Below are 62,703 nucleotides of genomic sequence, written 5' to 3'. Positions count from 1 at the left end.
TGGGCAAGCTTGGAAGTTCACAAGCTTTGCTGGCTGGGGAATTCTGTGAGTTGAAGTCCATGCATCTTAAAAAAGTTCTTGTGGTTGGACCGACCTTGTCTAGACTTGGCTTGTAGACACAAAAGTCAAGCTTTTGTCGGGTGTGCATTGCTTGATAATGAGTGTGATGCCCCCCCCTCCCTAGTGAACAGACACGTGTGCCCGAGAAGTTCGCTCCTCTTTAGCACAGCTGATTTAAAAACAAGCCAAAATCGTTCCCTGGGATTTCCCTCTTTCAATCGCCATGTACACAAGAGGCCATTCTGGACGATTTCTTTAGCTTCTTTATTTTTCATTTATATATATATACATATATATATATATATATAAAACCCTGCAACTCAGACACTCTTAAATTTACACACACGTCAACGAAAAATATATGTATATCTCCAACAAAAGCTTTCCATTCCGACATCTCCCGACGTGCATGTAAAGCACACAAGCCCCTCTCAGTTTTGGGGGGTTAGGGGTAACCCTTTTAACCAGATGGAGTGTTTTCAAGCAAGGTAGTTACTATATGGTAGGGTTGCCCACCTTGGCAGCTTCCAAGGCCCCTGGGACTTCAATTCCCAGAATGCTGGCCGAGGAATACTGGGAGTTGTAGTCCGCAAGTCTTTAGCTGGACACCCTGCTATATAGGCTCTTCCCTGCCAGCCTCAAATTCCTGAAAGGGGAAAATGGGAAACGACAGCTAGGAGATCCCAGGAGAAGAAGAAGGAAGAAGGGAAAAAGGAGAGAAATAGAGAAGGAAGGAAGAGTTGCAATCTTTTCAGACTGTTGCCTCCTGGCCGAAGAAACAGAACAATTAAAACTTGGACCACACGTCTTCCAAATAGTTTTTATCCCAGAACTATAATTGCACCCAACAATGAACTGAAAGGGCCACCATCGGTGAACTGTTGGACAGCACGAATTGGTCTGTTGTGTGGACGCTTGGGTAGTTTAGGGTGGGGAATTTTGGGAGGGTGAGGGGTGTTTGGGGATTGTCGTGTGTGTTGGGCCTGGTCTCTGGCTGTTATGTGAATTTCGTTGTATAGGTATACTGTGTATATATGTACATAACAAGTAAAGAGGAAGAAAGGAAGAGAGAGAGGGGAAGAAAGAGAAAGCTAGCTAGCTTGAGTTGATTTCCACATAGGGATCTTATCCATTTCCAAGCAAGAAGTTTTGAGACATTCAAGACCCATCAACACACCAAAGCATTTAAACACATCATCTTCTGTATTTGGTCTCTGGCAGTGGCAGCTGCGTATTCGTCTTTCTCCAAGGGTCTCAGCTGGACAGCAACCCAAGAATCCATCTCCAATTCCCATTTTTCTCTCGTGCCACCAAGAGGAGTGGGCGCCGCCCAGCTGTCTTGGCAAAAGAAAAAATACGGCAAGAGCTGCGGACTTGAGCAGGGATTTCCTTGGGGCTGGAGGGGAAGAGGGACTAGCTGGAGATCTCCGATCAGAATATGCCATTGTACAATTTGTACACACACAAAAAAATTATTCCCTTATTCCGGCGTTCTTCAGACTTGGCGACTTCGGAAACGCGCAGACTTCAACTTTTCAGAGTTCTTAGAAGTTGCCAAGTTTGAAAAGAATTGCCTTGTTCCTATCCTAAGTAAGAACCATCGAAAGAACATTTCACGTATCCACCGAACGAATTCCCCAGCGAGTGTCCTTAAAACGAAAACTTCAAATGTGCTTCTTCTTTTTCACTTTTGAGACTCGACGTCTTCCGTTCAACTTCAGCCATTCTCCCATCTTTTGACATGCTTTATTTATTTTTATTTTTTGGTTGTTAAACGAACGTTTCGATTTGCATCCTTAACTGGAAACAAAACCTCTTCTGACCCATTATCCTGTGCTCCAGATTTACAAATGAACGGCGTAATAAAGTTTTAATTCTGATCTTGACTGGCTTGGCCAGTACTTCGATTGTGCCAACTGAAACCTATTTTGTTCCCTTTTTTCCCCCCTAAACCCCCGGAATACAAACACATAACAACAACAGACACGGAACGGCACAGATCTGCCTGCCCACCTTCTCCTTAACAAAATGCTGTGAAATTGCAACGCCTCAAAACACCTTTCCTTGTCTTCTTGAAAAATCGCAACTTCCTTGAAAAGACGGAAGGCAAAGACTGCAGAATATCCCGTACCGGGTTCCTTCCGTGCGTTGTTGGTTACTTGCATGTCTGAATGACGGGATGTGGGGTGAATGTTTTAAGTGGGGTGGGGATGGGGGGGGGGCAGGAGAAAATTTTGGAGAAAACGGCCGGCTCTGTCTTCAGTTCCTCAGATCGATGTATTTCTCTCCCTTTTGAGAGCCAAGAGAGGAAGATCTGGCATTAGGATCCGGAAAAGCATGCCTTTTTATTTTTTATTTTTTTTTAAAAAAATCCCAATTCACCCATTCTTAGGTGGCTAGCACAGAGAGCAAGTTGTGTGAACTTAGTGACAAGCTTCAAGGCGCGGGGCCTTGAAAAACAACAACAAACACATGCTGGAGAGTTTTGGGGGGGGGACTCTTGCAAATGACCCACTCTTCACTGGCAAGGAGAAGACAGAAGGTGCCAAGCCAGCTCCGGGTTCAAAAGAAGCAGTGACGCTGAAGCGAGGCACGTCTGCGGGATGGGCTTAACCCGTTTCCTGCTCTAACGTCAAACCTGCGTTTGCACCCTGTAGGGTAAAGAAAGCAAACGGCCTGGATTCCCACAGCACAGGCCTAAAAGAAGACCCCCCCCCCCACCCCACGGTGGGCAAAAAAAGGGGGCCAGCTAGTGAAATTCCCCGACTGCAGGAAAGTAGGGCTTATTTTGTGATTGCAAAGCAAAGATCCTGCCTGCAGTCTGCTGAGATGCTAATGGGACGGTCGGGAAAAAACTCTGCGCCCACCTCCACCCCCACCACAAACAAAGATTTGAGTGAGAATACTATTTGTTTCGACCTGGGCGGCTTTGTAAGAGGCGTGGGCTTCTAACTCCCAGAATTCCCTAGCTAGCATGATAGAAGGGAATTCTGGGAGCTGAAAGCCCCACCGTTTAAAAAGTTCCCACGGTTGAGAAATCCCGGGCTAGAGGCTGGAGAGGAAAAGTGATTTGCACTCTTATAGGTGGTCCGTAACACATTTGGAATTTTAGAGTGAAGCCAATTGAAGGAATTAATTTAGGAATTTTTCCGATTAATCAAAAGAACTAGGAAGAACCAGGAATAGGATCCAGTCAGGAGTCAAGAAATAAAGATCTCTCTTGAACCAGACTGAGTTGAAAACTGGAGCCAGAGAGAGGAGAGTCAAGAGGCATGGCTAAAAAACAATACAGTCTCTGGACCAATCAGGACGCGATAATCCCATTCCTGGCCCCTCCCGCAGTATTAGGGGAAACAATGTTCAGGTAGGACCAACGTTCCGTCACTTAACCTCGCTTCGAAGTTGCAGTGGTGCTGAAGCAAGTGACTTCCAACCAGTTTTCGCGTGGTCACAACCATCACAACTGTGATTAAAATTCAGGCACGGCAATTGGCATCTATTACACCACTGTCCTGTGTCCTGGGTCACGTGATGATCATTTGCAACCTTCCATGTTGGCCAAGCCAACCCAAGGGGAAAGCCGGGTTTGCTTAATGGCTTAACCACCGCAGTGATTCGCTTAAAAACAGTGGCCAAAACGGTCCTGAAATTGGGACTTATCTGCCTTGCTTAGCAATGGACATGTAGAATAGAAATAGCAGAGTTGGAAGGGACCTTGGAGGTCTTCTAGTTCAACCCCCTGCTTGGGCAGGAAAACTCCACCACTTCAGACAAATGGTTATCCAACATATTTTTCAAAACCTCCAGTGATGAGCATTCACAACCTCTGGAGGCATGAAATAAGGAATGTATTAAGTTGACCAATAGCACCCAAACCTCGATGCAACTCAAGTGAGCTACAAATGGAAAATTAGGCATTTGGGTCTCTGATCAACGGGCCAAGATTGTACCTTGATGGGTATTGTCATTTTATTGGTTAGGGAAATTTATGGTTGATGGTTTTAATGTTCTCTTAATGCTGTAAGCTGCCCAGAGTACTTTGTAGCGAGACGGGCGGCAAATAAATTTAATAGTAAATAAATAAGTCGATATCCCAAGATCACTGCTGAAGACGAGAAACAGGGGGCCACCATTAAGGAAGGAACTGTTTGCTGAAACCCATCTGCACCCCGAAGGGTCCCACCGATCTGGAGGGAGGATGGATGAAAGTTGGCCTCGCCAGTATACCCAAAAGGTGGGCATTGCAGGAAAGCATCCCTCCCTCCCAACCTTCCAGCTGCAGCAGCTGCCTACCGGTTCACCTGGCGATCTCTTCTCACCGTTGGCCCCCTGCAGAAGACCTGCCTCTTCGGGAAGTTTCTCTGATTTTACTTCAACTACAATCTCGTCTTTATGTGCTTCGGGCCTCGTGCTGAAGAGGAGGAGGAGGAGGAGGAGGGTGAGTGTGACAGTGTTGAGACCGATTCAGATGGGGCTCGGTGGGGGAAGGGGTTTCAAGGGGAGGGGGCATGCTGCAGGTCAGCATGGGAGCCCCCCTTGTCTCTGCTCCCTTGTTTCTTGGCGTGAGGGAGCAGAAGCTGTTTTAACCCAGGCGAAAAGACTCACAAGGCGCACTTTTGCTCAGTTGGGTTATGTAGAGGCCTGTGGGAATGGCCTTGGGAGATGGAAGAAGGAAGAATTGCAGAGTAAACAACCGTCACGCGAAAGATATATCAGTCCACAGAAGGAGAAGCGGGTGGGAAGCATTTCAGAAGGGACCCTCCCTAGTTTGGTTGAAATTAAAACCATAGGATGGGGAAAGAGCTTTCAGGCTTGCAAGATTCTCAAGGTTGACTCAGCCTTCCATCTTTCTAGGGTCAGTAAAAATGAGGACCCCCAGATTGTCGGGGGCAATAGGCTGACCTAAACGGCTCAGAGAGGGCTGTAAAAGCACTGTGAAGCAGTCTAGAAGTGCTTTTGCTATTCTGATGGAGTAACCTTATATAAAGTTTGTACACATGATTGGCGCTTCTTGTCTGGACAACTCTGAAGGGCTATCATCAGTTTTGTAAGTCTGAAAGTACTCTACTTCCTCCCCCGCCCCTCTGGTTAATGCTTCCCCACTTTGGGATGAGAGTTGGACTGTGACTTTCCCTCCTGTGCCAAGGCCATCCTCACAGTCCATTAGGGATTAAGGGGGAAGATGGAAGTTCCCGATTGCTGCTTTGGGGGGAGGGTGTGATAAGGGGATCAACACACCCACCCACCCACCCACCCCCTTTCCCTTGCATTCAGAAGCCGGCTGTTGCTGGGTGCAATGAGACTGGAAAGCGTGTGGACTTGGACGGAGGGGCAAAGGGGAATTTCCCAGGAAGCGCATCCCGACTTACATTTCTTGCTTGCCGGAGCGCCCGCAAACCAGCTTTCCTTTCTTGTGCAGGAAGTAAAGGACAGCCCCCAGGACGGCAAACAGCAGCAGGCAGACGATGACGGCGACGATGATCACCCCCTTTGCTCTCCTGCGTTATGGTCTCTGGCAAGAAAAAGAGGCGGAGATGGAATGGAAGGGCCCCCCTTGGCCCCATGTGACACAGGAACAGGAGGCAGCATTTGGGGAAGGAGCCCTGCTGAGATCCCTCCCGCGACAGGCCTTGGTTGGGGGGCTCGGCAGAGAGGAAAAGCCGTGTCAGATGTCCCAGTGAGGGCTAGAGAACCTCCCCAAACAAGCAGCCGGATGGGATTCTTGCCGGTGACACGGCATGAAAGTTGTGTCAATTGCACCACTGGCATGGATTGACTTCAGCAGGGTCGTGGAGGGATCAGGCTTTGAGTCTACAGCAGGGGTCCCACTGTTGGGTTAAGGTTAGAGGAACCTCGTTCATGAGCACAAGTCCCTGTTTGCTCGTGTGAGTGGAGCCTATGCGCGTGAATGCAAGCACACCCTTCCCTCACGCACGAAGCTCTATTCATGCAAGTGGAGGGTACACAGGTGCCACTTCGCTGTGCGAACATGTGTGCCTCCCACTCACACCCCTAATGGCCCAGGCTGCCACCTGGAAAGGTAGTAGAATGTCTTCAACTTTTTATTAGTCACTTAACGATCATTCAAGGTTATGTTAAGAGCTGAGGTGGCTCAGTGGTTGGAGTGCAGTATGGCAGGCTACTTCTGCTGAATGCTGGCTGCCTGCAATTTGGCAGACTGAATCTCACCAGGCTCCAGGTTGACTCAGCCTTCCGTCCTTCCGAGGTGGGTAAAATGAGGACCCAGATTGTTGGGGGCAATAGGCTGACTCTGTAAAAACCGCTTAGAGAGGGCAGTAAAGCAGTGTGAAGCGGTATGTAAGTGCTATTGCTATGTCAGAACCCCTCCTGGGGGTACTTATGAACCCCAGTTTCCAAACATTCTGATAGCTACCCCACCTCCTCCTATGACTACTATGTTGGTCGCAAGGCAACTGAACTGCTTCTACAGCCGTTTGCCGCGTTGGCCAGTTGTGCAATTGTGTCTTAACGATGGATTCTCTGGAAACAGCCCTGGTTTCCTTTGGCAAAACCAGCCCATCGCAAAGCACTGGTTCGCTTAACAACCATATCTGCTTAATGACTACCACTGCCACTTTACAACCATGTTGTTTGATTAGTGACCACCTCAAAAAGAGTCACCTGCCCGACCTCTTTTTTTGTACAACCGGTGTGACTTTTGACCTTGATTCGGCAGGGTCCATTACGGTGGTAGGTCGCAGGAATTCCCGCGACGTTTTTCCACCTCAGCAACTTTTTAAGATAGGCGGACTTCAACTCCCAGAATTCCCCAGCCAGCATGCAAAATTCTGCACTAGAGCCTCTTTTGTCAGTTATAAACGGGGCGTCTGCAGGGAAGGTGGCTCCCAAAGCCAAGATGGCAACAGCAATAAAGTTCCTGCTACAATTTTTTTTTTGGGGGGGGGGGCGAATGGTGGCTAACAGAGAAGCACTTACTTTTATCAGGATCGACTCTGGTGTTCAGCCCTTGAAAGGAAGAGAAACACGTTTGGCCATCATGGGCCCCCAGTTGCAAAACCCCTTAAATCCTGTTTACTTTTACTTTCTTTTCTCCTTCGGCACACGAGAGCAAGCTGGTGTATGTCATTTGCTGGTCAGAGGTGGGATTCAGCAGGTTCTGACCAGTTCTGGAGAACTGGAAGTGGAAATTTTGAGTAGTTCAAAGAACTAGTAAATACCACCTCTGGCTGGCCGGCCCCCCATCTGTTCTCTGCCTCCCGTGTCCCAGCTGATCGGAGAAATGGGGATTTTGCAGTATCCTTCCCCTGCCACACCCACCAAGTCACACCCACCAAGCCACACCCACAGAACTGTTAGTAAAAACAAATTTGAATCCCACCACTGTTGTTGATGTTGGCACCCTCATGGATAAACTCAAAAGAAAAGAGTTCATTTGGGAAAGCGCCTTTTCACCTTGATTGATTCGGGAAGGTGAGGTTGCAAATTTTTGTGGAATAATGCAAAAGATTTAAGATTAAGATTTAATGGATTTGTATGCTGCCAAATCCCGAAGGACTCCGGGCGGCTTACATAAAAAACAAGTTAAAAAATATTAAAAGGATTTAAAAATACAACGACAAAACAGTTAAAAGCACAAATGAAAGATGATACTAACTTTCTTTTAGTTTATGGTAGAATATGCTTGTTAAGATTTATACCCTGTATTTGTTCTGGGAAGCCGGGGAGGAGGGTGAGGCTGGGGGTGGGGTGGGTTTGGGAGGGGAGGGTTGGGGGAGGGGGAGGGGAGGTAAATATTTGTGAAAGCTTTTATAAAAAAAAAAATTTCAATAAAAAAGACGTGAAAGGAAAGACTTGTGGGCTTTCAACTCCCAGAATTCCCCCGCCACAACATATTTATGGCAGTTGGGTCAAGTGGTGGGATACTACCGGTACGTCCCGATGCCTGCTGGGGAGCACCTGGTACCATTTCGGTATGGGCTCTGTAGGGTCCACCTGCTTGTCCTCCTCCTTATCTGTATTGAGCTGATCGGGGCTTTCGTGCACATGCACGGAGTGTACGGCATCTGCGCAATGCCTGTGCCGAAGCGCTGGAGTGTACGCCGGTGGTAAGTACGCAATGCTCGTGCTGCGCACGTGCTTGTGGTGGACGCCCGGCCCCGTTGCAGCCTATCGGTTGCAACGGGATTCAGAACCCACTCACTGAGTTGGGTCCAACCTTGTCAACTTCTAAACCTGTGGACTTCAACTCCCAGAATTCCACAGCCACCCAAGTGTGGCTGGGGAATTCTGGGAGTTGAAGTCCACAGGTCTTAAAAAACTGGACACTTTTGTTCTAGAACCCAAGTTCCTTACGAGCTGATTGGCAAACAGGGCAAATGTTTTTTCCCACAGGAGTGGGAGAGGCCAAAGGGGAGGTGGGAGCCACTTACGGAGCGGGAAGTGCTGATTTTCCGACCCAAATTCATTTCACCAGTGCAGTTGAGACCCGATTTGAGGATTTCCTTGTGACCAGAACGGAGAGAGTGCTATTGTACTGGTTTTTCCTTCTGGATGTGTGCACCTTTAAAAAAGAGAGAGGAGAGGGAAAGAGAGAGATGGAAGAGTTCCTATTTTGTTGAGAGGAATTTCAACAGTGGATGAAGTGGTTGTTATTTTTAAATAGGGAAAAGACAAGATTGGATTGGATTTTATTATATGCCGCCCTTTTCCCTGGGGGGACTCAGGGGGCTCATAATCAAAAGGAAGGGGGGGACAGACTTTTACATATAGGACAGTACATGATTAAAACGCAACATTCATACCATTCGGGCGGGTTACAATCTTTAGCCCAGGCCTGACGGGAGAGCCAGATTCTAAGGGCTGTGCGGAAGGTCTGGAGGGTGGTGAGGGTACGAAGCTCCACGGGGAGATCGTTCCATTGGGTCGGGGCTACCACCGAGAAGGCTCTCCGCGTGGTGGCCAGTCGGCATTGGCCAGCGGATGGAACTCGGAGGAGGCCTAAACGATGAGATCTAATGGGTCGTGTGGAGGTGATCGGCAGTAGGCGGTCTCTCAAGTACCCAGATCCACTACCATGAAGGGCTTTATAGGTGGCAAGTAGCACCTTGAAGCGTATCCGGAGATCGACAGGTAGCCAGCGCAGCTCGCGGAGGATAGGTGTTACGTGGGTGAAGCGAGGTGCACCCACAATCGCTCGCGCGGCTGCATTCTGGACTAGTTGAAGTCGCCGAATACTCCTCAAGGGCAGCCCCATGTAGAGCACATTGCAGTATTCCAGCCTAGAGGTCACAAGGGCCCGAGTGACTGTTGTGAGAAGAAATTATGACCAGTAGTTTCAGGAGTTGGTATTCTGCCGGTTCACACTGTTTCGGGCAAACCAGTAGTGGCGGTAGCACGAGGCTCCGCCCACCCACCCAGACGTCATTGTGGACCTTCCGGGATGTGCACTCCCGCTACCGAACCAGTCGTGAAGAAAAGAGGAGACCGTTACTGCTCAGCTTTACAGAGAGTTTCCGATTTATGATCGGTCCCTCGCGACCGTTCAAAATTTTAACAAACTTGCAACCCTCTTTTAAAGTTCTGAGGTCCTTTCCCCACCCCACCCTCGTGGTCATGTGACTGCATTTTGGATAACTCGGCAACTAGACTGCATTTAGGGCCATTGGCAGTGCCCCACAATCACCGGACTACAATTTATGAGTTTTTGGTCAGGAGGGTCACCAGGCTCAAGGTTGACTCAGCCTTCCGTCCTTCCAAGGTCAGTAAAATGAGGACCCAGATTGTTTGGGAGGGGGAGGGAGGACAAGAGGCTGACTCTGTAAACAACTTAAAGGGGGCTGTAAAAGCCCTGTGAAGCGGTAGATAAGTCTAAGTACTTATTGCTGTTTACCGTGCCGTTACTGGTACTCCAAGAGGTGTTCATCCGAGGCACCGAGTAGAAGCTGCAAGTCAGTTCCATCACCTCCCCTTCCCGCACGCTCAGATTCTGCTCCAGAGGCACCGTCTGGGGCTTTGCTGCAAGTGGAGAAAGGGCAGACGTTGGGCGCTGCCTGATGGTTTCAAGAGTGCTTAAGGGAGAAGGTGGTGAGGGTTACTGGGTGCCCCACTGTGCCTACCTCGAACAGCAATAAAAATGTGCCGGGAGCGCACCCAACCTGGGAAGTCTGGCATTGTCACCACACAGGTGTAATTGCCCATTTTCTCATAGGTGATGGAAGTCAGGTTCAGGACGGCACCGTCTGCAATGAGCGTCCCTTTCTAGAATGGGGGGAAAAAATCACCCTGTGGTCCCCTTTCCTTAGCTTTTTTTTCCCTTTAGTTCCGTCCCTCCTGAGACTTTGGTCTCTTTCTCTCCCTCTCCTTTTCCAACCCCACCTCCACCTGTCCTCCACAAGGTGAACCTCGCCTATTTTGCATCCCTCCCCTGTCCACTATCGCCTTGGGGCCCCATGAATGAACCACGGCCCACTTTTGTTCCAAATTGGCCAACCACCCCACTGGGCACAACCACCAAAGGTACCTTCTGCCACTGGAATTTCAAGGGTCCGGATCCCGAGGTGGAGCAGTTCAGGAGCAGGTCTTCTCCTTCTGCTGGTTCCTGGGGTCCAGCTGGGAAGATGGTGGGTACGTCGAGGGTCTGGAGGAGAGAAACAGTCTTAACTCCCAAAAGCCTGATCTTTAGTTAGCATCAAAAGAGAAAGACTTCCCGATGCCCTCATTACAGCCTACAACAGTGATGTCTAACCTTTTGCAGACTGAGTGTCCACAGCGCGCATGGCCCCACCATGAATGCACCCTTCCCCCCTTGCAAGCGTGCATGGCAGTGGTGGGTTCCGGTACCGGTTGGAAGGGCCCGGTGTTACCCACTTGGATGCGCACGGTACGCTCATGCTTTGTAGCTGCCAGCGACACTTCCGCAAGCCTCCGCGACACTCCAGCTGCTCATTGGAGCATTATGCAGGCGCTGTTCCACCATGCACGGAAGCGCCGAAGGCTTTAAGGGACAGGTGAGTTCGGGCAGGCGGGTGGGCCCTCCGGAGCACCATACCGCAACGTTACACGGTGCTCCGGACAGCTCCGGTATGACCGTAGGGGGGGTACCGTGTGCCCCCCCACTGGTGCACGGCCTCCTGCATGTGCATATAATCCAGTGATGGCTAAACTTTTTGTCAGTGCGTGTGCCAAAAGCGCGCCCGTAATGCAATGTTTGTGTGACACCCCACGCGCACCCCTCAGCCCCTCCCCATGCCTGTGTGACCTTCTGCACTCCCTATCCCCCGCGCAGGCACCTCAGGCCCCCCTCACCCATTTTTTGGCTTCCAGGAGGCTTTCCAAGCCCAAAACAGGGCACGGGAGTGTTCCACAAGCCCCCCCCCAATGCAATGCAAGCACACAAACACCGTGGATGCGTCCCCTGTGCATGTGTGCTTGCACACCCCACATGCGCCTGCCCACCGTGCATGCGCGGCAGAGACCCGATGACCACCTGGCCAGCAGGAGGCACGCAGGCATGTGCAGCTGAGCTGAACTGGAGTGATGGCTGATGTGCCCGTAGAGAGGGCTCTGCGTGCCACCTGTGGCATGCGTGCCATAGGTTTGCCATCACAGACGTACAACCACCTTTTTGCAACCCCAGCATTATCTTGTCTCTGCGTGAAGAAGCTCGCTTTCCTAGCAAGAAGCTCGCTTTGTCCCCGAGTCCTGTGAAATCGGAAACGAGGACCAGGAGAGCTACTCACAGTTTACCATCAGGTCTACCGAAGCGGCGAACTCTTCAAAGGTGTGCAAATCCAGGGCTTTGCACACGTAGACACCGCTGTCGTTTCTCAGGACGCTGGGAAATAAGAGCCTCCCGTCTGGGGCCAAGAACTGTGTGTCCTGTTTGGGGCAGGAGGAGGGGGGTCTGTGAACTGGGAAGGAGATCCCACCTCCCACCTCGCAGCATTCCGGCTTTTAACTTAATTAAATTCTGTTTATTTCATACTTAATGCTTTAATGTTTGCAGCTCTGTTTTTATGATTTTTTTTTTAAAGTTCTTTTTATTTTTCCTTCCAAATTCATTCTTAAGTATACATTCTTATAATTGCTATTTAACGTTTGTCAATTCATATCATTTTTCCACCTGTACATTTACATTTTCATATTTTCTTATTTCCCCTCCCCCCGGATTCAATAATGTGTCCTCTTGAGTTATTTGTTTTGTGCCTTGTTCCTTTCTCTTTTTATTTGTATCTTTTTAATGATATTTTTAAGCCACCCAGTCGCTTGACAAGTCTGTCTGTCTGTCTCTCTCTCTCTCGCTCTCTCTCTCGCTATCTAGCTATCTGTCTCTATCACCTCTTTCATCTCTGACTCTCATCTCTATCATCTCTGTCTTTCTGTCTGTGTCCATCCATCCATCCATCCATCCATCCATCACCTCTCTATTACCTCCCTCTCTCCGCCCCTCTCTCATACATATGGCTCATTCCACACATCTTGATAAAAACCCAAGAGATGAAAGTACAAAATATGAAACATGAAATCTGGAATATTATAAACGTATGTCTAGATTGCAAATACATTTATTTATTTATTTGCTTTATTTGTCACTGCCAGGAAATCAGCAAAATCTCCTATTAAAGGTTCCATTTTGGCACTCTTGACACTGAATGTTGAGTTTTTTGACCACACAGTCACAATTGGGTGATGGTGTTTGCTCCACTTACAGAGGGCCGTCTACCATGGCCAGATTTATTATATAATACAAGAGAGAGAGAGAGAGAGAGACAGACAGACAGACAGACAGACAGACAGACAGAGAGACAGAGACAGACAGACAGACAGAGACAGGTATAGAGATAGATAGAGAGATAGGGAGAGAGGAAGACAGAGAGAGAGAAAGTAGTACAGCTAGGTCTCTATGAAAAGGTTTCCAAGATCCATTTCCATCAGGAGTTGGTAAGCCATTCATCATGGTGTGTCTTGCATGTATAAGCAGCTCCCTCAAGTTGGGAAGGCTGCATTCGTGCAATCTTAACCTGGTTTGCTTATAGTTAGTCATTCCATGGTTTAGCAAGATATGTGGGGAAGTTGGAATGGGATCCGGGACAAGAGGCTCACCTCGGTCTTGAATAAAGTGTATTCGGGAGGTGGATTCCCATCACCTTCACAGACCAAAGTTGCGTTGTCTCCTTCCTTCAACTCTTGGTTCGCTTGGTCCAGCGTAAAAGTCACGTTCTGGGTGGCATCTAGAAGAGAAGCAGCGCAAAATCAGAGGTGGTATTCAGCAGGTTCTGACCTCTTCTGGAGAACCAGTAGCGGAAACTTTGAATAGTTCAGAGAACTGGCAAATACCGGGAATGAGAATTTTGCAGTATCTTTCCCCTGGAGTGGGGAGGGACTGGAGATTTTGCAGTATCCTCTCCTGGAGTGGGGAGGGACTGAAGTATCCTTCCCCTGGAGTGGGAAGGAATGGGATTTTGCAGTATCCTTCCCCTGGAGTGGGGAAGGAATGGGGATTTTGCAGTATCCTTCCCCTGGAGTGGGGAGGGAATGGAGATTTTGCAGTATCCTTCCCCTGGAGTGGGGAAGGAATGGGGATTTTGCAGTATCCTTCCCCTGGAGTGGGGAAGGAATGGGGATTTTGCAGTATCCTTCCCCTGGAGTGGGGAGGGACTGAAGTATCCTTCCCCTGGAGTGGGGAGGGAATGGGGATTTTGCAGTATCATTCCCCTGGAGTGGGGAGGGCATGGGGATTTTGCAGTATCCTTCCCCTGGAGTGGGGAGGGACTGAAGTATCCTTCCCCTGGAGTGGGGAGGGAATGGGGATTTTGCAGTATCCTTCCCCTGGAGTGGGGGGGGGGACTGGAGATTTTGCAGTATTCTTCCCCTGGGGAGGGAATGGGGATTTTGCAGTATCCTTCCCCTGGAGTGTGGAAGGACTGGAGATTTTGCAGTATCCTTCCCCTGCCACACCCACCAAGCCACACCCACAGAGCCAGTAGTAAAACAATTTGAATTTCACCACTGCATGTGACTGACATTCCGGTCCCTATTGTAGTCATAAGTTGAGGGCTGTCAAACCCGCATGCCAAGGGCTGGATGCATCACGTGTTGGCCACGCCAGTTTAGTGAAGGGGGAAGTCGCGATACGTCCCATGACACCACCGTGATGCCATGGGTTTGACACCCTTGACCTACATCAATTCCCAGTGTGATCAACCGCGGTCTCCAAATGGACCCGACCCAAACCGCGTGCTGAGCCCAGACTTACATAAAACGTTGATTTTGAAGCTCTCTGATACTGCTGTCTTGTTTGTCCCCATCAGGGTATAATTGACTTGGCAGTGAAACTGAGCTTCGCGATCTTCTTTGGCCACTTGGATTGAAAGCATGCTGAGGATGGTGATCAGCCCGCTGGATTCTGTGATGACGGTGGCACGGATCTCCGTTTCTGGTGGAGGAAAAAAATCGACAACAACAATGGAGAAAGCCATGAGAGATGTCTTGTTTGGAGATAACTAAGCTGGAGAAGAAGAGATCGGGTGTGGAGAAAACAATTGTCGTCATCCAGGACTGCTCCTCTCTTCGTTTGGTCACAGTTTGCCCTCAAGAGGCAGCTGGACTTTCTGGTTTTCCTTCGAAGACATTTTGCTTCTGATTCAAGAGGCTTCTTCAGCTCTGACTGGATGGTGGGCCAGGAGTCAGAGCTGAAGAAGCTTCTTGGATGAGAAGCAAAACGTCTTCAAAGAAAAATGAGAAAGTCCAGTTGCCTCTGGAAAAAGCACCTTTGGGACAACCAGGACCTGGATGATTGAGAATCTCCACAGACTTCAGTTTCTTCCTTTTTTCCTCCTTCCCTTCTTCCTCACTCCCTCCTTCCTTTCTCCCTCACTCCCCCTTCTCTTTTTCACTTCCTTCATTCCTTCCCCACCATCCAGTCAAAGCTGAAGAAGGACCACTACGGTCTGTCCGTCCTTCCTTCCTTCCTTCCTTCCTTCCTTCCTTCCTCCTCCCTCCCTCCCTCCCTCCTCCTCCCTCCCTTCTCTTTCTCCTTTCCAACGTTCCTTCCCCACCATCCAGTCAAAGCTGAAGAAGGACCACTACCGTCTGTCTACGGGACGGAAGGACCACTACGGGAGGGATAAAGGAAGGGAGGGAGGAAGAAGAGAAGGAGGAAAAAAGGAAGAAACTGAAGTCTGTGGAGATTCTCAATCAATCCTTCCTTCCTTCCTCCTCCCTCCCTCCCTTCTCTTTCTTACTTCCTTCATTCCTTCACCACCATCCAGTCAAAGCTGAAGAAGCTTCTTGGATGAGAAGCGAAACGTCTTCAAAGAAAAGCTAGAAAGTCCAGTTGCCTCTTGAAAAAGCACCTTTGGGACATCCAGGACCTGCATGAACTGAGATTCTCCATAGATGTTGAATCGATCCCTTTTTGAGATAGTGGATCAACAACAGCGTCGTACATTCAGACACAAAGAAGTTCCTTCTTTTGCGTAACCATAGTTTAGCCCAGGAGTGTCCAACATTGGAAACGTTAAGCTTCGTGGACTTCAACTCCCAGAATCCCCCATTCCCCATGCAGGTTGGGGAATTCTGGGAATTGAAGTCTACAAGTCTTCAAACGTTGCCAAGATTAGACGCCTCCGTTTTAGCCAAAGCGGTTATATTCGAAAGTCTTGCCTACCATTAAGCCATCATTCCCATAGGGCCGAGTCTGAAGGTCCAAACATTGGTATTTCCTGCTCCAAGTGAAAAGCTTTCCATCTCTTCTCTTGGACCCACCAAGTGTGGAGATCTCCTTTCCGCTTGTTGCTTCATCCTTCACCTCTTTGCTTTCCAGCTAAGATGCCCCCCACCCCAAAGCCATCATCCTCACAGGCCACCCCAAAGAACTAAACGTTTTCTGTTGGGTCTCCAAGCCTCGCCTGGACCCAGAAGCAAATGGCATCGTTCTCACCCACAGGAAATAGTAGAATGTAGTGAGGTTTTTCCTGGATCACAACATGCCAACCTTAGAAAAGGGCCCTTCTTTTTCCTGGATGACCTTGTGAGTCCTTTTCCGGCTCCGTGTCTGAGATGACCTGTGGAGAACGTCAACAGGAGGACATACCTTTCTCTTTGGGGTGCAGGACTTCCCTGTTCTTGTACCATATGATGCTTGGAGCCGGGTAGCCGTTGCGGGCAGTACAAGTTGCTATCTGAAGAATAGAAACGTTGACAAGATCAGCCCTTGCAATTCTTTAGGGGTGAAGAGCGCAGATATTAATATGGGTTCAGGGTTTGGTTCACCGACAAATGCGCGCACGAGAAATCCGCGCCGACAAAACCACGGTGAAAACAGTGAGGTCAAAATCGCGCCCACAATGCGGCAACAACAGCGCGCCAACAAAAGCGTGCCATCAACAAACAACGCGAAAACAAGGTAATAACCCTAACCCCAACCCCAACCCTAACCCTAACCCTAACTCTAACCCTTACCTTAACCCTAATCGCGCTATTGTCGGCGCAATTTTGACCTCGCTGTTTTTTCGCCATGGTTTTGTTGGCGCGCTTTTGTCGTGCACACATTTGTTGGGTCACGTCAGGGTTCAAATGCCAAGTTGGAGATAGATATGTCCAAAGGAGAAAAGGTTGGGCAAATCCACCTTTGGGACCATCATCTAAGGCAGGGATGTCCAACAACTTCAAGACTTGTGGACTTCAATTCCCAGAATTCCCACAGCCCGCTTAGCTGGCTGGGGAACTCAGGGAGTTGAAGTCCACAGTCCTTGAAGTTGCCAAGTTTGGACATTCCTGATCTAAAGGATTTGATTTCTATACAGCTTGTACAGACTATATCTGTGACGACGAATCTATGCACGTGTGCCTATTTGCGGGCACGCCAGCCATCACCCCAGCCCAGCTCCACCATGCACGCCTCCCGCTAGCCAGCTGGTCTCTGCTGCACATGCGCGGGGCACATGCGGGGGATGCAAGTGTGCATGCACAGGGGATGCATGCACCGAATGTGTGTGCTTGCATTTCATTTTGGGGGGTTTCGCAGCACTCCCATACCCTGTTTTGGGCCTGGAAAGCCTCCTGCACCAAAAATGGGTGAGGAGGCCTGAGGTGAATGCACGGGGAGGCAGGGGGAGTCACACGCGCATGTGTGCGGGTGAGGGATGGGGGTGGGTGGATGTCACACATGCATTGCCTTATGGGGGAGCGCTTTCGGCATGCAGAAAGGTTAGCCATCACCGAACTATATCAACCCCTAGTTCTGTGCGCACTTGCCTTGTTCCAAGGACTTCTACTTGTCCCCAAATATGCATTTTTGCCGCAAATTTATCCCAGTCCATGAATTAAAACTCAAGAGAGAGTCCACAGCTTTCAAAGCTGTGGCTGCCTTCAGAGCAGGGGATGGGGTGAGGGCCAAATGTTGGAGTGAGGCACCGTGCAGAGCTCCTAGAGGTAACACCCAGGCAGCCCATTGTCGGGGTTCCAAATAGCATCCAAAAGTAAATCAGAGTCCAAGGCAAAGGATTCTTCAAGGTTCCAATTTATGAAGAGAGCCATGTTGGCACATCTGGGGAAACCCGAATCTGAAAGCTTCCCGGTTTTCTCCACCCAGTTGAAAGTTTAAGATCTTGCCCCCACACCCACAAGTCCATCACATGGTCCAATCTCCCACTGCCATGCTGGCAGCTTCCACCCATCCAGTTCCGGTCAGGTGCAGAGGTGCAGAGACAAAGGATGACCTTGGCTTTCTAGGAAGAATGTTGTTATGGCTACGTATCAACTAACTCCTTACAATCCCCCCTCCCATTTTCCCACAATAGAAAAGGCATAGTGGAATAATAGAAAGTGTGGCAGGCCAGAGATCCAAAAGAAAAGCTGGCTGCAGGCCCTGACACCCGGAGCGATCCCTTACCTCTTGAGGAGTGGGTTCAGCGGCTCGAAATCCATCTTTCACCAGCTGAACCTCAGGTAGTTCCGGAGCTTCTGGAAAGGAAGAGGACCAAGAGGGAGGTCAGGCTGTGCGGCTGAAGGAAGATGCTTTCTACTGCTTGGACCTTCCTTGCGAATCCCCACCCCCACCCCCACAAACTTGTGGTACTGTATGGATCAGGTGGGGCTGGAACCACTCACTTGAGACCTGCAGCTTGGTCTGGTTCTCGCTGACACCGAGGCTGCCGAGCCCCACTTGGCAGATGTAGGTCTTGGCATCCTGCACAGTGACCTTCTTGATGACGAGGGAGAAATCCTTGGCGATGTTCAACCGGTCTCTATTGGTCTTCTGCCCAGTCTTCTTTGTCTTGGATCAAGGAGATGATTTTTTTCCGTGCCATTTTTTCCCCCTGGAAAGTCCGAGAAAGAGGGGGAGCAAGAGAACGGGGAGAGGGTTCAGGACAAAGAGGACTCGCGGAGGGTCCATAGAGAATGGGCAAAAACCATCAAGACACCAGTCCCCATGGTGTTCTGACCTAGGCTTCACCAAATCAAGAAGCAGATTCCTTGTCCCGACAAAAAACCCCTTTTTATTAAGCTCATGTGAATTCCTCTCATTCACATCCAGCAAAGCCCTGGCAAACAGTCTTTCAAAGGTGAATTTGCAACCACAGACCTTATCAGTCTTGGAAATCTGCCAGGCCAATATCTGCCAAGCACAACACTGTACAAGAAAATACTTGGCAAAGGACTCTCTGAGAATCACGAACAAATCTTAACACTAATTAAACGAAGTAATTAGCAATAGCAATAGCAGTTAGACTTATATACCGCTTCATAGGGCTTTCAGCCCTCTCTAAGCGGTTTACAGAGTCAGCATATCGCCCCCAACAATCTGGGTCCTCATTTTATCCACCTCGGAAGGATGGAAGGCTGAGTCAACCTTGAGCCGGTGAGATTTGAACCGCCGAACTGCAAGTAACAGTCAGCTGAAGTGGCCTGCAGTGCTACACTCTAACTACTGCGCCACCTCGGCTCCCAATTGTCTCCTGCAAACTCCACTTCTCTTTTGCTCCTCTTTATTCCCTCTGGGAGGGGCCATTCAGCATACACCTGTGTCTTTACTCCCAAGTCAGCCCTTGTTCCATAGCTGTTCCCTTCTTCTGGCAGGTCTGCGCATGCACACATCGGGAACAGGCTCCGGCTGTTCTTCTGCCCAACTGATATCCAACTCCGAAGGCAGCTGATAACTGTCGGACAGTCCAGTCTCCATCTCTGCCTCCGACACAGAGCCCGAATCAGAGCCTTCCCCAGATTCCAAGACTGGCCCATGTTCCTCCCCAATCCTCACTGTCTGGGTCTGCCAACAGCTGTGTTGGCCACTGGCGGGCCGCAACACATGGGGAATCTTAAGCTGAGTCTGATTTTTATGGGCACCAGCTATGGATGCTACATCTGGATCATACCCCCTAAGTACCTCTGGAGGTGGACCATTTTAGGCCAGAATCAAGACCTGAAGTCCACCCAGTGATGGTTGGGAAGAATTACACTTGTTGCATCCAAGCCAAGATTGAATGACTGAGAAGATGCATGAGCACCAGCACCATTCATGGTTGGAGATGTGGGCCACCCCAAGGTGAATTGGTTGCATTTTCCCAAGCCAAGCCAGGCGACGTCGCTGGGAAATTGACCCCGGATTTTCAAGCATTTAGTCATTTAGTCATTTATTTGACATTTATAGGCCGCCCTTTTCCCTGAGGGGACTCAGGGCGGCTTACAATTTGTAGGAAGGGAGTGCAAGACAAAACAAAAAGAAAATGTGAAATATAATAAAATAAAACAATAAAACACAACATTCATTCAGCATTCGGGCGGGGCGGATTAGGATCTTATCCCCAGGCCTGACGGGATAGCCAGATCTTAAGGGCTGTGTGGAAGGTCTGGACGGTGGTGAGGGTACGAATCTCCACGGGGAGATCGTTCCAAAGCGTCGGAGCTGCTACTGAGAAGGCTCTCCTCCGCGTAGTCACCAGTCGGCACTGACTGGCGGATGGAATTCGGAGGAGGCCTACTCTATGCGATCTGATGGGACGAAGGGAGGTAATCGGCAGAAGGCGGTCTCTCAAATAGTCAGATCCACTACCATGGAGGGCTTTATGAATGGTAAGTAGCACCTTGAAGCGCACCGGAGATCAACAGGTAGCCAGCACAGCTCACAGAGGATAAGCACACCTATAAGAAGTCCTCAATATTGCAACCAAGTCACCCCGACATGGAATAAGTGACTTACAACGGTCTTTGCACTTAAGACCATCACAGTAAACCCATGGACATGTGATCAAAAATCAGGGCCTTAACAACAGGCATGTAATTTACAGAGATTGCAGCATCCTGGGGCCTTGTGTTCATCGTTGGCATCCTTCTGACAAGCGAAGCCAAGCCAAAAAGGAAAGTTGAATTCATTTAACAACCCTATGGTTTACTTAAGAACAGCAGTGATTCCCTTAACAACTGGGGCAAAAGGTTTGCAAAATCGTACGTGATTCATTTAACAACTGCCTCAGCTTAACAACCCAAGTTCTGGTTCCAATGGTGCTCGTAAGTTGAGAGCTATCAATAATTCAGTGGTGGGATTCAATTTTGTTTACTACTGGTTCTGTGGGCATGGCTTAGTGGGTGTGGCGTGGCTTGGTGGGCGTGGCAGGGGAAGGATACTGCAAAATCTCCATTCCCTCCCAATCAGCTGGGACTCGGGAGGCAGAGAATAGATGGGGGCGTGGCCAGCCAGAAGTGGTATTTACCGGTTCTCCGAACTACTCAAAATTTCCACTATCGGTTCTTCAGAACTGGTCAGAACCGGCTGAATCCCACCTCTGCTGTAATTGCATTCCACTTGAACAAGACGCTAATCCCAAAGCTGCATTATAACCCAGAACAATTTTATTTTAAAGAACATGTTTTATTTTACCCTTGACATATTTATGTTTACCTTTTTTTGCAAGGCAGCTTGCATAACAAATCAAATTGAGCATAACTGAAACGTCTGTAAAACTAGGACTAAGAATTTTCCTCCAGAATAATTTTAAATAAATCGTCATACGGGGGCAGTGTTCAACTTCTTGATGCAAGGAGCTGTTTTTTTCTACAAGCCAGCCCGTCCTCAAAATGGATCAATTCCCACTATTTTTATTTTAAAGGAACAATTTAGAACAGCTAAGAAGTCGTCCCTTTTTTATTCCCCTGCTTGCCGCTTCCAGAATTATTATTATTAGCAGTGGTTTTTTTAAAAAAGAACTTCTTTGCTGCCCCACAACCATTAAAGAAATGACCATAAAATCAATTAAAACCAAAGATAAAAATACTTTTATCTTTGAAATACTTTATCTTAAAAGTAAAGGTAAAGGGTCCCCTTGGACATAAGTGCTACTCATTCCTGACTCTAGGGGGCGGTGCTCATCTCCGTTTCAAAGCCAAAGATCCAGTGCTGTCCGAAGACGTCTCCGTGGTCATGTGGCCGGCATGACTCAACGCTGAAGGTGTACGGAACGCTGTTACCTTCCCACCAAAGGTGGCCCCTATTTTTTTACTTGCATTTTTACATGCTTTCGAACTGCTAGGTTGGCAGAAGCTGGGACAAGTCACAGGAGCTCACTCCGTTACACGGCGCTAGGGATTCGAACCACCAAACTGCCGACCTTTCTGATCGACAAGCTCAGCGTCTTAGCCACCGAGCCACCGTGTCCCTATTTTAAAAGAAGATTAAAAACTTCGAAACAACTGAAACCTCTTTATTTCTGGAACCAACGTGGTGCCAACCCCATTTTACAGCTCCAGAAAAGATTTGCAAAAGTTAGGATCACAAAAGAGACCAAGGGAAAAACACGGAAAGTGTGTGATAACAAAAAGAATAAACCCACACAGGAATAGGAGGCGCAGGGATGAGACAGCACGGCTGCCCCAGAGCCCTGCGTTACTCCGAAGCTTCCATAGATTTCCACCTTTGGATGAACCCCATGGAAGGCAACATTTCTTCAGCCTCTGCGCCCCCCCACCACCAAAAAAAAAGCTAGAAATTTTTTTGGACTTACAGAAAACCAGTTGATGTAAGCATAGCTGCTGTTCTCTGGGAGAGAGAACTCACAGTTAATTACAACTGTCTCCCCAATTTCGGCTTCTACCACATCTGGCATGGAAACTTCGACATTTGCTTCTGCATCACCTGGAGGATTTAAAAAAAAGGGGGGGGGAAGAAAAAGAATTAAGGGCTTCAGTCCGGGGTGGGATTGAAAACGTTTAGCAAACAGTTCTCTGTCCAGTTGATGGGTGCGCTTGGCCATGGGGGCGTGGCCTACTCAGCCTCCTGTAACCATGGCAGGGGGAGAGCATTTTCACCCTTCCCAGGCTGCGGAAGCTTCCCTCAAGCCTCCGGGGAGGTGAAAACGGCCTCCTGCAGGCTCCGGAGGCCGGAAAAAGACCCATTTCTGGACTTCTGGGAGGCTGGTTTCTTGTCTCCCAGAGCCTCCACATGAGCCTGCCCTTACCTGGCATGATGAAGGGGCCGCGTGGAGACTCCTGGGAGTGGGGCGTGGCCAGCCAGTCCTTCCAACTAATGATACAGCGAACCAGATGCAAAATTAGCACCCAGTTTGCCCGAACCAGTCCGAACTGACTGAATCCCACCCCTGGCTACAGTCATATCTATCTAGCTTCCACAGGGCTGCCACCAGCATCTCGCCCCATGCCTACCCTATTAGGAAAAGCAATTCTACAGGTAGATTGGGTCCACACAGCCAGTCCTTGATTTATGACGGTTGCTTAGCAACCATTGTGAACTGGTCACAGACCTCCTGTGAGCAAAAGCAATCTTTGGGAGGAATGGAAGCGTGTTAACCAGATATAAATATAGCAGGGCTACATGCTAATTGGCGCAACCTTGAAATCTTCCGTTCTCAGTCCGTTTTATCACAACTGCCATGGCAACACAACCGAAAGGTCCCTTTTCAAGACAAACAACTCCTCCTTGAGGGTAGTAACAGTAGATGGGCAGGGGGGGAAATAACTCGAGGTTTGCTAATTAGAACTATTCGTGCTTATATCATCTACTATCTTGGCATATGTGCGATTTCTCCTCCTTTCCCAAAATGTATAAATATAAACGCAGCCTTTTGTGTCGTAGGGATCCTTCTCGGAGTTTTCTAGGAGGAAATTCCTCCAGGGAGCCCCAAATAAATAACGATAAATCTGTCAGAACAGAGCTGGAAGGGACCTTCTGAAGGTCCCACCAGAGCATCATCCCAACTTTGGTTGCCCAAAAGGATCTCACACACTCTTTGGGCAACCTCTTTTCATTGGTCCTGAGTTTGATCATCAAATTCTCTCCAAAATGTAGCCCTCTTGTGCTCTCTCTCCCCCCTTTCTAAGGGGCCAGCCCAGAGAAGGTCATTCCCCATCAACTTCAAAAACCAGCAAACTTCCCTATGCAAAGGAGCAGGTGGAAAGCTGAGGATGATTATCCGGCACAAAACCTTTCTTGTTCGAGAGAGAGAGAGAGAGAGAGAGAGAGAGAGAGAGAGAGGAGAGAGAGAGAGGAGAGAGAGAGAGAGACGCCTCTCCCTGGCAGCTCTACCCAACTATTTTGTGTGGCCTACAATCCTTTCCCCTCCCATTTGGACAGGAAGCCACACATTTGCTGAACATCTGCTGGGTTTTCGGGCATTCGCCAAGTGGGCGTGATTTCTGCCCTTGGAAAGTGGGGATTCAATTGCATCATGGAAGGGGATAGCCCTTAGACTTACACACCGCTTCACAGTGCTTTTACAGCCCTCTCTAAGCGGTTTACAGAGTCAGCTTCTTGTTCCCCCCAACAATCTGGGTCCTCATTTTACTGACCTCGGAAGGATAGAAGACTGAGTCAACCTTGAGCTGGCCAGAATCGAACTGCTAGCAGTCTGCAGAGTTAACCTGTAATATTGCATTCTAACCACTGTGCCACCACAGTTCCTTCTTCCTTCCTTCCTTCCTCCCTCCCTCCCTCCCTCCCTACTTAGCAATAGTACTTAGATTTATATACCACTTCATAGTGCTTTTACAGCCCTCTCTAAGTGGTTAACAGAGTCAGCATATTGCCCCCAACAATCCTCATTTTACTGACCTCAGAAAAATGGAAGGCTGAGTCAACCTTAAGTTGGTCAGGATCGAACTGCTAACAGTGTTAGCCAGTAATACTGCATTCTAACTACTGTGGCACCATGGTCCGTCTGTCCGTCTTTCCTTCCTTCCTTCCTTCCTTCCTTCCTTCCTTCCTCCTCCCCCCTCACCCCCTCCCTTTCCACTTAGCAATAGCACCGCTTCACAGTGCTTTCCAGCCCTCTCTAAGCAGTTTACAGAGTCAGCCTCTGGCTCCCAACAATCTGGGTCCTCATTTTACTGACCTCGGAAGGACAGAAGGCTGAGTCAAACTTTTGAGCCTGGTTAGATTCGATCTGCCAAACTGCTGGCAGCCCGGCAGTCAGCAGAAGTCGCCTGCAGTACTGCACTCTAACCCCTGCGCCACCGTGGCTCTTGTATCCCAAATTATTTCTGATGATACCCAGGCCGTCATGTAGCAAGAACCCAACTTGCCTGAAGAAGGAAGCCAAGAAGCCAGGGAGACTGAAAAAAGATCTAAAGGGGGTCAGTGATCCTCTTGATCATTATGTTCTCGATCTCCAAGAAGCCACAGCTGCCTTAGACACCCAAACCTTCTAAATATGGAGGTTTTGTTCAGTTAGACTAAATAACAGCTATTGATAGAACTGACCCAGTGTTGTGATTCACTAGGGAGTTACGACCATCAGGCTTGGCATAAGGAAGGGGCTGGCATTAACTCTTAGACAAGGAACTTTTGCAACAAAGAGATGCGGCTATCTTTTTTGGGGAGGGATCTTTGGCCTGCCACACTTTCTATTATTCTGCTTTGCATTTTTTATTGTGAAAAATGGAAAGGGGGGTCTTTCTAGAAAGCCAAAGTCATCCTTTGTCTTTGGACCTCTGCACCTGACTGGAATTGGATGGGTGGAATCTGTCTTCATGGCAGTGGGAGATTGGGCCATGGGATGGACTTGTGGGTGTGGGGGCAAGATCTTGGATTTTCAACTGGGTGGGGGAAACCAGGAAGCTTTCAGATTCAAGTTTTCCCAGATGTGCCAACATGGCTCTCTTAATAAATTGGAACTTTGAGCAATACTTTGCTTTGGACTCTGATTTAATTTTGGATCAGTGGTGGGTTTCAAAAATTGTTTTGAACCTACTCTGTGGGTGGGCCTCCTTTGTGGGAGTGGCTTGCTGCCCATGTGACCGGATGGGAGTGGCTTGCCGCCCATGTGACCGGATATGAAGATGCCGACGACACTTGTCGAACCACCTTAAATCACCTCGCACACAGCACTGGCATGCATAAGAATAGGATGTAAACTTGGTTTTTAAAAGGCATCTTTGGTTTGCGTGAAAACAACTTCAACACACGCAATGTTCTGATTGCACCACAAACGCAGTAGTCATCCTTGCCTTTCACAGAGGCACTGAGCTTTATAAATAGGAGCATGATAGTGTAGAATAATCATATCCAAGGACCAATGGTGGGTGTCAAAAAAATTTTGGAACCTCTTCTGTAGGTGTGGCCTGCTTTCCGGGTCCACTGGTGGAACCTCTTCTAACCGGTTCGGTAGATTTGACGAACCGGTTCTACCGAACTGGTGCAAACTGGTAGGAACCCACCTCTGTTTTGGATGCTATTTGGAAGCCTGACAAGGAGAGGATTGGTGAGTCCCACTGATCACATCTCATCCCCCCAAAAGTACCAGCAACCATGAAGGACTAGCAAGTCCATAATGAGATTCCCACGACGAGGAACAAGCTATGTATTAGAGAACTCTCTGGGTTGCAAGTTAAATATGACCAGCCAGCCAAGTCGGACCACCAAGTAGGTGTCCTGGAGCACCTGGTCCCCCGCAGAAGGTGGTAGAACTTCACTCCCTTGGCTGATCAAGAAAAAGCAAAAAGGAACCCAGACTTGGTTCGTCTTTGATGGGAAGCTAGGAGGAAGTCTTCATTTTTTCCCTTCCTTCTCGTTTGGCTTGGTGGTAGCCAATTGGGGGAAGAATTGGGGGAACACACGCAATGAGTTAGTGGCTTCTTGAACGGCTTCTTCTTGGGTAGCCCAGAACAAAGCTTTTGTCTCTTCCCAAATCAAATCAACCTTCTCCCCAGCTGGACATCACCAGGGGGAACCACAGAGGGAGCACAGATGACCTTCAGCACTAAGCAAATGTGAAACATGATGAGGCGTGACGTTTCCACGCAACCAGCCTTACGAAGAAGCCCGACTGACTGAGTTGTTCTCTTTACTTATTTGCTCTTGTTTGTGTGCTGTTCCTAGGCTGAGACTCTGTGCCTCAACAGTGTAAGATGGGGGAAGGGGAAGAGAGAAGAGAGGAGGGAGGGAGGGAAGGAGAGAGGGAGGGAGGGAAGAAGAGAGAGAGAGAGAGGAGGAGGAGAGAAAGGGAGAGAGGGAAGGAAGAAGAGGGGGGGGGGGGGGGTGGGAAGGGGAGAGAGGGAAGGATAAAGGGAGGGAGGGAAGGAGAGAGGGAGGGAGGGGAAGAAGAGAAAGAGGGAAGGAGATGAGGAGGGAAGAAGAGAGAGAGGAGGAGGAGGGAGGAGGAGAGAAAGGGAAGGGAAGGAAGAAGAGGGGGGGGGAAGGAGAGAGAAGAGAGAGAGGAGGAGAGAAAGGGATAGAGGGAAGGAAGAAGAGGGGGGGGGGGGGGAAGGAGAGGGAAGGATAAAGGGAGGGAGGGAAGGAGAGAGAAAGAGGGAAGGAGATGAGGGAAGAAGAGAGAGAGGAGGAGGAGGGAGAGGAGGAGAGAAAGGGATAGAGGGAAGGAAGAAGAGGGGGGAGGGAGGGAAGGAGAGAGAGGGAAGGATAAAGGGAGGGAGGGAAGGAGAGAGAAAGAGGGAAGGAGATGAGGGAAGAAGAGAGAGGAGGAGGAGGGAGAGGAGAGAAAGGGAAAGAGGGAAGGAAGAAGAGGGAGAGGAGGAGAGAGGGAAGAAGAGAGGGGGGGAGGGAGGGATGGAGAGAGAGGGAAGGATAAAGGGAGGGAGGGAAGGAGAGGAAGGGAAGAAGAGAGAGAAAGGGGAAGGAGATGGGAAGGGAAGAGAGAGAGAGGAGGGAGAAAAGAAGAGAAAGGGAGAGAGGGAAGGAAGAAGAGGGAGAGGAGGAGGAGGGAAGAAGAGAGGGGGAGGGAAGGAGAGAGAGGGAAGGGTAAAGGGAGGGAGGGAAGGAGAGGGACGGAGGGAAGGAGAGATGGAAGGAGGGATGGAGAGTCAGGGGAAAGAGGGAAGGAGGGAAAGAGAGGGGGAGAGAGGAAAGGAGAGAGGGGGGAGGGATGGAAGGAGAGAGGGAAGGAGTGGGATGGAAGGAGAAGGAGGGAAGAAGAGATGGAGGGAGAGAAAGAGAGACAGAGAGTCAGGAAGGGAAGCACTAATTAAGACGTGTGGATGGAGCTGGGCACCCTTAGAAAGAAAGAGGAGCTGAGTAATCAGTCCAGGTAGCCGTCTAGGTGACTTCCCCCTCCACGTTTGATGAGTCCTCAAAAGATCTCCATGGGTGAAGCCGGGGCTGATCGCTGATGGCTCGGTGGCTGACGTTCTTTCCAGCTCCATGCCAATTAATGGAGTCGCTGGCCGCAGTCCAGGGGAGAAGTAATGGGCTTCCATCGATCCAGTGTTAGGGCAGGGCCTTGGGGGAAGCTGGTAAGCCTTGGTCCCGGGGAAGAAAACAAGCTTCAGGGCATAAAACAGCCAATGCTTGGACCTCTGGAAGGTGGTCCTTGGCACTTGGGAGCCCCAGTTCATTCCAGAGCATGAAGGTGTCACAGGTTCATGTGCTGTAGGATGGACCATCCTTGAAGGTTCTGCAGCTCAGCCAAAAGAGTGGGTGGGGAACTCCCAAGAGTGTCCTCTAAAGGGCCTGCCCTCATTCCAGAGCCCATGAAGTTGGGATAATCACCACCAAGGAAAGCCTGATGTGGATTTGGGACCAACCAGCAGTGTGGAGAGAAACCAGCTTCAGGAGACTCACAAAAGATGGATGGACGTGTTCTGACCGAGGCTTCCGAGAGCCTGAAGCAAACTCGTTTTGACAAAAAAACCTTTTTATTAATTGACTGTGAATTCTGCTCATTCACATCCAGCAAAGTCTTTCAAGGGAGGATTTACAGTCACAGACCTTATCTGGCTTGGAGAGCTGCCAGGCTGAGATCTGCAGAACTTGGCAAGGAGTCACGAACCAATTAAGCAAACTAATGGTCTCCTGCAAACTCCACTCCCCTTTCGCTCCTCTTCTATTTCCTCTGGGAGGGGCCATTCACCGTCCACCTGTGGCTTTACTCCAAGTTGACCCTTGTTCTTTAGCTGTTCCTTTCATCTGGCAACTCTCTGCATGTGCACACTGGGAACAGGCTCCAGCTGTTCATCTGCCCCACTGATGTCTGACTCCAAATGCAGCTGATAACTGGCATACGTCCCTGGCCCCTCTCTGTCTCTGACGCAGAGCCCTCCTCAGAGCCTGCCCCAGACTCCAGGACTGGCCCAGGTTCCTCCCCAACCTCCTCACTGTCCGAATCTGCTGTCAGCTCCGCAGGCCACTGGTGGGCCACAACAGGATGCCTCGGTTGATGCTGCAGAAGTTGACATTCAGCTGATGTCGAGAAAACCAACCTGAGATGGGGGGAAATTCTTGTAGGATCCTACCCTAATGAGCCAATGCATCACTCCTCCCATTGCAATTCAAATCAATAGTCCCTCAGCTGCATGTTGAAGAACTCAATCATTTGAACTCTCCAGAATTGCAAAGTTGCATTACAGACAGGCCTCCTCCTGCTTGAAAATTATAGCGGCTCCATGATAGAAATGTAGGGACCAAAGCTGGTTATCCTTCAAGACCAAAGCAGAGTTAGGAAGAGATTGAACAACCCAGTTTTGAGGTTTAACCACTTTCTCAGAGCAAGTTTTAAATGACGGCGATGGGAAAACAGGCGGAAAGGCGAAGAGTTTGCGGTCGGGAGGACCACACTTGATTGTGTCCTCTCGCTGTCCAGACTGGCCTGCTGGATGACTTCCGGCCTGCACGACCGACTCATGCGCCAGGAATGTCCAACACGTGCCACTGGGCACAAGTCAGAAAGCCAATCTTTTGTTCTTCTGCTGTCCCAAAGCTGGCACAAGGCTGGCGGCTGGCACGTCAGAGCAGCTGCTGCCATCACTCTTACGGAAGCAGGGGGTGTCCACAGGAGAGAGGAGCCGGTTGGCGAAACAGAGGGGCAGCCAGCCTGAAGCGAGGGAGGGCAGACCCAGGGACAAAAGGAGCTTTGCTGCTGGAGGGATTTCTCATTTTGGAAGGTCCACTTCCTTCTGACGGAATCAGCCCTTGGGCATTTCCCATCAGACCCGGAGCAAAGTTTAGAAGTGAATTTCCACCTCCCTGCAGGAAAATAGGGGCACCACCCCCAACACCACACAATGGCTTGATTGAAGGCGAGAAGGCCCCCAAGGATCCTGGGGGGGGGGACTTTCTAAACAACTCAAAAGGCTGCCGAGGAGAGGAGCTGGGAATAGAGGCTCTATTCTCTCCCCAGATTTCTCCCCATTCCAAACACCCACCTAGAATTGCCCAGGCAAAGAAAGCAAGGAAGACTCCACTCCCTTTTCTTCTTCAGGAACAAGTGACCAGATCTGAATCTAGTCCACCCCTTTCTGGAAATCTCTGCAAAGCTTGGAACAGCCTCTTCAAGGAAGCAACAGTCAAGATTTGGTCAAGAAGGCCTTCCTGAGCCTTCTCCAACCTTGGGAACTTTAAGCCTGGTGGACTTCAACTCCCAGAATTCTGAGACTTGAGTTTCCACCAGGCTTAAAGTTGTCAAGGTTGGAGACCCCTGTTCTGGAGGACAGGAGAAACTTGCAGTTGTCACAAAGACTAGACTAGGTTCTTCTGACCAGGTGAAGCCTTCCTGGGGAAATTGATGGTGGAGATGATCTGGAGAACATGGACCACCCTAAAAAAACAACAACAACCAGTATTGGAAAGCAAAAACTGGTTGGCCAAAACATTAAATTAAGGTGGTTTTTTAAAATGGAAAATATCACACTTTTCACTCTGGGCTGAAAAGGTTCAATTGAAACCAGAAATGAAACAGAAGAAGCAGAATCAATTTCTAGATTGTTTCCAGCAAGAATCTTCCAGCAAGAGAGATCCAGAACGGAAGCTTGGACAATCCAGACAGAGTGCGGAGTTGCACGAAGTGGTCAAAAAGCCATCATTTGACCGTCCTCTTGGCCAAGGCCTGCAGCAGAGGTGACATTCAGCAGGGTCTGACCAGTTCTGGAGAACCGGTACAGGAAATTTTGAGTAGTTCGCAGAACTGGTAAATACCCCTCTGGCTGGATCTGCCTCCATCTATCTCAGCTGATTAGGAGGGAATGGAGATTTTGCAGTATCCTTCCCCCGGAATGGGGAGGGAATGGGGTTTTTGCAGTATCCTTCCCTGGAGTGGGAGGAAGGAGATTTTTGCAGTATCCTTCCCCTGGAGTGGGGAGGGAATGGGGATTTTGCAGTATCCTTCCCCCTGGAGTGGGGAGGGAATGGGGATTTTGCAGTATCCTTCCCCTGGAGTGAGGAGGGGAATGGGGATTTTGCAGTATCCTTCCCTGGAGTGGGGAGGGAATGGGGATTTTGCAGTATCCTTCCCCTGGAGTGGGGAGGGAATGGGGATTTTGCAGTATCCTTCCCTAGAGTGGGGAGGGAATGGAGATTTTGCAGTATCCTTCCCCTGGAATAGGGAGGGAATGGGGATTTTGCATTATGCTTCCCCTGTAGTGGGGAGGGAATGGGGATTTTACAGTATCCTTCCCCTGGAGTGGGGAGGGAATGGAGATTTTGCAGTATCCTTCCCCCAGGAGTGGGGAGGGAATGGGGATTTTGCAGTATCCTTCCCCCTGGAGTGGGGAGGGAATGGGGATTTTGCAGTATCCTTCCCCAGGAGTGAAGAGGGAATGGAGATTTTGCAGTATCCTTCCCCCTGCCACGCCCACCAAGCCACACCCACAGAACCAGTGGTAAAAAAAAAAATTGAATCCACCACTGGCCTGGAGGACTTTGAACAAGGAGACACCAATCATCCAAAGAGAGGATTGAGATGTCTAAGCATCCCTGAAACACAGGGAGCAGTGATAAAGCGTTGTCTTGTTTCTCACAACATGGCAACCCCGGGGTCATTCCACAAAGCTGCTTGGAAGGAGATGAAAGGAAGAAAAGACAGGGTTTCTTTCTCCAGCTCATAAATCCTCGCAGAAGAGGTAACTGGAGCCAAGTGGCAGTTGCAAGGGCTTTAAAAGGAGAACTGGAGCAAGTCACTGGGCAGACTCCGAGGTTATCAGCCCCCAAAAGGCCCCCCGAAGGATTGGTCTCATCAGGTGTCACTTGCCAGAGAGCTAAAACAGAAAAACAACCACAGATATTTGAAGGGAGAGGAGCACGGGGGGGGGGGGGGGCTGTGATTCTCAAACTGTTCCCAAATAGTGGTTTTTGTTTTTTTCTGCAAAAACATCTCAGCAAAACATTTCTAGCTTGTTTCCCCCGAAAATAAGACCTCCCTGGATAATAAGCCCAATCAGGATTTTGAGAGCATGTGCTAAAATTAGCTCTTCTCCAAAAATAAGCCCTCCCCAAAAATATTGCAGCACAGCAGCAGCCAGGAGGTGACCACACTCGCCTCCTCCTGCACCGCAAAAATAATAAGCCCTCCCCTGAAAATAATACCTCCCCAAAAATTTTAAATGCATATGCAGCCGGTCCCCACCATTTCACCTGATTGCTTGCCCTACGAACAAGACGAGGTGAGGAGGCGAGGCTGGAGGAGGGGAAAGGGAAGGGGGAATATGCCCCATGCCACCACACACCCCTTACCTAATGGCCGCTCCCACAACCCTAGCCATTGCGCCAGAATGGTGCTGTGGAGAGCCCATTCACCTGCATTTCGTACCTGTATTTGAGCCAACCGGGCCATTTGTGCATGAACATGCAGTGTACGGGCACTGCGCAACGCTCCACCGCACAGCTGGAGCATCGCAGGGCAGTGGTTGCGCATGCATGCACAGCATGCGTGCACGTGGACGGTCAGCCCCATCGCAGCGTCCCGGTTGCGACGGGATCCAGAACTCATCACTGCATTGCGCCCCCTCTGTCACGCTAATGAGGTGACCATGCTTGCCGCCTACGGCACCTCAAAACTAACAAGACCACCCCCAAAATAAAGCCAAGCACTTATTTCAGGGGTCAAGAGGAAATAAGACCCTGTCTTATTTTCGGGGAAACGTGGTAGGTTTCCCCCAAAATGTGCAAAGTTTAGATCCTCATTTCTACTCCACACACACATAGAGCAAGGAACCTCAGCATTCTCCCAGGGGCCATGAGAAGCAAAAGACCCCCAGGATCTGATTGCAAGGTCAGCTCAGGCCCCCACTTTGCTCTTTCCCAAGCAAACGTTCGAACGAGATGCACTGCACAGAATGAGGATGGGGGTCACGAGGGAAGCCTGCACACTGCCGGAGTCAAAAAAGAGGGCTGAGAAAATATCTACAGACCCCTCACATCCTGGACATAAATTGTTTCAAGCCCTACCCTATAGAGCTTTGCTGGCTGAGGAACTCTGGGAGTTAAAGTCCAAAGGTCTTAAAGTTGCCAAGGTTGGAGACCACTGCTATAGAGCACTGCACACCAGAAAAACTAGACACAAGAACTATTTTTTCTCTAACACCATCCCTCTGCTAAACAAATAATTCCCTCACCACTGTCAAACTATTCACTAAGGCTGCATTGCTGTTACTACTAGTCTTCTCATCGTCCCTATCACCCACCTCCTCCCACTTAGGACTGCAGGAGTGTAACTTGTTGCTTGTATCCTTACGATTTATATCGATATTGTTTCCTGATTGTTTATTTGCAGTCTATGACCATCATGAAGTGTTGTCCCTTATGATTCTGGACGAATGTATCTTGTCTTTTATGTACATTCAGAGCATATGCACCAAAGACAAATTCCTTGTGTGTCCAACCACACCTGGCCAATAAAGAATTCTATTTTTTCTTTTCTGTTCTGTTCTATTGTATTCTACTCTACTCTACTCTACTCTACTCTACTCTACTCTACTCTATTCTTATTTCTATTCTCTATTAATTCTATTCTATTCTATTTCTATTTCATTCCATTCTGTATACACCAAAGACAAATTCCTTGTGTGTCCAATCACACTTGGCCAATAAAGAATTCTATTCTATTCTATTCTATTCTACTCTATTTTATTTCTATTCTCTATTCTATTTCTCTTTCATTCCATTCCATTCCTTTTTGTATACACCAAAGACAAATTCCTTGTGTGTCCAATCACACTTGGCCAATAAAGAATTCTATTCTATTCTACTCTATTCTTATTTCTATTCTTATTTCTATTCTTATTTCTATTCTATTCTACTTATTCTTATTTCTATTCTCTATTCTATTCTATTTCTATTTCATTCCATTCCTTTTTGTATACACCAAAGACGAATTCCTTGTGTGCCCAATCACACTTGGCCAATAAAGAATTCTATTCTATTCTATTCTGACTCACTCCGGGACAGGTTTCCCGGGACTCCAGTTAACCATATTTAGCCTGCTTGGGAACGGCTGGGACGCAATCCTCGTCGGCAGCCAAGCCCACTGAAGCACTGGCCGCTCCCTGAGCCGTCCTGGGAGGCCAGGAGATGAAGGGTCCCAAGCCAGACAGAGAAGGTCCTTCTGCTCCCTGCAGAAAGCAGCAATGAAACGAAGCAGGGCAGGGGAAGTCCTGTTGAGGGGAGGGGGGAATTAATCTGAGAATTAATTGCCTGCCAATAAGGAGAGGACGGGGGCAAGGCCAGGCTACTGGGATGGGGTGGGGTGGGGGAGAGAATTGCGGACATGCCAGAAGGGTGAAAAAATAGCATCTGGAGAGGATAAAAAAAGACAAGAAAGTTTGCTGGGAGAGAGAATTCTCCCTAGAAGGAAAAGCTTGGCTTTTCTCCCGGTGGATCTGATTAAACGAGGAGAATACAAGGCGGATATTTTTATATATCAGGGGCTGCTGGTTTGGTTCCTATTCGGTGTGGCTGTTATGGTGCCATTTGCAAATTACAGGCAAGGTGCTTTGGAAAGGGAGTCTGACCTTCCACCACTGCACTACAGAGAGTATTTTAACTTATTGCACCTGTGTCTGGTTTGCCAATTGCCCAGATAGGACAGCACTCCAGAGGGCCAACATCATTGCCCAGATCATGGGTTAGCAATAGCAATAGCAGTTAGACTTATATACCGCTTCATAGGGCTTTCAGCCCTCTCTAAGCGGTTTACAGAGTCAGCATATCGCCCCACAGTCTGAGTCCTCATTTTACCCACCTCAGAAGGATGGAAGGCTGAGTCAACCTTTGAGCCGGTGAGATTTCAACCGCCGAACTGCAGCTTAGCAGTCAGCTGAAGTGGCTGCAGTACTGCACTCTAACCACTGTGCCACCTCGGCTCTTGCTCTCTCCCTCCTTGGAAGAGCTTTATAGCTCCTGCTGCTTTAAGAAGGTTCAAAACATCCTTAAAGATCCATCTCATCCTTTTTTTGTTTTTGAACTATTACCATCTGGCAGACGGTACAGGATAAAAACAAGGACAAATAGGCTGAAAAACAGCTTCTATCCCAGGACAGGAACTATATTGAATCCTACTGTATAGGTAAGGTAAAGGTTCCCCTCGCACATATGTCCTAGTCGTTCCCGACTCTAGGGGGTGGTGCTCATCTCCGTTTCAAAGCCGAAGAGCCAGCGCTGTCCGAAGACGTCTCCGTGATTCAGTGGCCGGCCTGACTCAACACCAAAGGTGCACGGAATGCTGTTATCTTCCCACCAAAGGTGGTTCCTATTTTTCTACTTGCATTTTTACATGCTTTCGAACTACTAGGTGGGCAGAAGCTGGGACAAGTCACGGGAGCTCACTCCGTTACTCAGCGCTAGGGATCAGATCTACAAGCTCAGCGTCTTAGCCACTGAGCCACCACATCCCTTTTTATTTCTACTTATTCTTCTCAGTATAGTGCAATATTAATGCAATATCAGGGGTACAATAGAATAGGAGAGTTGGAAGGGACCTTGGAGGTCTTCTAGTCCAACCCCCTGCCTAGGCAAGCAACCCTATACCGTTTCAGACAAATGGCTATCCAACATCTCCTTAAAGACTTCCAGTGTTGGGGCATTCACAACTTCTGGAGGCAACTTCTGTTCCCCTGATTAATTGTTCTCACGGTCAGGAAATTCCTCCTCAGTTCTCGGTTGCTTCTCTCCTTGATTAGTTTCCACCCATTGCTTCTTGTCCTGCCCTCAGGTGCTTTGGAGAATAGCTTGACTCCCTCTTCTTTGGGGCAGCCCCTGCGATATTAGAAGACTGCTATCCTGTCTCCCTGATCCTTCTTTTCATCAAACTAGACATTCCCAGTTCCTGCAACCGTTCTTCGTATGTTTCAGCCTCCAGATGATTAGGGGACTGGAGGGTTTTCAATTCAACTGTATAGGATGTGAAGGAGATGTGTTTGGGTTTTAATTTTATAGTTTCTTAGGTATGATGTACACCGAAGGTGGCATTTAATTTGTTGTATGAGCCTCAATGACAATAAAGTAAAGTAAACTGGCAGCAGCCCGAGGTGGCGCAGTGGTTAGGGTGCAGTACTGCAGCCACTTCAGCTGACTGCTAGATCAGCAGTTCAGCGGTTCAAATCTCACCGGCTCAAGGTTGACTCAGCCTTCCATCTTTCCGAGGTGGGTGAAGTGAGGACCCAGACTGTGGGGGCGATATGCTGACTCTGTAAACCGCTTAGAGAGGGCTGAAATCCCTATGAAGCGGTATATAAGTCTAATAAATAAATAAATAAGCCCAGTTTTTAAGTGAATCTGCTTTCCACCCACTTTGTGAGCCAAAAGGTCGCCAAAGGGTATCCCATGACTCCAGGATGTGGCAACCGTCGTAAGTTTGAACCAGTTGCCCAGCATCTGAATTTTGATCACGTGGCCATGGGGATGCCCACACAGGTTGGCACTGTGAAAAAACCTGTCGTACAATACTTCGTTCATTTGTGACGTTGTAACTCCAAACGGTCGCTAAATGAACTGATGTAAGTCGAGGACTGCCTGCATAGGAAGGGTGAGGACAGCCTGCAGCAACGTGAAAGCTTTATTTCCTTCAGAAAACAAATCATTCTTCTCCCAGGCAAAGATCGCTTCAAGAAGTGGGGGAAAGAGAGAAAGGCAGGAGAAGGAAGGGCTCTCTCTCTCTCTGGGAGCTGCAGCAGCACCACCAAATTGCAGGTTTCCTCCCTGACTTTTTTTTTTTAGACAGACAATTGCAAGGCTGGACCAAATCTCATTTTTTAAAAATTCTGGAGGGAAAGAACAGGAGCCTAATGGCCCTTTGATATAATTTCCTATAATGCCTCATTAAAGCGGAAGGGAGAATGATCAAGAAAGGTTGCAGAGAGTTCAAACTTTTACTGCCCCAAAGCTAACATTCCTGTTTTTTGTTTGACATCATGAGCCTCCTTTGACTCCGAAAGTTTTGCCTTTCTTTTTCTTTTTCTTTCTTTCTCTTATTTTCTTTCTTTTTCCTTCCTTTCTTTTTATCTCTCTCTCTCTCTTTCCTCCTTTCCCCTTTCTTTCTTTCTTTCTTTCCTCCTTTTTCTCTCTCTTCCCTTCCTTCCTTCCTTTCTTTTTCCTTCCTTCCTTTCTTTTCTTTCTTTCTCTATTTCCTCCTTTCCCCTTTTGTTTGTTTCTTTCCTCCTTTCCCCTTTCTCTCTCTCTCTCTCTCTCTTTCTTGCCTCCTTCTTTCTCTCTCTCTTCCCTCCCTCCCTCCCTTCCTTCCTTTCTTTTTCCTTCCTTCCTCTTTCTTTCTTTCTTTCTTTCTTTCTCTCTCGATTCCTCCTTTCCCCTTTTGTTTCTTTCTTTCCTTTCCCTTTTCTCTCCTCTTCTTTCTTCTTTTTTTTCTTTCTTTCTTTTCATTCTCTCTCTTTCTTTCTTTCCCCTCCATCCAACCAATCAAAGACCACAGTTGCACCTCTTCCGTAAAATTGTAAAAAAAAAAAGGGGGGGGGGAAGCGGCATACCAATCCATGCAGTGGAGAGTGTGTCGTTAATCACCACAATCAAAGCAATTTTCCTTCGCTTGCTGATGTTCTCTCAATATTTGTGGTTTCATTGCATGGTTAAGTATCTGGAGGGCACACCAGGTAACGCTAAATTCTCAATATCTGCACCCTGCCCAAATTCTCCACATTCCTCCAAAACAGAGAATTAAATTGGTTTCAGAGTGCTGGTGTGCTCTAAAAAGTAGCTGTTGATCGTGATGGCTACTCCCCCACCCACCCCAAGAAGTTGATCCATTCAATGACTATTGGGCATGGAATTGCATTACAGGTACTGTGTAGTCCTCAACATACAACTGTAATGGAGCCTAGAGCCATTATGGTCGTATATTGTGATGGCCATAAATCCCAACCTAAACCCGCCATCCTGGGCCCAACGTTTGGGAAGCCAGGCTCTGCCTATCACAAGCCAGGACAAAGGGTGAGAGATGGAGGAGTAACACCTCCTTAAAGAACCTTGGTCCAGCTGGCCCGGCTGGGAGCACCTCGGAAGGGCCCCTTCCCAGGGTTACGGGAGGAGACGGTCAACGGTTTTGAAGGCGGAAGAGGGCTCTACGCCCCAACGGCAGATCAAGCAGCAGAAACCATCGTCTAGGAGAAGGGAAACTCTGGTTACAAACCTCCACTGCCTTGTGGCTCTGTCCACTCCTGGAAAAGACTTCAGGAGTCAACCTCCAGGCAAGATCCGGAACCGGAGCCCCGGAAGCAGTTCGTGACTGTGTACAATCACGTTTTGGTAACTCCTGTGACGCAGCTGGAACCAATCATATCGGCTCTGCCTTTCCACTGGACTAATTCAGCCACGTGGAGAGGAGGGATTTGCTGCTTGGATAACAGTCTATCCTCCATATTCATCTACCCAGGCCTCGTGCTCTGGAGAGGACTCTCCAGCTTTGCATACAGCACCCCAGATGCTATTTTAGCAATAGCAGTTCAATTCGACTTATATACCGCTTCATGGGGCTTTCAGCCCTCTCTAAGCGGTTTACAGAGTCAGCATATCGTCCCCAACAACAATCCGGGTCCTCATTTCACCCACCTTGGAAGGATGGAAGGCTGAGTCAACCCTGAACCGGTGAGATTTGAACCACCGAACTGCAGATAGCAGTCAGCTGAAGTGGCCTGCAGTACTGCACTCTAACCACTGCGCCACCTCTGGCGCAGTCCTTAGGACCTCTTTCCAGAGGACGATACCGTTGCCTTTTCAGACTGAAGGATGCCACTGAGAAATCCCCGCCTGATATTATGATCTTTTTTTTATGGCTGTCGTTAAGCGAATAGGGCGGTCGTTAAGCAAACACAGCGGTGATTAAGACAACCCATTGTTCTCTCTAGCACAGTGTGGGGTCCCACGTTGGAAGTAACTTCCGCTTTTAAGCAAAACGGTCGTAAAATGTATTCACGTGATTGGCAGTTGTTGCAAACCTCAGCTGTGAGTGTGGTTGTGTTGCTGAGGGCCAGAAGTGCAGTTCTGGGACAATGGTGGTGGGGACGAAATCCATCCGAACTCCAGAACCGGGTTGCAGCTCCTTTTTCCAGGCAAGTCATAACTTCGAAATGTCACTAAGCGACTCTTCAGACGTGAAATTCTTCCTTCTCCAACTTTCACTCTTGTGCTCCTCTTGGAGGGGAGGAGTCTTAAATAGTTTTCAAATACTCCCTTCCCTCTCCTCCCCCACCACGAAGGTAATAGCATCAGGCGGGGAATTCAAAGCAGAGGTGGAATTTTAGATCAAGCCCTCTGGAGCTCCTCCAAAATTGTTGTCTGATGATCTCCGTTGGCCCCCGTTCAAGGGAAACAACCAACCGGAGGGGTGAGTCAGTCTTAGGACTGGTTATTTCCATACTATCGGGTGTGATTAGGAGAAGGAACGTGTGCAAGGTTGTGAGAAGTGAGCAGGGAAAGCTGTGGTGGTGAACATGTACTATAACAAGAGTTGGAAGGGACCTTGCAGGTCATCTAGTCCAACCCCCTGCCCAAGCCGGAGACCCTACACCATTTCTGACAAATGGCAGGCAGTCTCCTCTTGAAAGCCTCCAGGGATGAAGCTCCCACAACTTCTGAAGGCAACTTTTGCTCCATGGGTTAATTGTTCTCACTGTCAGAAAATTCCTCCTTGTTTCCCGGTAGAATCTCTCCTGGTTCAGTTTCCATCCATTATTCCTTGTCTGGGCTTTTGGAAACTAGCTTGGCCCCCTCCTCTCTGTGGCAGCCCCTCAAATATTGGAACATTGCTATCATGTCTCCCCTGGTCCTTCTCTTCCCTAGACTAGCCTGCTTTAGACCCGGCCTCATCTGCCAAACTTAATTGACACTACCCAGACCTGCAAAGAGAAGCTAATAAGAGTGGCGTCTTTGCCATGGTTCTGTTGACTCATTCAGTTAATTCTTTCAGTGTTCGGACACCTTCTAAAACAACTTTAAACACTCTATTGTCAAGATAGGCAGGCATCTTATGTTCTGACTGAGACTTCCCAAGAGCATGAAACAAGCTAACAAAAACCCATTTTATTAATTTCCTGTGAATTCTGCTCATTCACCTCCAGCAAAGTCTTTCAAAGGAGGATTTACAGTCACAGACTTTATCTGGCTTGGAGAGCTGCCAGGCTGAGATCTGCAAAATATGGCAAGGAGTCTCGTAGAGTCACGAATCAATTAAGCGAACTAATGGTCTCCTGCAAACTCCATCCCCTTTTGCCCCCTTTTATTTCCTCTGGGGAGGGGCCATTCATTGTCCACCTGTGGCCTTACTGCCAAGTCGACCCTTGTTCTTTAGCTCTTCCCTTCGTCTGGCAACTCTGCGCATGCGCACACTGGGAACAGGCTCCAGTTGTTCTTCTGCCTCGCTGATGTCTGACTCTGAAGGCAGCTGATAACTGTCAAACGGCCCTGGTCCCCTCTCTGCCTCCGACACAGAGCCCTCATCAGAGCCTTCCCCAGACTCCAGGACTGGCCCATCTTCCTCCCCAACCTCCTCACTGTCCGAATCTGCTGCCAGCAGTGCTGGCCACAACACCTGAAGACAGAGACAAACCTGGGACATCCAACCCAGAAAGAAATTGAGAAGATGGAACACAAAGGTTCCTTCTTCAAGGTTTTGTACGCCCCACCATCCAGTCAGAGCTGAAGAATCTTCTTGGATGAGAAGTGAAACATCTTCAAAGAAAAACAAGGAAGTCCAGTTGCTTCCTGAAAAAAAGCACCTTTGAGGTATGCCCAACTGTTTTTTTCCAAGCTGGAAAGAATTTCTAGTGGACACTTGTGCCCAGTGTCCTTAGATGGCATGGCCATGCTCAGATACATGGTGTAGTCCCCAAAATGATTTCCCGAAAGGAGAACAGAAGATGAGGCAGGATGAGAAATCTCATCAACAGAACGTAGGTTGGGGGGATTTCATGTGGACTTCCAACTCCCAGAATCCCCAGTCGGGATGGCTGAATTCTGGGAGTTGAAGTCCACGTGTCCGAAAGTTGGCAAGCTGAGGAACATGGTCCCAGAAGCAGAAGTTTCTACGAGGCCTAACGGTCAATGCTAGAAGATCCTGGAAATAGGTTAGGAGCCAACACATCGGAGATGGTTACTCCTCTCACTTCCACCCACCCATGAACAGACTACTGCAATGTGCTCTTTGTGGGGCTGCCCTTGAAGGCTACTGAGAAGACCTCTATCTTACTGGCATGAACCCAATAGAGACACTGAGGGTTTCCCGTTCACATAAGATCCAAAAAAAAGGGCAAAACTGCACTGATATTTCTTTTCACCTCTTCCCCCTGCGAAGACCCTCATCCTGCCTTCATGCCTAACATCCAGGAAAACAGTTAAAAGCACCCCCCCCTTTTTTTAAAAAGATGTTGATCTCAAATGCAGCCCCTGGAGAAAGGATGCCAAAGAGCTGGATTCATTTATGTGTCTGATGTTAAGCCTTTGATGAAATTTGCCCTAGGAATTGATTTGAACTGAGCATCGCAACCCCCACCCCCATCCAAGTCGCATAAAATACAAGCCCACAGCCATCCCGCAGTGAGCCGTCTCGCAAAACGGGGTGTTGGAAGGGTGTGGCCCGACACCAAATTTGGTTTTACGCAGAAAGCAATTTGAGTTATTCAACCCCGAATACGTTTTCGGTCACCTGAGTTTTTGCCCCCCTTCTGAGCAACCCACAAAACACAGGACTAACAAGCCCCCCTCAATTTTTATTTTCTAAGAACATTTAGGAAGGAATAAGGCTTCATCCAGCACGTTCCTTCTCCCCCCCCCTACCTTTCCATGGCTATTAATTGAAAGAACTGCAAGATTTTGCAAGGCAAAGCTGCCCGCAGGACAGAATTCCCTCTTTTCCCATTGCCGAAGTCCACACTTTCCTCCTTGAAAAAAACTTCTACATATTTTAACGCACAGCTTGTTCCCAGGCCGAGTGCAGCCCTGGAAATTGTTGGCACCATCCTCCCCCCCCCAAGTTATAAATACTCCCTGAAAAACCAGGCAAAACAAGCCAAAACACAGGGGCCCTTTTTTCAAATTCCATACATTGTTTGTTTTATGAAACCTCTTCCCCATCACAAGTCTTTCTGAATATGTAACCGGGATAGGAAAAGAAGAAGGAATAAGAAGAAAAATCCACATGTTTTCTGAACGGGGCATGACCCAGCAGTTGGAAACGCAAAGGAGATGCCAGCTAATCTTGTAAAAAGCTTGGCAGAGGGGAAGAGAGTTGCGAAAGGCACAAGGTTTTAAAACCTTTACGGATGTCTTGTTTTGAGCCCCAGGCACCACGCCCTTTGGGCAGCTGAGATTTCTGCCATCTTGAATTAAGGATGGACAGGCAGACGGAAGCAGAGGCAGATAGTTGGCACTTTCTGGGTGTGGAAGGAAGGCATCTCAGCCTTGGGAGAACACCAGCCACCGGAGACGCCCGCCCGGCATCAAATGTCAAAAATGTGCCACCACCAGCAGCTTTACCGAGGAGCCTCAGGCATGCATAGTGGGCAGGTGGGCGGGCATGTGCCTGGAATCCCCTCCCTCAGTGCCCTGCTCTCCATGGGCAGGGAGGGGCCAATCAGGGAAGATAGGAAGCCCAGCACCTGTCGGGGAGGGGGGGGGGATGCTCACTTGCACCACCAGCCACCATCCGTCCTTCTAAAATGCCAAGCCAGCTCTGGGCTTGGCAGCTTCTGAGGGGGGAGGAAACCCCTCACCCACCACCCCTGTGCTGCCTCTCGGAGGCAGGAGGTTTAGCTCTGCTTCTTTGCGGGCAAGGTGGAACAAAGGTTGCAGAAGAGAGGCACCACCCTCCCGCTACCAGCCAGATCTTTTCCTGCGGAGCAGCTGGTGCCGGGCTGAGCTCCACCCTTTGCCAAGCAACGGCATTTGCAACGAGCAAAGGGGGGGGGGGGGCGTGGGCCACACGAAGCCCCGGGAAGGACGCTGCATTTCCCCCCCTCCCCAAAAATGGATAAGGGTTGGGCCGGTCGCCGCCCTGGGCTCAACACGGTTGGCAAGCGAGTCTCAGGCAATGCCGTCCGGCTCAGCTGGGTTCCTGCTCAACGGGCAGGACTACAAGCCTCATGATCCTCAGCCGGTGGCCACAACGCCAACCGGTTTTGTGGGAGGGGTCCCCGAACAGGCTTGGCAAAAAAACCCACCCCGCTCGAACGAGACTGCAGCAAAGGCGGACCCGCCTCCTGCCGCCCCCTCCCCTCCTTCGGTCTCCGCGCTTGGAAGCGGGGGGGTGGGGGCGAGGCCAGGGGGTCGTCCTAGGGAATCCCTTCCTAATACCGGGGAGGGGGGCGATCCCTTTCTCCCTCGCCCTGCCCGCCCGCCGCATTTCCCCCAGCAGAACAGGCGGCGCCCATATGAATGCGCGGCCAACTTGGGGTCGTAAATCAAAGCGGGGAGGGGGGGCGGACGGGGCTTGCAGGGTCTGCGTTTTGGGGGGATTCCCCCCAGCCTTCCATCCCTCGCCCCTCACTCCCAACGCCCCAACTCCGTTGCTTTTGCGCCTTCCCTTTTCTTTTCCACCTCCGCGCACCCCGCCCCCTTTCCCTCCACTAGTTGCAAAGCGGTTGTAGCATGCTGCCCTGGAGTAGAGTAGAGTAGAGGCGGAGGGAAGGAGGAGAAAGGTGGGTGTGTTCTCCAACGGTGCTAAGCCCGAGAGCGCGAAAGGCGCCCTCGCTCTCCGGCAACCGGGTGGGACTCGCGCGCCCTGCCTAGCCAGAAACCATCCTCGGGTGGGTGAAAGGGCGGGCAAGCCGTGCACCCACTTCCCACGCGGGCACCTCCAGGGATGGGCACCCCCTTTCCACGCAGGCAGCTCTACGGCTGGGCGCCCCCTTCCCACGCGGGCACCTCCAGGGATGGGCACCCCCTTTCCACGCGGGCACCTCCAGGGCTGGGCACCCCCTTTCCACTATGGCAGCTCTACGGCTGGGCACCCCCTTCCCACGCGGGCACCTCCAGGGCTCGCTTCGAACTGGAGGGGCTCCGGCCGCCGCCCCAGTTATCAAAGCAGGCGCGCCGTGCTTGGAGAGCGCCAGACGCGCGCTTGCAGCGGGCAACCCAAACTGGTTGTAACCTCGGTGGCAGCTGCAAGAGGCTGGATGGAGCCTTGGGTCTGGGGACGAGAGCCTCCCGTCCATCTCGGGGCGCCCCCTACTCACCTCCGCCGCAGGAGCTGGCGAGCAGGAGGCAGCCCAGCAGCGCCAGGGAGATCAGCCGTCCGCAGCTCATGGTCGCCCGCACGGTGCCGGACCGACTGCGGCCAAGGAGCCGGGGAACTGGAGCCCGGCGGCGACGTCACGGGCGAGGGGAGGGGATGCTACGAGGGGGGGGGCGCCCAGGACGCCCCCCCGAGGGTGGGCTGCACCAGCGCGGAAAAGCAGGCGGATCCGAGCAGGTCGCGGGCGAGCCGGAGGGTTTTCCCAGGTGCCGGATTGCCGATGCGGGCACATCTGGCCAGTTTCCCTGGCAGATGCGTGCGGCGGAGCTTGCAAGTGCCACTCGGGGTGCCCGGTTCAGTTTCTTTTCTTTTTTTTTCAGACAAAGAGAAAAGTCACGATTCCAACTTGGGATCGGGGAGGCGAAGGAGCTTCGGGGGTCTCAACAGAGCCAGTCTGGGTGGGGGGGGAGAAAGCAGGGGCCCCTCACCCAAAACTGGGCTTGTGGGGGAACAGCACTCCCAGCTCCCCTCCTGACCTGACATTCCCTGGGGGGGGGGGGACCCTGCTTTGCCACATCTTCCGCGGACATCCCATCAGGACTGAAAATCCCAAATAGGCTGAATGCAGTGGAAAGGGGGGTGGTTCTGCCCCTCCCCCACCTCTTAGATTTCGGCATATGCCACCAAAAAACGTGCCCCTTTCACCTGGCACTCTCTGCACCATCCTTTTAACCCCCTGTTGGGGAAGTTTCTCGCCTGCCACAAGGGAGCAAGATGCCCAAATTTTGCCAAGCATCCAAATTGGGTCATGCTGCAGTGGTCATAGGTGCGAGGACTGGTTGTAAGTCAGTCTTTTCAATGGTGTTTGAATGGTCACTAAACAAACGGCCGTGAGTCGAGGACTTACCTGTACAGTCTCTCTGAGAGTGAGATAGGTGATGCTTAAATGTGATATACAGAAAGACAGACATACAGACAGAAGAGAGAGAAGAGAGGAGAAAGAGAGAGAAAATTATGCAGTGATAGGTAGGTAGGTAGAGATAGATAGATAGATGATAGATAGATGATAGATAGATAGATAGATAGATAGATAGATAGATAGATAGATAGATATAGATAGATAGATAGATAGATAGATGATAGAGAGATAGATAGATAGATGATAGATAGATAGATAGATAGATGATAGATAGATAGATAGATAGATAGATAGATAGATAGATAGATAGATAGATAGATATATAGATAGATAGATAGATAGATAGATAGATAGATAGATGATAGATAGATAGAGATAGATAGATAGAGATTGGTGATAGATAGATAGATGATAGATGATAGATGATAGATAGATAGATAGATAGATAGATAGATAGATAGATGATAGATAGATAGAGATAGATAGAGAGAGATAGATAGATAGATAGATAGAAAGAAATAGATAGATAGATAGATAGATAGATAGATAGATAGATGATAGATAGATAGAGATGATGATGATAGATAGATAGATAGAAAGAAATAGATAGAGAGTAGATAGATAGATGATAGATGATAGATAGATAGAGATAGATAGAGATAGATAGATAGATAGATAGATAGATAGATAGATAGATAGATAGATAGATAGATAGAGATAGAAAGAGACAGACAGACAGACAGACATGTAAGTAGGTAGGTGGGTGGTGGGGTGGGTGGGTGGATGGATGTAGATAGGTAAGCTGGAAAAAACTGTGCCCTGGAGTGGAGTTTTATGCAACACTTTCCCTGCACCGTCTGGACTGAGGTTTTTCTCCAGTTCACTGGGGTTTTTTTTCCAGAGCTTTCAGGGTTAGCACAAAGGTATGCGCCGCTCCCCTCCCCAAACGGAGTCTCAGAAAACCAGGAAAAGAAATGGGGGAGTTGAAGGCAGACGGGGAGATTCAAGAGGGAAGCCGGCTCTGCTCCTCCATGCTTCAGCCAGCCCCAGGCCCTCTGCAGAACGAGGGGGTTTGCTAGCTCCTGCAGACTCTCTTTGTTTTGTTTATTTTATTAATTTTATTTTTATTATTTATTTTTTTTATTTATTTATTTTATTTTTTATTTTATTTATTTTATTTTTTTATTTTATTTATTATTTTATTATTTATTTATTTATTCATTTATTTCATTTATTTCATTTATTTCATTATTTCATTTATTTATTATTTATTATTTTATTTATATTTTATTTACAATAGAATAGCAGAGTTGGAAGGGACCTTGGAGGTCTTCTAGTCCAACCCCCTGCCTAGGCAGAAACCCTACACCACTTCAGACAAATGGCTATCCAACATCTTCTTAAAAACCTCCAGTGTTGGGGCATTCACAACTTCTGGAGGCAACTTCTGTTCCACTGATTAATTGTTCTCACTGTCAGGAAATTCCTCCTTAGTTGCTTCTCTCTCTTTGATTAGTTTCCACCCATTGCTTCTTGTTCTACCCTCAGGTGCTTTAGAGAATAGCTTGACTCCCTCTTCTTTGTGGCAGCCCCTGAGATATTGGAAGACTGCTATCATATCTCCCCTGGTCCTTCTTTTCATTAAACTAGACATTCCCAGTTCCTGCAACTGTTCTGTGGGCAGCATCCTGGTCTTTGGGAAATTTATCCATTTTGCCAGCGCTTTACCGTGTCTCCTCTTGCCTCCTTTCTCCCCTTGAGTTCCCCAAATAGGTTTGTTTGTGTTAAAACACACATTTCTGCTGAGCGGGGAAAATACCAGGATCCATAAACATCATTATCAACTCCCGGGCCTGTTTTCCCAGTCGGTTAACCTGAGATAAACAAACCTCCTGACTTGCTTTAACCTCTCATTTGTTTGCACCCGTTCAAGCGGCTAAGGAACAGATGGGAGGCGTGACGCGTTCTTAAGCCATTCAAAGCAGCCCATTTTGACCTGGTTGAGCATTAAGGATTCATCGGGAATGTCCTATCTACAGGGTCAGGTCCCAGAATCGCCTGCAAGGACAAGATAAGAGCTGGGGTGATACCAATCCAAGCACCACCTGTTTTTAAGAGATTTCACATGGTTTCTCCTTCCCTTGTGGATCCTCCAGATCAATAATTCCATCAATAATTCCAATTCTGACCTAGGTTTCCCCCCCCAAAAGCACGAAGCAGACTCCTGGTCTCGACAAAAGCCCTTTTATTAGACAAATGTGAATTGCTCCCATTCACCTTCATCAAAGGCCTGGCAAACAGTCTTTCAAAGGAATATTTATGACCACAGATCTTATCTATCTTGGAAAGCTGCCATGTCAATATTTTCCAAAGAAGGTTCTGTGCAAGGAAAGACTAGGCACAGAGTCTCTGAGATTCACGGACAGATCTTCACACTCCTGAAACTAATCTAACAAACAAACAAACGAATTGTTTCCTGCAAAAGCCCACTCCCCTTTTGCTCCTTCTTTTATTTCCTATGGGAGCGGCCATTCACTGTCCACCTGTGGCTTTACTCCCAAATTGACCCTCATTTCTCAGTTGTTCTTGTCTTCTGGCTGCTCTGTGCATGCACACACTGGGAACAGGCTCCAGCTGTTCCTCTGCCTCACCACTGTCTAGCTCCAAAGGCAGCTGAGAACTGCCAGACGGCCTTGGCCCCGTCTCTGCCTCCGACACAGAGCCCTCCTCAGAGCCTTCTCCAGACTCCAGGACTGCCCCATGCTCCTCCCCAACCTCCTCACTGTCCAAATCTGCTGCCAGCTCCTCTGGCTGCTGGCGCCCAATCTGGAACTCCAGACCAATGTTTTCCAACCCAACAACTTTAAGATGTAGGGACTTCAACGCCCAGGAGTTGAAGGACCATCGCTGATCCAGACCAGGGTGTCAAACTCAAGGCTCGGGGGCCGGATCTGGCCCACGGGTGCTTAGATCTGGCCGCCCTGGAAACCACGAAGGACCGGCCCGCAGTGCCTCTGCCAGTAAAAATGGAGCTTGCAGAGCCGCGTGTGGCCCTCCTGAACTCCATTTTCATTGGCAGAGGGCTGCAGCAGGCCGTCCCAGCTGAAAACGGAGCCCGGCAGCCCGTTTTTGCTGGCAGAGCACTCAGGCCACCACTTTTTCACCTGAATCCTGATCCATTTTTCTCGGTTCCTCCTATTCTTCCATCCAAAGCCTCCTTCCCCCTTCCCGTCCTATCTTGAGGAGCCCTGAGGAAGTCTGACCTCACCTTTTCTGCAGCCGGCTCGTAATCTGCGAGGATTTCCTTGTATCCTTCCTCAACCCTCTCCTGCCATCGACACCACCCGTTGCTTGCCAACTTTTTCAGAAACAGCCTCACGGCGAACAATGGATTTCGCCAGCTGCGTCGGGAATCCCAATGGACACCTCTGAAGTTTGACCCAAGCGTTACATTCTCCTGATTTTTCTCTGCTGAGCTTGGTTAAGTTTCTTTCTTCCTTGCTGTTGTGCTTTGTTTAGAACAGGGGTGTCCAAATTTGGGAACTTTTAAGACTTGTGAACTTCAACTCCCAGAATTCCCCAGCCTTCTTTTCTTCTTCTTCTTCTTCTTCTTCTTTTCCTTCTTCTTCTTCTTCTTCTCTTCTTCTTCTTCTCCTCCTCTCTCTCCCTCTCTCTCCTCCTTCTTCTTCTGTACTTTTTCATCCTATGTTCTAACCTACAACCAACTAATGTAGAGGAACAACATGGCTTTCCAAATTCATTGTGCAAACTGTTTGGCTCCTCCTCCTCCTCCTCCTCCTCCCCACCACCACCACCTCCCTCCCTCCAAAAAGAGACCTAAGATGGATCCCGGTGTTTCTAAGCACCGTTCTTCCTTCCAACTCAAGAATGAATTTGAAAAGAGAAGCTAACCGAGAAGGAAACCTTTGCTCTCCTTCAACTCAACCTTCTCCAAGACTAACATCTACAACTGAGAGATTTAAAGCAGATGTGCTTCCCCCGGTAGCCAGATCATGAATGCCTGGGAGAATCGGTAATATTTCCTCCATATTCGTTGTGGAATCTCCTCTTCAGCTCCTTTTCTTTGAGAAACAAGCCATTTGATTTGTTCCTTCAGCTCCTGTTGGCTTCTTCGTCTTGACCTCTGACGGGGCAGCTGCAGAGAGAAAAGGGGAGGCGCTGACAATTTGAAAAATGGGGTCTGAAAAAAATAGAAGGGGAAAAGAGAGGAAGGAGTCCCCAAACGGACACAGCTGACCTCTTTAGCCATCTCCAGGATTTATGTCCGAAGAAGAAGTCTTGGTGTGCACCAGGCCAGACCACCAAGCTAGGATTCCTTTCTGACCTCAGGAGAACTGCGAGATGTAAATGGCTTCCAACCATCCCTGGAAGCTCCTGCTGGATTAACAGAGGGGAAACTCTTTAAGTTGGTTGCAACGCAGTTTAATCTCAGAACGAGAAGCCAACAAACTGACCTACAGCTAACTGTTCTGACCGAGGCTTCCCGAAAGCAGGAAGCAAACTCCTAGTCCCGACAAAAAAAAACCCTTTTATGAATTGACTGTGAATTCTGCTCATTCACATCCAGCAAAGTCTTTCAAAGGAGGATATACGGTCACAGACCTTATCTGATTGGAAAGCTGCCAGGCCGATCTCTGCTAAACCTGGCAAGGTGCCTCAGAAAGTCACGAACCAATTAAGCGAACTAATGGTCTCCTGCAAATTCCACTCCCCTTTCGCTCCTCTTTTATTTCCTCTGGGAGGGGCCATTCATTGTCCACCTGCGGCCTTACTCTGCCTCACTGATGCCCGACTGTGAAGGCAGCTGATACCTGGCATTTGGTTCTGGCCCCTTCTCTGCCTCTGATGCAGAGCCCTCATCAGAGCCTTCCCCAGACTCCAGGACTGGCCCATCTTCCTCCCCAACCTCCTCACTGTCCGAATCTGCTGCCAGCTCTTCTGGCCACTGGCAGGCCACAACAGTGACCTCAGCAAATAATACGTCATCGTTTTAGTTCTGGTTTACTTTATTGCCATTGCACCTCGTACAATGAAATTAAATGCCATCTTCAGTGTACATTACAGCTATAAAATAAAACACACAAACACACCTCCTTCCCTGCTATATAAATTGAAATTGAAAACCCCTGATGTGCCTTCATATTGCACTCTCCAGTAGAATTCAATATAGTTCCTGCCCTGGGATAGAAGCTGTTTTTTCAGGCTATTTGTCCTTGTTTTTATTCTCCTGTACCGTCTGCCAGATGGTAATAGTTCAAAAAAAACAAAGGGTGCCCAGGAGGAGATGGATCTTTAAGGATTTTGAACTCTCTTAAGGCAGCGGGAGCTATAAAGCTCTTCCAAGGAGGGGAGAGTTTTAGGATCTGTGGGAGACAGGACATTTTGACTGCAAATGCCCTTCCAGTTAAATGATAACAAGCCAGTATGAACCATGAAGCCTGCGCTTTCTTAAATTGGAGGCTCCAGTCCAACCTTTTTTGTTTTGGAGACACTCAACCAGTTTGGTCTGTTCAAAACATCTGTCCCTTTATAGCTTATCTTTTAACCTTTCCTAGCACTTGTAGAAGCAGCTAATTCTCTTTCTTTCTCTCTCTCTCTCTGTTTACATTTGTGGGGACAACTTTCGTGCCCCTTGAAAGGAAGCAGCTACTCCAGGTTCAACCGAGCAAAGGTCACCTCAGCTACCCTTGTCCTATTTTAGAAAGAAATAAAAATTACGGTATCTGTGGAACGTGAATGCCTTCCTCAAATCCTTCTCCAGAAGGAAGTTTCTGAACCTGGCTTTACCATCCCAGCTTTTCGTTTCCCTCTTTTCAGAGCGAATTAGGTTCAGATGAATCATCAGAAATGATGCATCCACACCACCACCACCACCCACCCTCCATCCCATTTCCAAATGAGATTAAAGGCTCGCAAAGGCCTCGCTGGGCTGAGAGAAATGCCAGGCGCCAGCGTGTTCCTTTGGACGAAGAGGCTGGTGTGAAGCACGGATTGGACAATCCAGTTTGGCAGCGAGTGGAATCGGGGGCCAAAGAGGAGGTGAGTAGCAGCTGGGTGTGCAGAGAAGAGCAGCAAGATGATTAAGGGACTGGAGGCTGAAACAGATAAAGAACGGCTGCGGGATGGAGTATGGAGTATGGCTAGTTTAATAAAAGGAAGAATTAGGGCAGGGGTCAGCAACGCACAGCTCTGGAGCCACATGTGGCTCTTCATCCCTCTGCTGTGGCTCCCTGTCATCAGTCGGCACACATAATTTTGAGAGGAGCTTAAGGTTTTGGAGGGGGCGAAGCAGGGTGCGCCAGGAGGAGACTCTATGGCAAGGGGAGGGTTTTCTGCTCAGCTCCACAATTGATAGGGCTTTCGGTTAGGACAGGTAGAGGAAAAAGGACGCCATGCTAGGAGGGGACTCTATGGTGGGGGAACGGACTTCGGTTGGCTCCAGAATGAATGGGGGGGGGGCTTCCGGTTAGGAACTTTGTGGCTCTTTGAGTGTTTAAGGATGCCGACCCTGAAATAGGGTGACAGGATAGCAGTCTTCCAATATCTCAGGGGCTGCCCCAAAGAAGAAGGAGTCAAGCTATTCTCCAAATCACCTGAGGGCAGGACAAAAAGCAATGGGTGGAAACTAATCAAGGAGAGAAGCAACTTAGAACTGAGGAGAAATTTCCTGAGAGAACCATCAGTGGAATGACTTGCCTCCAGAAGTTGTGGGGCTCCATCACTGGAGGTCTATGGAGATTCTCAGTCATCCAGGTCATGGTTTTCCCAAAGGTGATTTTCAAGAGGCAACGGAGAAGAGAAGAGGGAAGGAGGAAGGAAGGCAGGAAGGGAGGAAGGAAGGAAGAAGGGAAGGAAGGAGAGGAAAGAAGGAGGGAGGGAGGGAGAGGAAGGAAGGAAGGAAGGAAGGAAGGAAGGAAAGAAGAAAGGAAGGAGGAGGAAAAAGGAAGAAATTGAAGCCTATGGAGATTCTCAGTCATCAAGGTCATGGTTATCCCAATGGTGCTTTTGTCAAGAGGCAACTGGACTTTCTGGTTTTTCTTTGAAAAACCTTCCATCACTGGAGGTTTTGAAGAAGAGATTGGACAGCCATTTGTCTGGAACGGTACAGGGTTTCCTGCCTAAGCAGGGGGTTGGACTAGAAGCCCCAAGATCCCTTCCAACTCTGTTATTCTGTTATTCTACTATTCCTTCCTTCCTTCCTTCCTTCCTTCCTTCCTTCCTTCCTTCCTTCCTTCCTTCCTTCCTTCTCCATCACTGGAGGTTTTAAAGAAGAGATTGGAGAAGCCTTTGTCTGAAATGGCATAGGTAGGCTTTCCTTTCTGAGTAGGGCAACTAGAACTAGAAGACCTCCAAGATCCCTTCCAACTCTGTTATTCCATTTCGGCTTCTGGGATCTTTTCAAGGCAAACCCTTCCTTGGGTTCTTCAAGATCCCTCATCAAAGGGTTTGAAGAGGCGTCAAGGAAAGCCTATTTGCCCGAGGCCCTGGAAAGGCCCATTTCAAAGGCACCAGCGCACACAATTTCAGCAGGGTTTCAACCGGAAGAGCATGCAACCTTTTGGCGTGTTCTGCAAAGGTCCCTTTGAACAGGCTGGGACGAAACCGTAATGGGCTTTTAATGAGATTTTCAGCTCAGTCGAAATGTCATCCAATTAATTAAACCCATCGTTTATTTCAAGACGGTTCATTGAGACATCCCCGCCTATTGAATACGCTTTTACTTCATTATGATTAACAAGGTGGCAAGGACTTCTTGAGGCTCTGGGGATGGATCTCACAGCAGCATCTGGATGTCGCGTGCAGCTGTTGGAGGAGCTGCCTTGAGCAAAGAGCTCTGTGTGGCTCAAAGGCTTGTATATTTTAGTTGCGGCACAGTTTGGAAGCCTCTTGGACGAGGCTGGGGACTGTTCCTACCCAGGGCACGAGTCAGAAGAAGCGGGCAGAAGAGTGCCGGGGGGGAGGGAGGGAGGAAGGAAGGAAGGAAGGGAGGAAGAAAGGGAAGGGAAGGGAAGGGAAGGAAGGAAGATGGGAGGGAAGGAAGGAAGGAAGGAAGGAAGATGGATGGGAAGGAAGGAAGATGGATGGGAAGGAAGGAAGGAAGATGGATGGGAAAGAACGAAGAGATGGTGAGAGGAAGGAAGATGGGTGAGAAGAAACGGAAGGGAAGGGGAGGAAGGAGGAAGGAAGAAGGTGGATGGGAAGGAAGGAAAGAGGAAGGAAGAGGGTGAGAAAGAAGGAAGGATGATGAGTGAGAAGGAAGGAAGAGAAGGAGGATGGATGGGAAAGAAGGCAGGAAAGGAAGGATGATGAATGAGAAGGGAAGGAAGGTGGATGGGAAGGAAGGAAGGAAAAGGAAGAGGGTGAGAAAGAAGGAAGGATGATGAGTGAGCAGGAAGGAAGGGAAGGAGGATGGATGGAAAGAAGGCAGGAAAGAAGGAAGGATGATGAGTGAGAAGGGAAGGAAGGTGGATGGGAAGGAAAAAGGAAGGAAGAGGTGAGAAAGAAGGAAGGATGATGAGTGAGAAGGAAGGAAGAGATGGAGGATGGAAAGAAGGCAGGAAAGAAGGAAGGATGATGATGAGAAGGAAAGGTGGATGGGAAGGAAGGAAGAAGGAAGGAAGAGGGTGAGAAAGAAGGAAGGATGATGAAGCAGGAAGGAAGGGAAGGAGGATGGATGGGAAAGAAGGCAGGAAAGAAGGAAGGATGATGAGTGAGAAGGGAAGGAAGGTGGATGGGAAGGAAGGAAAGAAGGAAGGAAGAGGGTGAGAAAGAAGGAAGGATGATGAGTGAGCAGGAAGGAAGGGAAGGAAGATGGATGGAAAAAGGCAGAAAGAAGGAAGGATGATGAGTGAGAAGGGAAGGAAGGTGGATGGGAAGGACGGAAGAAGGAAGGAAGGAAAGAAGGAAGGAAGATGGTGAGAAGGAAAGAAGGATGATGAATGAGAAGGAAGGAAGGAAGGAAGGTGGGAAGGAAGGGAAGAAGGAAGGAAGATGGCTGGGAAGAAAGGAAGATGGGTGAGAAGAAAGGGAAGGGAAGGGGAAGAAGGAAGGAAGGAAAGAAAGAAAAAGAAAGAAAGAAAGAAAGAAAAAGAAAGAGAGAGAGAGAGAGAGAGAGAGAGACAATGGGTGGAAGTTAGTCAGAGAGAAATCCAGGCTGGAAAAAAGGAATTTTCTGACAGTGAGAACCATCAATCAACAAACAGCTTGCCTTCCAGAGTTGCGAGTGCTCCATCATTGGAGGTGTTCACAGAGAGATTGGACCGCCATTTGTCCGGGAAGGAATAATGATTCCTGCCTTGAACAGGGGGTTGGACTAGAAGACCTCCAAGGTCCCTTCTAGCCCTAGGAGTTTATGATTCCTCTTGCACCTCTGGCTCATCTGACGGCTGGCTTTGTTTCCCTGCTGTCTTGGCTTCAGGCTCGCTCTCTGAGCTGCTGTCCAAACAAGCGGCAGATTAGAAACTGAAGGTCAGGCTTACTTTATTCCCATCCAAATAGTTGGAGATCAAAAGTTCAAACCAGCCCCTCGGTTGTGGAGTCGCCTGGTATGAGAAGATCAGGAAGGTGGGCCATTTCAGCAACTGGCTGTGTGTTTCGGCAGGGCTGGGAGGGAGGTTGCAGAGGTGCCAGTAAACAAGTAATGAATAAATAAATGCATCTGTTGTGTTGGGATTCTTTGTTGGAAGCGTCTCTTTGCAAATCGCCACCCAGATCCTCCCCCCAGGCTAATGGGATAACCATCATTCTGCATCTTGAGGTCCAGAAAGGAGTTAGGCAATCCAGACCAGCGTTTCTAACCTTAGCAACGCTGAGAGGTGTGGGCTTTTAACTCCCAGAATTCCCCAACCAGCTTTGATGGCTGGAGATTCTGGGACATGAAATCCAGACATCTTAAAAGTTGCTCAGTTGAGAAACGCTTAAGAGAAGAATGGTCCAAACCCATTTCCCATGGTGGTGTTCTGACCGAGGCTTCCCGAGAGCATGAAGCAAACTCCTTGTCCTGACAAAAAAACCCTTTTAGTAATTTACTGTGAATTCTGCTCAAAAGTCTTTCAAGGGAGGATTTATAGTCACAGACTTTCTCTGGCTTGGAGAGTTGCCAAAATGTCTTTGTGGTCATGTGGCCGGCATGACTAAACCCCAAAGGTGCACGGAACACTGTTACCTTCCCACCAAAGGTGGTTCCTATTTTTCTACTTGCACTTTTTACGTGCTTTCGAACTGCTAGGTTGGCAGAAGCTGGGACAAGGAACGGGAGCTCACTCTATTAGGTGGCGCTAGGGATTTGAACTGCTGAACTGCTGAACTTTCTGATTGACAGGATGAGTGTCTTAGCCACTGAGCCAAATTGTCTACTATTAAACAGTCTACTCTTGATCTCACCCCATTCCTAAGAGGTGCTCAAGGGGGGCATGCCAGCGTGCCTGCCATCCCTGTCCTACTTGCCCATTTATTCGTCCCCATTTCATTCATACTCATGTTTATTCTTATACCTATTATCTTGTAAACGATTGACAAATCAAATAAACAAGTAAAATAAACATATAGGTGCGCAAACTCCCTAATTAGGTACACAAAAGTACACAAATAGGCATACATTAAATGAAATTTCATTGCCTACAGAATTTTCACTTTAGTATTCATCCAGGACAGATCTGTAGGGGCGACCAACCTGCCATTTATAGTCTAAGATCAATAAAGTGATGGAAAGACAACCAGCTTGGAGATGCGACCCAAAGGGAGGTGACAAATTGCACCTAAGAATAAATTCCAGCTCAAGATTAATAGTCCCAATCAACAAGTACATCAAGTCAAGAAAGCTGAACTTTTAAGGAGAAGAGATAAAATAAAACTGGAACACGCCCCACTTTGTAGCAGCTTCCCCAAAAATCAAGGACATCATTTCCTGCCATTTTGAGAAAGGAAACACCTGAGAAATTCTTTTAAGAAGCTTAATGTTATTAACAAAGATAATACAAAACCCCATTTTCCAGTGGAGCTGGCAGCAGATTCGGACAGTGAGGAGGCTGGGGAGGAACCTGGGCCAGTCCTGGAATCTGGGGAAGGCTCTGATGATGACTCTGTGTCGGAGGCAGAGAGGGGGCCAGGGCCGTATGCCAGTTATCAGCTGCCTTCGGAGCTAGACAGCAGTGAGGCAGAAGAACAGCTGGAGCCTGTTCCCAGTGTGCGCATGCGCAGAGCTGCCAGAAGACAAGAACAACTAAGAAAGCAGGGTCGACTTGGGAGTAAAGCCACACCTTGGAGGTAATTGGCCCCTCCCCATAGGAAACAAAAGGGGAGCGAATGGGGAGGGGGCTTTTGCAGGAAACAATTTGTCCCTTCAGTGGTTTCAAGAGTGGAAATTTGTTCGTGATTATGAGACTCTGTGCCAAGTTTGGTCTTGCCCTGCGTTTGGAAACTAGTTATCTGGCAGCTCGCCAAGCGAGATAAGGTTTGTGTTGATAAACATTCCTTAGAAAGGCTGTTTGCCAAGCCTTGCTGACTGTGAATGAAAGGAATTCACAGTCGTGTAAAATCAAAGAGGTTTTGCCGGGACCAAGACTCTGATTAATACTTTTTAAGGACGTTCTGGGTCAGAAAACCTAGGTCTCGATAAAACTTCTGTGTTATCCAAGTTATTTATTGCTCAGGGGAAAAAAATTAACACACATCCCACCCCTTGAGAGCTAGAAACCTGTCTGGTTTCTTTTCCCGATCAAGGGTTAACTTTCTTGGCTGATCATTCGAGTTAACAAAATATGCCTGCAGCACTTTGGACATCTTTTTAAACATTGCTAAGAAAGGCTTGAGTTCTTGTTGAAAAATAACCCTTATTTACAGGACTTCACAAGTTTACATCAAACAGGCAGCTCTGTCATCTCTGCAAAACTAAATTCAGACAAGGTTTGGCTGAAGATTTTTTTTTTTAATCGTCCTGGCTCAGGAAAATAAACAGTGAGAAAATAATGATAGGAAAAAAAGGGATTGAAAAATCAAGGCGTTTCTTCTTTGTTGTTTCTCCATCGCCAGTTGGGGTATAAAAGACAGCAAGAAAATGAATCAGAGCTCAAACAGCCTGTCAAGGAAGTTTACAGAAAGAAAACAATGATATTGTGAGCATCTAAATTAGGGTTTTTTTTTTAAATCTGGGAACTTTACGGTTTACTATTTAACTTACATGCAGAGCCCCTCATGAGAAAGGCGGGGCTAGATGAATCAAAAGTTGGAATTAAGATTGCCGGGAGAAATATCAACAACCTCAGATATGCAGATGATATTCCTCTAATGGCAGAAAGTGAAGAGGAATTAAGAGCCTCTTGATGTGGGTGAAGGAGGAGAGTGCAAAACTCAACTAAGATCATGGCATCTGGCTCTCTCAATTCCTGCCAAATCGATGGGGAAGAAATGGAGGGAGGGACAGATTTTATTTTCCTGGGCTCCCAAGATCGCCGCAGATGGGGACTGCAGCCAAGAAATTAAGAGAGGCTTGCTCCTGGGGAGGAAAGCTATGGCAAATCTAGACAGAATACTAAAAAGCAGAGACATCACCCTGCCAACAAAGAGGCATCTAGTCACAGCTACGGTTTTCCCAGTTGCAATGGATGGCTGTGAAGGTTGGAGCATAAGAAAGGCTGAGCACCAAAGAATGGAGGCCTTTGAACTCTGGTGCTGGAGAAGACTCCTGCGAGTCCCTTGGACTGCAAGGCCATCCAACCGGTCAGTCCTAGAGGAGGTCAACCCTGTCTGCTCTTTAGAAGGCCAGATCCTGAAGAGGAAACTCAAAGCTTTGGCCACCTATTGGAAAGAAGGACTCCCTGGAGAAGAGCCTCATGCTGGGAACGATGGAGGGCAAAAGAAGAAGGGGGGAGGGCAGAGAAGGAGGTGGCTGGATGGAGGCACTGAAGCAGCCGGCATGAGCTTAAATGGACTCCAGAGGATGGAGATGGACAGGAAGGCCTGGAGGAAACGTTGTCTATGGAGTTGCAATGGATCGGGCATGACTTTGCAACTAACAACAACAACTTTACGGTGTGGTGGACTTCAATTCCAGAATTCCATGCTGGCTGGGGGATTTCTGGGGTTGAAGTCCATCCATCTTAAACACTGATTTGGCTTCTTTTGATTTCTATGGGGAAAGGTAGATGTAGTTTCACTCCTTACCCCCAATTCTGGTTCCTGCCTACCAAGGCTACGGTAGCCCTTAATTACAACGGTTTCATTTAATGACTGTCCGAAGTTACACGGCACTGAAAAAAGTGACTTAGAACTGGGTTTCACACTTGCAACCATTACAGCAGGGTTCACCATGATCAAAATCCAGACATTCAGGCAACTGGTTCCTATTTATGACGGTCGCAGATGTCCTGGGGAGGGTGTCACGTGATCACCTCAATTTTACAACCAGTGATTCCTTTAACGGCCAATGCAAAAACATGTGTACAAAGAGGTCAGCCGTGTGATGAGCCGCTTAACGACTGGCCCGACTTACAACATTCCAGGCTCAACGACGGGCGTAAGTCGAGGACTTCCGATAGGAGATCGCACGCTGTCCCAGCAACAGATTTGCACTGCTAGGATCCCGCGCCTGTATTGAGTTCCTGCCAATGGAGCAAAACTTCAGCCTTCTGCATTGGCGCAATCTTGGCCCGAAGCCGAGAGAAAGTTTATCGTCATCCAAGCTATGCAACGCATTTAATCGCTCAGCAGAATTTCTCTGGCCTAGTTTAAGATGGATCAATATCGACGTTCGTTCAAAACAGGGAGAAATCCCCGCGGAGGACTCTCTCCGAGCATTCGGCAAAGCAGCCTGAATTCTGAATGCCGCGATCCATGCCAGCCTACAAGGTAGACCCAGCTACTCGTAGAGGGAGAAGAGGAGGAGGATTTGAAACGGGACTGTCCCGTTGATTTGAACTGCTGAACTGCAGCTAGCCGTCAGCTGAAGTAGGCTGCAGTACTCCACTCTAACACTCTGGCCACCTCAGCTCTTGTAAGCTGATCATAAATCACCACTCCTGTTTTAGGTGGCAGGCTGAACCAAGGGTAGGCCTCAAGCCTGAACCAACCTAGGGTTTCATTATTTAGGTTTTAACTGTTCATATAGACTTGCAATGTTTGTTTTAGGACATGGTGCAGGTAGACACGGGTTAGAAGAAGTCTGCACATGAAAATGCTGAGGCAAACATCTATTTCAGCCCATTTGCTGGCTCGGCTGTTTAAATCTGGTTTGGTAGACATATATTGTCAGTTCCTAAAATACGAGCGATGCTGCTCCGTTAGCTGACTTCCTGTAACTTCCGGTAACTCAGGGCAAATCTTGAGGGGTGTTATCCAAAAACTAACAGATGGCTTTAGCTGAAAGTGATAAACTATATAGGAGTTCCTGAATTTCATTCAAGTTCAGGCCATTTATTCTTTGCTATGACCTGTGCAAATAACTATTCTTTCTCTGAGAGAGCTGGCTTGTGTGTCCCATCTTTTCTACCACAGCTAAGCGACCGAGGTCCATTTCCTGGCCTTCAAGTGTTTCCCTGGGCTATTTTTGTCCCTGCTCGGTACCACAATCTAGTAGCTGCGAAATTGAATGGGTGTCCTTGTTCGTTGCAATTGGTGGGTTGGGAGTTGAGTGTCAGAACTTCAAATCCAGATTGTTAAGTTAATGGGTTTTTTAAAAAAAAATCTGTTGTAACTTGAATAGTCACTAAGTAGCCGTCATTACGCCTAAGGACTACCTGTAACAGCATCTTGCAAGCCTGAATGAATGAATGATTTGAGTGACACTTTGGAGTGGTCCTTGGCTGAAGATGTTTCCCCCCTGTTACTTTCTTGGCCTGGGTTCAATCCCTTGCTTATCTCAGATTGCCTGATAGCAGCTCTTCCTTCCCCCCTCCAAGGCCATTCCCTCTTCCCTCTATAATCCAAAACCACCGTTGGGATAACATCCTCAGGAAGCAAAAAAAAGCAATCCATCATTCTGGTATTTGCCAGTTTGCAAAACTGGCAAGACAAGTGCTGACATTAATTTAATTAAGCATCCCTTCTATTTTCTAAGAATTGGCATAGTTGCACGTTAACTCCCCACAAATGTGAGAGTCTCTTTCACCCCCGTTGTTTTTCCCTCTTCTTGATGGAATTTGCAGATTATAACCATGGCTACCAAGATCATTGTTTATACAGTTTAGCGGGTTGGGGAAAAATTGAGGAAGGAAGCTAATCAACTTGCAGAATCCAGGGCCCAGTTTCAAATATTCAGATGTAACTAACTTAACAAACTGCAGTGATTCACATTAACAACGGTGGCAAGGAAAGTCCCAAAGATGCTTTTTCCACCCCCCAAGAGGCAGCTAGACTTCCTTGTTTTTCTTTGAAGTTGTTTCGCTTCTCATCTGAGAGGCTTCTTCAGCTCTTGAGGAAGGGCTGTAAATGTTGTGGCCCACCAGCCGCCTGCAGAGCTGGCAGCATTCGGACAGCGAGGAGCAGTGGTGGGTTTCAAAAATTTTTTGGAACCTACTCTGTGGGTGTGGCCTCCTTTGTGGGAGTGGCTTGCTGGCCATGTGACCTGGTGGGAGTGGCTTGCCGGCCATGTGTTTTCTTTCTTTCTTTCTTTTCTTTTTTCTTTCTTTTTCTTTCTTTCTTTCTTTCTTTCTTTTTCTTTCTTCTTTCTTTCTTTTCTTTTCTTTCTTTCTTTCTTTCTTCTTCCTTCTTTCCTCCTTCCTTCTCTCTCTCTCTCTCTCTGTCTGTCTCTCTCTCTCTTTCCTTCCTTTTTGCCTCTCTGTCCCTTTTTTTCTTTTTTTCTTTCATTTCTCTCTCACTCTTTTTTTCTTTCTTTCTTTCTTTCTTTTCTTTCTTTCTTTCTTTCTTCTTATCTTTCTTTTTCTTCTTTCTTTCTTCCTTTCTTTATCTTTCTCTCTCTCTCTGCGTCAGTATGTGTGTGTGTGTGTGTGTGTGAGAGAGAGAGAGAGAGAGAGAGAGAGAGAGTGGTGGTTTCAAAAAATTTTGGAACCTCTTCTGTAGGTGTGGCCTGCTTTCCGGGTCCACTGGTGGAACCTCTTCTAACCGGTTCGGTAGATTTGATGAACCAGTTCTACCAAATAGGTGCGAACTGGTAGGAACCCACCTCTGGCGAGGAGGTTGGGGAGGAACATGGCCCAGTCCTGGAGTCTGGAGAAGGCTCGGAGGAGGGCTCTGCGTCGGAGGCAGAGAGGGGGCCAGGGCCATCTGGAAGTTATGTGCTGCCTCCGGAGCCTCCAGAGTCGACATCAGTGAGGCAGAGGAACAGGGGGAGCCTATTCCCAGTGCGCCCATGCGCAGATCTGCCAGAAAGGCAAGAGCAGTTTAAGACAAAAAGGGCGACTCAGGAGTAAGGCTTGGGGTGATTGGCCCCTCCCATAGGACATAAAGCAGGAGCAAACGGACATGAGATTTTGCAGGAAGGCAACTTGGTTCATTCTGATCGGTTTGAACTCTGAAACTCCGTTTTGACTCTGTGCTCCATGTAGCCTTGCAAAGCTAATTGCCAATTAGGTCTTTGACAAGATTTCAAGGGAGATAAAGATGGGTGCTTATCCACCTTATCCCGAAGGACTTGGCAGCCTATTGTAGGACTCTTTACAAACTATTTGTGACTCATTAACAGCTGTGAACGAAACATAATTCATAGCCGTTGAAATAAAAAGAGGGGGACTAAGTGTGTGTTTTTTTTACTGTCTCAGGAAGTCTAGATCAGAACAGTAAAATGGAGTGAAACTCACTTAACAACTGCCTCTCTGAACAACATAAGTGTTGGGCTCAATTGTGGTCATAAGCCGAGGACTCCTGTATTTCATGTCGTCAGACAAACCCAGGAAACGCTCCAGTTCTATAGCCAATTTGCTCCAACCCAGCTCAGTCTGATGCACTAAATGTAACACCCACAGTGACTCCACACCAAATCGGTGCCAAAACCCATCTGGTGCAGGATTATTCCAAATGCCATTTCCAGTTTGCAAAAGTCCTGCTTTGGGGGCAGCAGGAGCAGCCGAAAGCCAACGTACAGTCGCAAGGTTTGTTGGAGTTTCCAGAGCAGCTGGGCGACATCTGTTCACACAAACAGCCCCGGCCTCTCATTCGGTTCCTCCTGATTAAAAACCATCTCACGGAATCCGGCCTCCCCAGGGAAGAAAGGAAAAGGGAAAAGGATAGGAGAGAAGAGAAGTCTGCAGCTTTGGAAGCGATTTCCCACCATGGTGTGTGTGTGTGTGGTGTGTGTGTGTGTGTGTGGTGTGTGTTCAGCATCAGCTATAGTGTCAAATATCTGGAAAGGCTACGGAGCCCGTTCTTCCAGCTCTGGAAACCTTCCTTTAATCAGAGTTTAGTTCCCAAACTTGGCGGATCTTAAAATGTGTGGACTTCAGCTCCCAGAATCCCCATCCCAGCATGATGATAATAGAAGCGTGTGCAGAATGATACAGGTTAAGAGAGTTGGAAGGGACCTCGTAGGTCATCTAGTCCAACCCCCCTACGTCATTTCTGACAGATGGCAGAACAGAACGGAGTGGAATTGAATAGAATAATGGAACGGAACGGAAGAGAACAGAACCAGACTGGAGAGAATGGAATAATGGAACAGGAAGGGGGAGGGGAGGAGAGGAAAAAAGGAAGGGAAGGAAGGGAAGATAGAGTGAGGAAAGGAAGGGAAGGAAGGGAAGAAGGAAGGGAAGGAAGGGAAGATAGAGTGAGGAAAGGAAGGGAAGGAAAGGAAGGGAAGAAGGAAGGGAAGAGAAGAAAGAAGGGAAGATGGTGTGAGGAAAGGAAGGAAGGAAAGGAAGGAGAAGGAAGGGAAGGAAGGGAAGATAGAGTGAGGAAGGGAAGGGAAGGGAAGGGAAGGAAGGGAAGGGA

General features: G+C 48.6%; 1 protein-coding gene across 1 annotated transcript; it reads right to left on the bottom strand.

Annotated features, from left to right (window-relative positions):
• Positions 1 to 3,883: 3,883 nt before the first annotated feature.
• Positions 3,884 to 43,994, bottom strand: MCAM (melanoma cell adhesion molecule). The gene is given in 18 exon segments (XM_032229891.1): positions 3,884 to 4,471; positions 5,430 to 5,570; positions 7,014 to 7,047; positions 8,472 to 8,510; positions 8,513 to 8,548; positions 8,551 to 8,602; positions 9,932 to 10,056; positions 10,158 to 10,299; positions 10,562 to 10,701; positions 11,781 to 11,919; positions 13,144 to 13,271; positions 14,297 to 14,476; positions 16,136 to 16,223; positions 17,936 to 18,006; positions 18,154 to 18,293; positions 18,295 to 18,362; positions 22,041 to 22,171; positions 43,888 to 43,994. Coding segments are annotated over 18 exon segments (2,166 nt in total). The 5' UTR covers positions 43,958 to 43,994; the 3' UTR covers positions 3,884 to 4,029.
• Positions 43,995 to 62,703: the final 18,709 nt, after the last annotated feature.

The sequence above is a fragment of the Thamnophis elegans genome, chromosome 13 (assembly GCF_009769535.1).
Source record: "Thamnophis elegans isolate rThaEle1 chromosome 13, rThaEle1.pri, whole genome shotgun sequence".
NCBI lineage: Eukaryota > Metazoa > Chordata > Lepidosauria > Squamata > Colubridae > Thamnophis > Thamnophis elegans.
This window is presented reverse-complemented; position numbering and strand designations above follow the sequence as displayed.